We start from the raw sequence: 72,089 nt of genomic DNA, 5'->3' as shown, positions 1-72,089 counted from the left end.
ATGTAACCTCCTCTATCAAGACTCACATCCACGCCATCTATTGACAAGTTCACAGTACGTACCGTAAATCATCTCGGCAACATGGCGGACGGCGCGCATTAAATTCATTGATATTTATTGCTCAATCGTTGCGCTTGACGTGATTTATCGTTAATAGATTCCTTGTCTAACATTTGTTTTTATCTTTATGTAGGTTACCGGTGTTTAGTATTACTAGGAAGCTGGTGATTTGTATCTGTTTCATGACATGGAGGCTGTTAATTTATTTATAGAGTCAGACCTAAAAAGTCTGCAGCGGATTATATAGCCCACGCAGTGCAAGTGTTATTTTAAACGTCAAACTTCTATGAACTTTTTTAAATCATTTATTTACATACAATATATATACAGTGGTACAACTAAACGAAATTAATAACTAGCTTAAATCTAAAATAGGCCACTGAGGCATTGTACCAAGGATGCTGGCGGCATTTCCCCGCTGTATCGCAATACTGATACGTTGTGCGAGGTAGCCGCCAGCTCTTCGGTCACCAGTTACGTCAACCAGACGCTTCGCGATTTCTGCGAAATTATAACGTTTAAATAACACTTTCACTTCGTGGGATATCACATCCGCTGCAGACTTTTCTTGGTCCGACTCTAGTATGTTCTAATGATAGTTTGCATGGTGGCATCTTTATGGAAACGCCCTGAGCGTTGTCGTTGAGAGTATCATCATCAGAGCAATCTACATCTTTCAATGTAGATATAACATACTACTACTATTATAACTACTTACATATTTTACTCAGCAGTTATTATAACCTCATAAGTTTCAATCCATTACAGACATATTCATATATCTGGTGTAATTGACAACTTTACTCTACTAGAACAGAAAAATAATAATGAGACCGGCGATATGACGGGGATTAATGAAGATTGTCATACTGTACGAGTAACTCCGTATGACAGAAGTTATGTACTGTCTATTAGCTTTTATGTCGTTGATATAAAGTTTAAAATGACTTGGCCGGTGATGAGTACGTATTTGGATGAATATAATGAATTTAGCTGTTTAATGTGTGTGTTTGGATTGAGATTTGCCGAACCCCTAGCCTAGACTCCTTTATAAAATTCCAACTGCGGTTGGATGTTTTTCTCACAAGTTCGCCGAAACCCCTCGCCCAGTAAAACCTTTTCCACCACCCCAAAAAAATGAAAAGACACCTGACTTTTACAACACTATTAAAATACACGTCAGCGCGGGCTGAATAATAAATACGCCATTCCCTTTCATATTTCGAATGTTCCGAGTTATAAGAATTTACGCGTCACTTAGCAACGGGTAATGTCGCTATAAAATGTAACGGCCACTCGACTCTTACGTATTGACTTTTAGTGCACGTTGTATTTTAGGGGGGAAATATCAATTCGCTGTGATAAGGAAGGGGTTGCGAAAGTTGCGTTTAGGGCGCAAATTCGGGGACTTTCTTAAAATTTACCTTATAGTTTCCTAGTAGAATGGCTGTACGATAGGATAAGGACGTCTGACCGTACCTTACATCAGGAGTGCATAGGTATTGATTATAAATTCATGTAGATTAGTCTATCATAATTTATAATGTAATTTAATATTATGAGAATAAATATCTAAATCTAAATCTATTGTAATGACATCATAATTACGGAAGTATAGATAAAATTTCAGCTTAATCAGATACCGGGACGCGTTACAAGATTTGAATAAAATAAACAAATATACAGACAAATAACTAGAGAGGAGCTAAGTAAAATAATTTGGCCAAGCCCGAGATAGCTCGAGGCATTTAGTGTTCCGTATTACGGCTACCATCAGTTTGGCATTGACATAAACGATATCGTGAACGTAATTTACTTCCTATAGATCTCTTTCGCACTAATATGTCAGTACGAGCGAGATGCATAGAAAGTAAATTACGTTCACGGTAGCGTTTATCAGGGACACAGCCGCTATGGTTGACGTGAAACGTGGTGTGGACAGCTAATGCGAAGGCCGAAGGCCGAGCTCCGCGTAGCCCGAAAGCCCGAAGCGTCCAGGATGTGTGCTTTAACACAGAACAATAGTACAAGTGTCTAAATGCGAAAGCCGAAGGCCGAGCTCTGCGTACGGCCGAAGGCCCGAAGCGTCCAGGATGTTAGTACTTAAACACAGAACAATAGTATAAGATAAGTGACTACGAGTAAGTGCGAAGGCCGAAGGCCGAGCTCCGCGTAGCCCGAAGGCCCGAAGCGTCCAGGATGTCAGTGCTTTAGCACAGAACAATAGTACAAGTGTCTAAATGCGAAGGCTGAAGGCCGAGCACCGCGTAGGGCCGAAGGCCCGAAGCGTCCAGGATGTCAGTGCTTTAACACAACACAATATTAGGTACAAGTGTCTAAATGCGAAGGCCGAAGGCCGAGCTCCGCGTAGGGCCGAAGGCCCGAAGCGTCCAGGCTGTCAGTTCTGCGTTTAACCACTGACATCTTGCGATTGCTTGATGTATTATAATAATTTTGAGTAATATTTTAAATGTATAGTCCTTCAATTTGAATTTAGAACTCATTATTTTTTTTTATTTGATTTTGTTTCTAGTTCCATGCCATATATATATATAGACTTTAATATTATTTAGAAGTTTAGAACTGCTAAAAAATGAAGAGTCCGTCTAAGCCAGCGGTCGGCAACCTTTTAGCAGCCAAGGGCCACATAGTAGTTAACGGAGGTGATGCGGGCCGTACTTTGTTAATATTTATGACTTTATGAGACATTGTCGTTTGTCACTTACACAAAATAGCCAAGGGGGCCGCAAGTGACAGGTTCACGAGCCGCATGCGGCCCGCGGGCCGCAGGTTGCCGACTGCTGGTCTAAGCTGACAAAGTGTAAGAGTGAGATAAACGTCATATTTTGATAGAAATATGACATTAATGATGACACAGTCACACTTTGTCATTGCAAATTCCTTACAGAGTTAGCTTGGTCCGATTCTATCAACAATTGGACGTAGTTTAGGGAAAAACATATACTTAATCCACGATTAATCTGTTAAATAAAATACAAAAACAAAAGCCATTAATTTAAATGACGTAGTTTATGGATGAATCCTTTTCGCTAAACTACATTCAATTGATACTAAAAACAGTCCGAGTTTAAGCCAAGCGCGCACCACGATTTTTTGTCGCGCGATAATTTAGTCGCAGAAATGTAACGTATGGGTTTATATGGCGGTGCGCGCATATGCGATAAAAAAATCGCAGCGATTTTAAAATTGTGATTTCTTACATTTTTCCGCGACAGCGCGCGACGCGATTGTCGCAAAGTGAATTGCAGCATACGAAGCTGTATGGCCCCGCGCGCACTGCGATAATAAAATCGCAGCCGGGACCTCAGTCGGCATTTCGCTCTCCAAGCGTCAACATATCGGAACCTGCTTCTCCAATGGAGTTACAAGATGAGGAGGAGGAGGAAGAGAAGGAGATCACCTTTGTGGTATAAATACTCAGTCATACAGCGATTGCATATTGTTTCACGACAAGCGACTGGTACGACATCCATGTCGAGAATGAACAAATCGTCGACTTTTTCATCGCAGTGCGCGCACTGAATTTTCTGCGATAAATTACAGCGCGATTCTAAAATCGTGTCGCAAAAATTAAAATCGTGGTGCGCGCTTGGCGTCATATAATTAGAGTTAGACCAAGAAAAGCCTGCAGCGATTTTGATAGCACTCGCAGTGCAAGCGTTATTGTAAACATCATACTTCTATGAAATTATGACGTATAAATAACACTTGCACTACGTGGGCTATCAAAATCGAATCGCTGCAGACTTTTCTTGGTCTAACTTAAAGTTTTTATAATGGAAGTACTTCTACGTCCGTCCGTCCGTACGTACGTCCAAGAAATTACTGCAGACTTTTTACAGTCTAACTATAAATATTAAATGACATTATTATCTCTATACGCCTTACTAACTCTATGTGTCCTATTGTGAAAACAAAAACACAACGACAGTGAAGAACGGAATTCTTAATTTGAATTTTTCAGATTTTTGAGATACCTAGTCCATTGGTTGGAAAGCCCGTTCGAAATTTAAACTTATTCACAATATAATAAAGTTGCATTTTGTAGATCTCTCTCATACTTATAGTAGGCTATTCAGATAAAATTAAATATCCCACAAAAATAAGCAAGCAGAATTCAACTTTGTGTCAAAGACATAAGTCATAAATTTCAATCCCAAAGTTTTTACTAAGGACCTTCTCGCTAAAACTACTGCCAAAATGAAATGACCAGTGTAAGCATCAGTTAGCTAGCCCTAAGCAACCAAAGATCAGGCTGCAGTTGAAAAACTAATAAAGATAAAGTTAAGCTGATAATTTTCCCGCCGTCTCCGTGCTTCTTTAAGTTGGGTATTGACTGGTCAGCTGCCTGTTAGCTATAGTTTTCCCGAAAATCGCCAGGACAGAGGTGAAATTTTTTGTATGAAAACTTGCAACTTTAAATGCATTTTTTAACGAAACTATTGCATTCTAAAATGAAGTCAAAATCAGTCCATCGCCTCAATTTTTTGCAAGCTTTCTAATGGTACCACACACGATTCTTACAAATGAAAAAAAATTCAGCCTACCCCTCTCAACCCCCCAAATTTCCCCCTTAAATAAGAAATAATCAGTTTTGACTTATTTACAATATGAGTGGTGGTAATTGCTATAACTGTTCCAAATTTTAGGTATCTACGTCAAACGGTCTCTGAGAAAAACGCATTTAACTGATTTACAAGACCGAAGTGATCCCATAAGTGTTCCGTGAACAATGTTTTGTACGGAACACTAAAAACTAAAGCTTATAGCAATAGTGGCCGTATTATCTTAGACAGTTAATTCAATGGAGAGTTAGACAAAGAAGTCTGCAGCGATTTTGATAGCCTACGCAGTACAAGTGTTATTTATACGTCATAACATAAAATAAAATAAAAAAGCCTTTATTGTACCATAATTAGTTTTAACAGTATCATTTACATGCATGATCTCTTTACAATATAAATATTAGAATATGTATGTACATAATATGTTTCTTTGAATGTAACATTGTATTTTTTTTATTGCATATCAATTGGTTTTAATAATCACTATTTCAAATAAATAAGTTATGACAATATAATATTTTAAACTTTCGCGTTTTGAATACATACTGACTCACATTATAGACGGGTCTAACACGAATTATATTCAATTACCTTTATTTCGGTCGGTAAATAAAGGTAATTGAATATAATTCGCGTTAGACCCGTCTATAATGTGAGTTAAGTTATGACAAGTTATTTAAATAGTACATTTAATTATTTCTGTGACTAATTTAATTGGAAGTCGCCTCTTTGGCGTAGGCTAGGCGTTATAACATAATGTCATAGAAGTTTAACGTTTAAAATATCACTTTCACTGCGTGGGCTATTAAAATCGCTCCAGACTTTCCTTGGTCTAACTAGAAAAATATTTTTAGTCATGAATAATACTTCACCCTGTATATATATGTACACTATTTCGCTTACACAATCACGTACTAATTGCACACACAACTTCTGGTGTCTGTCCGTCAATTCATCGTTAATTAAATATAAATCCATCAACCATCGACACTTCATTAAAGTGAGACACAAACACAGTGGTCCGACGCGCGGACAAAAAAAAGCAAAATTATTTCACATCGCGCCGGCGGGCAGATATCACTTGTCACAGTGTCGAGCTGTCAGCGCGACGGCTGACAGCTGACACTTGACAGTTGACACCCGCCCGTCGCAGCTGATTTACATAAAGTGGCAAGTGACAATTAAAAGTGCATGTACGAGTAACGTGAGTAGAATTATGTAGGTACCACAGGTTTTGGATAATTAATGTTATTTGTTAGCCTGTGGCGGTTAGTTACAGGTTTTAGCGGGTGGCTGGAATTCAGTTGGTGGCATTTTATTACTAACTAAGGTGTGTACTAAATTAAAGTTTCATAATACAGGATAATTTCAAAAATAGACTCTAAAACGATGAAATTATGGGTAGATTTTCCGAATTTTGAAGTAGTTGGAACTATCCGAAGTCCGTTTTAAAGAGAAATACGATTATTTCTTGACAAAATCATCTAAATGTCATCAATGAAGGATATTATTCGTTATTGTGAGCCATGTAAGCTAAACCTTTGGCTTTATCGACATTAAGAACTAGAATGTAGCTGGGTAACTATCAGTGGCGGCGCGTCTAGATTGTTCGTAGGCAAGCCGTAGCTAAATTGCCCTTCCTTTTCTTCACGAGTTTAAAGAAAATGGCCCAAGAGCCTGAATATCAGACAAGCCGAGAGTTTTATGGACACTCCGCCACTGGTAACTATTTACTTACAAAATAGTAGGTATTAGTTTTAGTTTTGTAGGTACATAGTTTTAATTTTAGGTTACTTTTTATTCTAAGTTTGTTTTTAAGTATGTTTACAAAATAATAATGTTACAAATTCCTTTATTTTGCTCTAATGTTCTATAGATAAATCCATTAAAATCCCTATTCCTATTTATCTGACTTTAAATATTTATGACAATTTCTAAGACACTGCTATGCAATGACAATTTTAATAAATAATACCCATAAGAGTCATCGTAAAACTTCAATTGAAAATAACAGAAGCCCGATCACAACCTTCATTCCACGCAGATAAAATGAATATTGACTTTTAAGTGCAAATAAAATTGTAGACATAAAGTATTTAGTACTATCAATATCGAAGCATTAAGTCTATTATCGAAGCTACTGAGCGGGTATTCATAAATGTCTAATAATATGGGTTCAACATGCGCTTTTAGCATTAGTACCATCCAGGCTATGTTTTTATTGGTTTCACGAGCAAAGGTGACGACAAAAGTTTTTAAAATTCATCAATTTGGGTCTCCCTATACATACCTCTGTCGACGCGGAATCGGAAAAAGCCGATTAAAAAAAACCTTAATGTCTGCACAATAAGAGCGAAAAAGGTGTCGGCGTGTCGGCAAGCGTCGGCGTCGGCCAAAGCGAGCCGAGCCGAATGACGTCTTTTACGCTCTTATTGCGCAGATACAAAGTTTATTTCTATCAGGTTTTGCCGATTCCGCTTCGATATATTTACCCTAACACAATAAAAAAATCTGAATGTAATCTGAGGACTTATACTGGCTAGCCTGAGCTTTCTTGCAAATTTCAGTTAGCGAATAGAATGGCTCTTCATTCTTCAGTTTATCACTCCGCTTATCCTCTTTGTAAGTGAGATAAACGCTGACACTGGTGCTACAGCGGTGGTATAATCAATGTTTACGGCTGCAAGCTTACTCACTTAGATGGCGCATATTAGATGATTCATTCTTACATTGACGCTCCGAAAGATAATTGAAGTGTGTGAATGTGAAAGGAGAGCTATCAAGGACATGGGCATTTCATGAGTGCGATAGAGTTGGAGTACCTACAAATAAAAAACGTGACCATTTTTGAGCTTCACAGCGGCTGCTAGCGGCCGCTGGAATGTACTTTTAAAAAACGTAAGGTTAGCAGACTGGAATACAAGAAAAGTTGTTTGTAGGAGATTCATTATAAATCTGGCAACCTTATAGGTAAAAGCAAATTATTCACGCATTCACTGATTTCTGAATTCATTACTTCCAATAACACTTGTCATCATTTCGATTTTGATCGCACTTTTGATATGTCACAGACCATCATGTACATTTCAGATCTATCATAATGATAAATATATACAAGTTTATCAGGTTTTACTCTGACTTACAGACAAAATCATTTTTGAGATTTTACATTTTCGAATAAATGTTTTATTACATCAGGTTGATATTCGGTAGCGTTGTGTAGTTACGTATATCAAATCATGCTGATATTCGCTAGCTTTGTGTAGTGCAATCAATTCTCAGTAAACTGATACACAATGCGGAATCTACCGGAGATATCCCTATCGCCTCGCCACTTACCGACTCGTTTGCATGTCTTCATGCCATTACAAGAGCTGTATAAAAGCCTTATACCGCAATTTGTTGAGCATAAAATATCGTAATAAATTCTTAACGCCGGTTATTTATAAACGTTCATTATCGTTTTACTGTGTAATTGCGGCTTCAGTTGCCGTGTTTATAGATTTTTTTACGGTTATGGAGCTAATGTCATAGAATGTGAGGTCATCTGCCTGTCTAAAGGGTGACTTACGTTAGACCGGCCGGGGCCGGGCCGGAGCTTCCGGAGCTTCGTTTACTATGGAAAGTGCCACGCGATCACTGATAATGGCCCCCCCACCTCTGGCGTCTTTCGAGCGTCGACGTCAACAATTCTATGCCCGACGTCGACGCAACGTCGACGCAGCGTCGACGCAACTGCGCAGCGACGTCATTTTCCATAGCGCTGGACCGACGCCGACAGACGCCGACGCTCGAAAGACGCCAGATGTGGGGGGGCCCTAAGCCGTCATAGAAAATGACATGTCGGACGCTCCAGCCCGGGCACGGCGCGGTCTAGCGTGAGTCATCCCTAAGCCTGTTTCAACGTTGAAAAATATAATTCTAATCTGAAATGACAGGAAACAAATTCAATTATGTTTATGATATTTTTTTTTGTTATTTCAAGTAGAAACACTAGGTACTATATCAAATATAAACTAAAATAAAATACGAAGCTACTGGCATCCAAGATGACAATCGCTTGCGCTTCGCCATCGAATCCCTTTATGTCTCTCTATCACTCTTCTATATTAGTTCTTCATTCGCTACGGAGCGTTAGCCATTGGGATGTTGTCTACGGGGCCTGATGCTACCTCAGAGTTGGCCAGAGGGCGCCGTAAGATCTTAAGAGATTGCATACACATATCTCAGAAAATTCGACCCATGCCGCCGGTAGTTCAATAGGCTAAGCCTCTGGCTTTACATCCAAACTCGATCCCGCTATCTCGATGATGCCCATTAACACGGCAGATAGCCCATTGCTGCTTACCGCTTTATGGTATGGCCTAGACGGGGAGCTGGCCCCGAAAAACGGTTCACGATTTCTTTGATTTTGATCCAACTGTCTGGCAGATGTTCATTGGCAGAGGTTACATAGTTCAGGCCATTTGAAGAATGTAAATAGCAGAGTTTTTGATTTGTTGTAGTATAACAGGGAATTTAAATCGAATTTAATTTTGCGAAATATTTCTCTTGAAGTGGCAGGTCTATTGTTATTCATATTCATCGTTTGCGGCTTTTGTTGCGTAATTATTAATGTTGTTTATTCTAATGATTAAAATATGGTAGTGGCCTTATAATAATAAAAAATTTCTCATACTTTGGCATTCCTTCTTTCCAACAGAAAAGTTTGCTGGCCTACACTGGTCCTTCTGACGATTGGTTTAGTACATTCGAATTCATTTTGGACAATACTGGGAGCTTTTGGACTAAGTTGAGTCAGTAAAGTAAAACAAAGTAAAATTTTATTTTTGATATCGCCTGATTTCATAATACATAATATATATCAATTTTGTGGATCACACTAGGCTAAGCCTGTCCCGTGACTCCACGTTTACACATTTTGTTAAGAGCGATTAAATATGTAGGTAGTAAGTAGTACATTAAATTTATTTACCTAGTTACAGTTAGGTACATTTTTGAATCGTCGTCTTACGGCACCATTTTCCGGGTCAGACTCTTAGTGTATCCCGACCGTAATTGTTTAGGGCTCAGTTATGGGCGTTATGGCGTAAGTGAGGGGGATTTAATCATGTTGATGTATGCGGGCCGATGATGGGTTTTAACGGCGATTTGTCTTAAGTTTAGGGTTATGGTTGGGTTATTATGAACTCCTCAGATTTTGACTTAAAGAGTAATTCGCTTTTCGTACCGGCGTGGAAGAGATTTGAAATAACTCTATTAAAAAAAAATGCTGAAATCGTTTAGACAGCTTTTGGTCCTCTCGATTATTTAAAGAATTACGCAAAAAATTAAACTATTACAAAAAATATTATAACGGCTTAACCACAACGAGTTGTCAATTCTTGAATTAAAAAGCAATATAAAATTCCAGTATAAAAGTAAATATATTTATTTTATTATGGATTTCGGTACGTATTTAAGTAACTAAGGTTTTAGTAGTAGTCAAAATTTCAAGTCATTAATAAAATCTTGACAAACGAGCAAAAAAGTCCTAAACTACCAAGACATTTTTGGCATAAAACCACGTCATACAAATTAGATATCAAATATCAAAAAATATCTCAAAGAATGGATTCTTATAACCATTACTCCACGCAAAGTAAACAACACCGCCAATTTCTATCCATCACCCACCACAGTACCATATATCCTCATTACGGACAAAATAAAACGTGCAAAGCGCTTCCCCGAACGTAACCCAATAATTCAGCTGCACGGCCCACTGTGCGGTGCTAAATTTTTATTTTCGGGGAAACGGTTATGTCCGAGTGTTGGCTCGGGACAGACAAGTGCGGAGCGGAGCGGAGCTCGTAAATTTGTCATAAATTTCGTGTTTTTTGCCCTACGGAGCTAGTGTTGGTAGAAACTTGATTCTTTTGAGTCAAAATTTGAAGAACGCTACTCGGTTTTTATGCAATTATTAGCAAACCAGCCGCCTGATGGGAAGGGTCACCATCGCCTGTGGACATAAGCAACATCGGGGTAGCCACCCCGCGGGGTAGCGTTGTCGACCCTTGAGGACCCTGGGTATTCAGAATTTTTCTTCAAGAATTCCATGTCATAGCGCTCAATGGTCAAATCTGCACTACTCAGGTTCTCCACATTCTGCTCATAGGCTCTCCCTCAAAAACGTTCCGCAACTTTTACGGGGCGAGTTAAGTCCTTTATGAAGTCTTTGTGCAACTTAAAAGGAATCGAGCCAAAATTTTGTAGGTTCATATCTAAATGAACACTGGAAAATAGGTGTTATTGAATGATGTGTATACTTTACCTATAAATTTGATGTGGAGACTCAAGGAAGGACTCAAGTCTTAACAAAGGTCTCGATAAGGACTCAACACTATTCGGAGCTTCATTTCCATGATAGGTTTGTTTACTTTATATAAACGTCAATTTATTATTCAAGATCTCTTTTAACGTGATAAGAATGGCGATTAAGTCGTAAGCTCAGTGTCGTAACGAATTATTATAGTAATTTATTTTATATATAGTTTATAAAGCATACAAGCTGACGGCGCGATTAAGTACGTGTCTTGTTTTTAATATAAGTTGACGTTGAAAAACATAGCTTATTAAGACTTTAGCGCCTGAATAAATGTTATAAAGTATAAAAATACATCTTCGAAAGATAGTTATATAACATAAGCATATGTGCTTTTAAACTTGAAGTTATATATATCAACGTCACAAGCTACACCTGCTGTTACAAGCAGCTATATCCGGCCTTTCTGACCAATCTCGGGCACTTAGCAAATGGCAAAGCGGCCGGTAGACCGGCGACTTAAGTTTAATTTGCATATCTATGTGTAAGTTACTTAAGTTAAAAAAAAGGTATAAAAAAAGCGGCCAAGTGCGGGTCGGACTCGCCCATGAAGGGTTCCGTAACAGCAAATAGGTAACATAATAAAATTGCGGTTTACGGTTTATGACGTTTTAAAAAAAAACCTACTTACCAAATCTTGTTCAAACCAATTTTCGGTGGAAGTTTGCATGGTAATCTACATCATATATATTTTTTAGTTTTATCATTCTCTTATTTTAGAAGTTACAGGGGGAGGGGGACACACATTTTACCACTTTGGAAGTGTCTCTCGCGCAAACTATTCAGTTTAGAAGAAAATGATATTAGAAATCTCAATATAATTTTTGAAGACCTATCCATAAATACCCCACACGTATGGGTTTGATGAAAAAAAAATTTTGAGTTTCAGTTCTATGTATGGGGAACCCTAAAAATTTATTGTTTTTTTCTATGTTTGTATGAAAATCTTAATGCGGTTCACAGAATACATCTACTTACCAAGTTTCAACAGTATAGTGCTTATAGTTTCGGAAAAAAGTGGCTGTGACATACGGACGGACAGACAGACAGACAGACAGATAGACAGACAGACATGACGAATCTATAAGGGTTCCGTTTTTTGCCATTTGGCTACGGAACCCTAAAAAATAGTATCTGACATCACGAATTTATAATCTTTAATTTTAATTTAGATTTTAGTTACATCATTGTCTTAGATTTTCGTTACCCACTCAAAAAGACATGGTAATCATAGTATCATAAGTAGGTACAAAATATAGTTTGTTGGTCAGTAAATCACAAATTAATCCATTGAATCTAAATATAGTTAAACGAGCGGACTAGCCGCCATGATTTGATAAAAGAATAAAAATAAACAGGTCGTTTATCTACTTAAATAACCTTCTGGTACTCCTATAGTTTCCAATACCCCTAAAAACTAGCAACATTTCAAACAAACTACCAAAACCGCAAACATTTACTTACAACATCTATCTACCCGTAACCAATTTGCATGCCCGCAAATACCTAATTGACTCCATGTAACCACCGGCGGCCCACAGTGCATTAATCAGCCCAGCTGTCATGGCTGACGCCCGCTGCCCGTCAAAGTTTTTGTCCGCAGCGGCGTAATTCGAACCAGTGTGCAAAAAGCGACAATTGAATAGTGGTTTTGGAATGGTTTTCTATTGAGTGTAATGTTTTAATGTCAGATGACACTTTTGTGTGAACGCCCTAGTTTATAAAGGTTGGAGAGGTACTAATGTCAACGTGTGCTCGTTTTTTTCGGATTTTTACGGAAAAAAACCATGAGATTTACCGCTTCAACTTTTCCGAATAAAACGAAAAAAGCGATTTAAACAGGTTTCAATCGGATATTTTAACAATGAATTACCTACTTATAACAGATTTGTGTAAGTACCTTACTTATGCACTCAAGAGTTATAAAATCGGGGCACTTTTGTAAGAGAACTTAAAGGGAACATTTTGTAAGTACCTACCTTACTTATGCACTCAAGAGTTATAAAATCGGGGCACTTTGTGAACATTTTTTGTTAACTCTTGAATCTCTTATAAATGTTATAGTTTTTATTATCGGCTGTTTGCTTTACTTTAAGTGTACCTACTTGTATATTAAATAAGAATATTGTAGAGCTACAAGAAGGATTTTTTTAAATTGAAACCAAAAGGAAAACCCTGTTTTTACCAACTTCTACGCGAATGATGTGTCACAAAGAACGTTATTTTGATGAAAAACAAAATGGGTTCATTAAAAATTAACCAAGTCAAAATTATATAAAAACCAAAATAGACCTGTAATAGAGATAAGAAACATAATTAAATGACGTATATCATGAGTTATTTTAATTCTTAATGGTATAACTACAAGCCCAGTGGTCAAGCACCATGGCAGCTGGACAAAACTGCATCTGATTTACAAACCCACATTACCAGGACGACATAATAAATTATTTAGGGCGGCTGACAGCAACACAAAGCGTGAAAAACGACGCGCCTCAAAACTTCCATGAATAATATTGTCGCTCGACACGTAGGGATGGTATTCTGTACACTAAGCAAGCTCGGAAAACCAGCTTATTAAAGCCTGACCATTAATATATGATCATTGTCAAGAGGGCGCTGGTTATTCGCATGTATAGGGCGACATAATTACAACACTAGGGTGACATAATTAACTATACTGAAACCAGTATAGTATGAAAAAAATAATTCCAGTGATTTTCCGCAACATGGCGCGTGATCATAAATATGTATTAATGGCCTTAATAATATTTTTTAAACAAGGGGGTAAAGTAGTTGTTTAAGCCTTCGTGTTAACATTGGTATCCGAGCAAGCGAAAGACTCCAATATTGAACCTCTTGCGTAGCGATCAACCCTTATGGCTCCTTTAGACGATGGGCCAACGTCGGCCACTCCAAGGGACGCATTTATGCGTTAGAGGGAGCAAGTGATATTGCTATCTCATTCTACCGGATGGCTGCGTCCCTTGGAGTGGCCGGCGCTGGCCCATCGTGTAGAGGAGCCATTATGGATGCCAGTCAGACAGTGGGCTCGCTCGAGGCAAGAGCTCGGTGAGCAATGAGAATAGCTTGGTTGCAATTCGCAACAGCGACTGCTTTGCTACCAAGAATACCAGTAACTGAACATTAGACATTCCATTTTTTTGAACGGTATTTATTTTACCAATATACTTTACTTAATGATTACTAATCATTGTCTCATACCGTTCCAAAAGTGGACTCTAGGTCCGAAAGAATTACAATATACTTTCTAAATATACACTGAAAAAAACTAAAACAAAAATTCGTGGTGAAGATGTCAAGACGACATTGTCAGTAACTCGTGGTACGGGTACTGTTCACAGCTCTGGCATTTTCGGTAAAAAAAATATTAACAAATTTAATAACCTTTAGGTAGGTAGGTAATATTCACAAACGTTTCGTGAATAACTAGGCTGACGCTCACGTACTATGTCAGGAGAATAATGACACAAAGCGTGTTCAACTACTGGCGCATTGTGTCTTTGTTGCGTTTAGTTGTGTCACTCTGCGTTGTGTGACGTCATGTTACTTGTCGGGACATGTCGGGTGTTATGTTGTTCTAATATTTATAAAGCCTGAGTGGTGAGTGCGTAGCCAACGTGCCAATCGTTAACGCTCCGTAGCGAACTAAACGCAACTGTCACTGTCGCACTAATATGGAAGATACGATACGCTACGTAGCGTTAACGATTGGCACATTGGCTACGCACCCTGGGGGCATATTCAGAGTTTAATAACAGGTAATTTGATCTGGATTTTTTATGAATATGACTGACAAAGTGTCAAAAGTGACATTTCTTCAACAATATACTGTCTTTTTCTTATGCTATTATTATAACTCTTCTTCCTTGTCGTACCCTCATGGCTGAGGAACGAAACGAATGTGGACTCTTGACCAGTCAGTCCTCTCCAAGCCAGCATCTTGGGCCCAGTGCCCTACTAGCCTACAATGTGGCGTTTGTCTCTGACGTCCATCCCTACGCTTCCTTGCCATGCGGTCAGTAATACCACAGAATAAATAATAGTACTAGGTACAGAAGACTCACTCTCTAACAAAACGCGTCTGTCACGATCAGCACAGATATGGCCGCTAGGTGGCGACAGGGCCACGCGGGGCTTATGGCAAACCCCAAAATTGGGGTCGAACGGATGTACTTTTAGCTATTTGTAGCAAAGCGACGAAATCGCGGAGTGAGCCACGCCTGGTAAAACCTATTAATGAGTCCTGTCCTGCTAAGAGAACCTGTCCTGCTATTATATAGGTACATCATCATCATCATATTTATATTTGTTTAATTATAATTACGTATACATCGCTTATGCATTTCTATTTGTTTAATAAAACTAAAGTAAACCATTCGGCTTTACTCCGTAATCGCAACATTAATTCCACAGGATGTAACGAATTCGCACAACACTTGAAGGTCCATTATGTGAAGTGTCTGAAGAGCCTTTAATCTCGGTTTACGATGATTTTTTGCGCTTGCGCATCCGCCGCTTGACGATAGCCGGTTATTTATTATTTCCTTACACATTGATACCTAAATTAACAGTCTGTTTTAGAACAGTAAGGCAATACGACAATATTATATTAATTAAATCTCACATTGCTTCACGCATTTGAGATCTACAGCGGTAGTAGTATTAGTTATTCTGTATCTTCGGAACTGTCAAAATTTTGTTCTAACTGACAGGCCGATACCGTCCGGCGGACCTTTAATCAGTGGGCCCCTGACGGATTTAGACAGCGCGCGAGCTCGCATGCGATTTTAGTTCCATTGCGGACTGTGGTTACGTCCAATTCAACTCACCGATCAAAAACCGCAATGTAATGCCGCCGTCTAAATCAGCCCTTAGGAATGCATGCAGATATTGCTGAGATTATGTTGAATCACTAGTCGGGCACACGTCAAAAATTGCCAAGACAATGGAAATTATGAGGTGTCAAACTCCCTTCGGTCGCGCTTTAAAACTCCCCACTCGCCGCAAATTTTCTAGTTTTCGCACTTTTGTATCGTAAATAACTATAATATGTTTGTGTCTCACGGAAGTTATGTTACTAAAGTCGCAATTTCCAAGTTTAGGAGTATTTTCTAGTTCCGTAATAAACGCCCAGTCCTGTTAATATTTTTCATACTTAAATCAGTTTTCTTACTGTTTGTATTCCACTGTGTCTCAGGAAGCAACCACTTACGTTCGGCGCCACTGTGGAACGCGTATCAAACTTTCATAAAACGACTTATTTCCATACAAATACACTATCACTTACGGCTTTTTTAACTGTAAGTTGTTGAGAACGTGTTGTTTAACGACATATCGTTTAAATACTGTTTTATTGCTACGCATGTGGTTCGTTCCAGTTTTGTTTATTTTTGTGCACTTTGACATGATAATAGTCACTAGAATGGTGTTTAAGTTCTGTTACAAAAAATAATGAATGGTCCTTATGGGACAAGTTTATGCACATTAAACTGAGAATGGAACTTGTATGAAAAAGTTGTTGGCGTCAATATGCTAAATAAAGATATTGTACTTAATTCAAAACAAAATTAGTGTAGCGTAGAGTTTGTAGAGCAATAAGCGGATAATTGAATAGATAATTAGCTAAGGCCGGCAGCTTACTTATTACAAAATTAAAATTATTTCAAATTTCACTTTCATGAAAATTAATCAATCTTAATTCAACAAGTAGCGATATCCTCCAACCCTAACTGCGGCCTTCAACTCTTTCTGTCAGCCGATAAAATCTGTAAAGTGCTCAATAAATTGCGCCCTAAACCGCGTATTGACATTTCTCGGCTGTCAGCTGTCAATGTCGGCCGTCAGTCCGCGCTGTCAATTAGCCGGGATTCTGGAGCTTTTTGCGACTTTGTTTGTAATTATGCCTGTGTGCGGACGGTACGTGTAAGGTTACAGAGGGATGTAGGAGTTTGTTAAGTTTTTGACATGTCCATTGCAATAATTAGGAATGTTACACAACGAAGGCCGCAAAAATATCTGACACGATTTAAAAGAGCTATAAAAGCGTGTCATATTTTGGGCCGATGATACATGAGGTGCCAAGCTTTGCTGGCAGTACATTGTAGTAATTATTTATAATATATTTTTTTAATATTTGAATTTAAAACCTCCCCAACTGTCAACGTCTATTACGCTTCTTCATCAGCCACTTGAGATGACCTTTCAATGGAGCCAAAACAGCTGTCAACAAAATACAAACACAACCTTAAGTAATGTTACGCTGCAACAATGTTTTATTCGAATTTGACCTTAAAACTGAACGCTTTAAGGGCGCACCAAGAGTTGAACAGACGCAAATCTGAGGTGACAATTTTACGAAGAAAGAAATGCGCTCGCTCAAGGAAAAACTATTCGAATTTCGATCTTGTTTCAAGGCAGTTAAGAACGTACCTATTTGTTGTTAGGTGGGTGCATGAATCGTGGTGTTAACCTCATATGTCAGACGTGGCAATTTGGTTGGAACTGTAAAACGAGCGACAGCGCAGGATCAACAAAAAATAATTAATGGCTCGGCTAATGAATACGCCTCTGTTTAGCGGTACGGTCTGCAGATCTGATACATTATTAGAGTATTTTCTGTGCAGCTGTTTTTACAAGGAATATTGAAAGAAATGCTTGTGCATTAGTCAGACCATGCAGTAACATATATATAGTGAGAAACAAATGAAGCAATTCATGTATGCCTATATTTAAATAAATAACCGATGGTGTATAATTTGTAATCCATTGTCAATATAGTTCTCAGTACAGTAGTTGTTCATTGTTCGGTCGTAATTATTAGATACATAATAAATGCTAAAGTGTGTCTGTATGTTAACTCTTCACGCTTAAAACGCTGAAATTTGAGAGATAGTTTGAGTTCTGGGGATCGAAATATGATCATTTTTTTACCTCAAAAGTCATCCCTTAAGGGAATGAACAGGAGGATGAAAGTTTCTTTCAACACCTGCAATTAATAATGTGGTGTTATGAAATATATAAATCTAAAGCTATTTGTCAATGGCCGTTATATATCTTCACCGGATCTCTAAATCATTAGCCGGCACTAATCTGCCGTCAGTATTCCCGCGGGTACAGTTAGCTCTGATTTATCCGGCTCATTTCCGCGGCTACAGACAGACACTACCTATTCACACTAACACGCGACGTTCAGAAGGGCTTATGTTTTACTTGACTGTATCAAAAGGAAGGGTATTTTTATTTTTTAGAATGGTCAACTGAAGCATGATATACAAATGCAGCACGCTGCGTATTAGGTATCATTTTGATAAGTATGTTTGAGGCTCAAGAGCGTTCATTAAAAAATATAACCTGGTCGTAAAATGATGGGTCATAAATTATTTTATTTAAGTATTTATTAAACTGTATTGTTCAAAAGAAACACTTTATTGGCAAATTTCATGCCATGAGGCAACAGAGGCATTCTCTACCAGTCAAGCTTATTCTCTACCAGGCAAAGCAGAAATATTGTATTCGGTGCATTTGAAAACCAAAAGAAAACATTATTATTTTTTATAGAACAATAAGTAACAACTAACCAACCAGAACCTGCTACGACTCTCCCTTGAATATCCTTGATATTATAATAGTCAATTAACTAAGACAATGCTTACTAATGTGAACGTATTACTAACTACTACTAGGCCAACCGTTTTGTTCCAACACCCATATTAATGCCCTCATAAGAAAACAAAACACGGCCATTAGCTCCCAACGATGCGTAAATACCGCCATATTTCAGAGCAAAGCCACTCGTGATCTACACTTCCCTAGATTAAGCTTATAATAATAAACTAATACGGATATCCTTGCCAAACATCCTAAATACACTCATATACAACCTTACCTTTAATATAATAACGTTCTAAATGGTCTGAACTAGCTGTAAATGCGTAAGTTTGATTACGATATGTAAGCTACTTTCAATGCGTTCAAGAGGACGTTATGTCTTTTGAGATAGCGTTGTAAATGGCGCGTTTTTGTGGTAAGTGGTTAAGTCGTGTTATGATATGTTAGTTTTGCGTGGAAAATCGTAATTTGTGCTGCCAAATCCTATTGCTTGCGAAGGCTAAGCGAGTCAAGAGTTCATGCGAGCTAGGATTGGCTGGATGGTCGACACTGGCACCCACATGACTACTATGGGGCACACTAATGGTATGACAATTTGAACAACTACCATCGCCTGTGCCCACCTGATACACCAGAGATGTAGCAAGTTACAAGGGGAATAGAGTCCGCAGCAAGCTCGGTTCTCCATACAAAAACTTAGTTACGCTCTCATTTTAAAACGACTAGCTAAATTGCTCTGAAACTTTGTACTTACAATAGGATAAAGTATATTTATGCATGTAATTAGTTTATGTAGCTGCAGATACCATGGTTACAGAGAATTTAAGTTTTTCATACAAAATTTGTTTTTGCTCTAATTCGTTTGTTTTATAAACCGGAGCGATATAAACTAAAATTACAGGCTGCAAGATATACCCCATACCCCACAAAACAACGCGTAGTTTTAAAATGAGCACGAAACTCCGTTTCTATGGAAAGGTGAAACTCGGCCGAGCTTGCTACGGACTCTTAAGATGATATTTGTAAGACTATTCAAAAGTATGTTTTGCTAGGCCTACTTGAATAAAGATTTTTTTTTAATCCTAACTCAATCCTTACGGATCTCAAGACCACTCGTACACTGGCTGTCTCACATGTCAGGGCTACCGCGAAAACCGAAATTCGCTAATTGCGGGGATCTTTCACACGGAAAGACTTTTCACTTTCACATATAATATTTTAAACTTTCGCGTTTTGAACACATATTAACTCACATTATAGACGGGTCTAACGCGAATTTAGAGAGAGGTAATTGAATAAAATTCTCGTTAGACCCGTCTATAATGTGAGTTAAGACGAAGAAAGATGTTCGCAATTTGCGTACTTCGATTTTCGCGCCCTAGCCCAGACTAGTCAAGCAATTGGAACGTAGCTGTTGGTTCGGGCCGCTTGTTAGGCCCTGTTTGCGGATCAGCTGACTCCGGATTTATAGTTTTGAGGACGTATTGGTTTTCGTATTTATACTTGTTAGAAATGATTTGGCGGCGGGATTATTTTTTGCTGTTTGGGTCGTAAATAAATAGGATTAAAGGTAGACCTGTTTTTCATTTTCCTGTCGGCACTCACCTTAATAAAATTCGTTGGAATGGATATAAGTTTTGTTCATGATATAATAATAATATTATGATATAATTGATATTACTTTCTCGCTTTGTTACCAATCAAACCTATATATTTACATCTTAACATATGGTCGTGAAACCTAACCCAAGGTGAAATAAACCGCGTATGACCAAAAACTTTTTGGCAAAAAGACAAACTGCCCGATTCGAACTTTCAGTTACGTCAATTAATAGATCTAGAAACGATATGGATGTCAGTGTTAGATGTGACGTTTATTCAAACAAAAACGTCACTTTTTATACTAATCCATATCGTTTCTAGTTCTTTTAACTGACATAGGAGTAATATAACTTAAAGTTTCGAATCGGGCCGAAACAGACAGGCAATACATACAGGCCTAATATATAGATACTCTAATATATAGTACTCATAGAATAGAGGATATGCGACACCGCATCGCTTTAGCCCTTTTATCACAGCACCTAAATTTAATTAGGCAGGTAAGTACCTACTACTGAGCTAAGCCACACCAAAGCCTAAAGACTAATCCTACCATAATCACCAGAATATTTCACAGTCAACATCAAACACGTACATTTTTCACAACCGTAGGGCGACCACGCGCCCCCGGGACTCGGGACAGTCCCGCGGGACACTGCTAATGTATGCTTGATTTATGGCCACTAATTGTGAAAGTATGGCGACGATAGTAAATTGTTGTGTGAATCTTATGTTTCCGGTTGGTTAAGACATAAAGATGGTTTGTTTATGTGACCGTTTTGTGAGTTATGGGGATGGTGGCATATTTTTTTTATATGCTAATAAAATCTGCAATAGGTAGGTATATAAAATGGGATGTATGGTGAACAGCTGTACATTCTGTATAACAGCCACTTCTAAATACATGGGAACCGTTATTAAATATATTTTTATTTCCACAAAAAACCTGATTTTATCTATTATACATACTAATCTGATTAGTCAATTCAATAAAAGGGCCTATCGTACTTAATATAACTTTATTCTATAACTTCTTCCTAATATAACTTCTTCAACCGTACAATCTAATGCAGTAACAATAACTTAAGACGAAACAGGAGCTGAGATGTAAATATTTTAGGTAAATATACCCGTCTCGCTAACGGAAGCGGCTCCTAAAACTAGTGCGATAAGGACAAGGCGAAAAATCCTGCGTAAAAATCTCAAAAATCGAGGTTTCGTACTCGACTGTTTCCTCCTCCAAAACTTAACCAATCGTAACCAAATTTGGAAATCTAAATGATTATGAAATTATCTGTGTCGGACAGTTTCGCTTTTTTGGCTAATTGATATCAGTTTTGAATACCACGCCTCTCATTGCGGCATAGTCAATTAGGCTATTTTGGCCATTTTTGAAGGTCTCTAGCGCCTTAAGAAACAAAAATATCAAAAAAATCTAAACGGTCCGACACAGATATTGACAATATTAATCTGTGTTGAAAAAATCATTGCTCTAGCTTCAAAACCCACGGAGGAAACAGTCGACTTGTATGGGGAAATGACCACTCCTGTTGGCTCTTAACTAACATTGTTGAGCAAATTATTAAAATAAGTTTTATATTAAGTATATAATCTTGTATTTGTACGTAATGGACACTTTTATTTTTCTACTACATACTCACTTTATCTAAGAAAACTCAGAAATAATTATAACAAATCTAAGATACGTAACAGCAATTAAATCTATTTTCAAAAATCATTACATAATCCCGGGATACATGTAACGCTCGACAGGAACAAATGACAGCAATAAAACTCGTATATGTGACAAAATATAACTATTGTTATTAATTACGGCTTTACATAACGAAACTTAAATAAAAACCTAACCCGAGATGAAGACGCGAACAAATGGTGGTATTAAATGAGTCGTTAGCTGAAATATGTGACAACAACACATGTCGCCGAGGTTTATTTATCGCGCGCGACATAAAGCAGCCATTTTATCGCCACGAGTGACTATTTTTCAAGCTTTCCGACTATTATTTTAATCGGTGTCGTGTCAGAGACACGGCCGGCGGCCGTAGAATGTGCTTTATTATTAGTTTCGTGGGATTTATGTGTTTTGAACTTTGCTCTAGAAAATTTCCGGATTTTTCGTATGTGGAATTGTTGCTATTATTTTTTCCAATATGTCTTTCCAAATGAATCGTGAACCACTGAACGTATAATGATTTGTTTTTTGTAACACTGACTAACAAACTAAAAAAAATAGTAATATTTTTTCTAATGATGTTGACTTTTGAAATAGACAATCTGATATCACTGTCCCTGCATATCGCTCGCATAGAATTATTTGAAATTTGAATCAATACAGAAACTACGTATACTTTGACAGAACAACGTGTTGTAGTGCCATTATAAACATAATATTTTCAGAGATCTTGTATTGAATCTTCGTATTGACAAATTGAAATGGCGTTAAATTTGTCTTCGCAAGTTTTAATTTGAGAACGGTAAGAGGATAAACGTTTCCTTTTTTGTTGTGGCGGAATTCAATTTGTGTGAGCAACCGTTTCTCGTTCCTAAATAGTTCGGCTTCTGTCCCAAGATAAATGCGGTACAATTAACGGCCCAAAAAACTGCCGGGCGTGCTCGGGAGGCGTCGCGGGGGCTTCGGGCTAAAACGATCTCTTCACGCGACTTATGGGAGTTTTTACAGCTGTGTAATGTGGGATCAGAGGTTAGCTCTGATTTAGGTAGCAAAGTTGGGACAAGTGTTTCAGTTTTAAATTACAGTTTTGTATTTTTTTTATCTTGTTCGTATAAAATACAGTAAATATTTTATCTCGTGACATATAAGTTTTTTGGGTAAAACCAAATTAGGGGCCAATCTTACACGGAACGACTTAGTCCGACACTTCCGACAGTGAGCTTAATGAGGCAGATGTAATGTGCACACTAGGCGTCGATGTTTATAAAAGTTAGATAAAGAATTAAAAATACAGACTTATAGAAAGCAGATACCTATATTAAATAGTTAATTTAAAAACTATCCGAGCTCGTCACTGAAATAAATCATATTCCGGAATTTATCCTCGAAATTGACTTTCTTTTGCGATATTAGAATTTTAAAACTGGATATAAATAAATATTAGTATACTACTGTTTACATACACTCGAAACTTATTACACTCGAAACATACACATTTTTTTTTTACTTTTTACCTCACTTGAGTTAAGTATAAAAGATTTTGCTAAATATTTCATTGTGAAAGACCTCAAGTGAAATACAATATAATTATACTACCTACACTAATTTTATTATTCATCATAGATTACACTTTTACGAACCATTTCAATAAACTTAAGTCAACATCCTCTATCACAAGTAATATCTATCAACAACCACATTACAACACTAAATATTATCACACAACCATAACAACTTCAAACACAAAGTGGTAAATTATCATTACGTAGCAACTGACTTAAGCCCTTTGTCCATCGATATAGACATGACATATCGATAGACAGATGTTTGTCGCGCCCGTACAATATATGGCCATTATGGACGCCCTTTTCATTCCAACTCTGAATGGCTCCCGAGATCTTTCGATACCATAAATATGGATGTTTGTAAGTCACGCCTTGACTATTAGATAAATTAGTGTAAGAGGATTGTAAAAGAAAACGTTTAATCTATATTTGACAACCGGTCTGGCCTAGTGGGTAGTGACCCTGCCTATGAAGCCGATGGTCCCGGGTTCGAATCCTGGTAAGGGCATTTATTTGTATTATGAATATTATGATACAGATATTTTGTTTCTGAGTCATGGTTGTTTTCTATGTATTTAAGTATTTATATATTATATATATCGTTGTCTGAGTACCCACAACACAAGCCTTCTTGAGCTTACCGCGGGGCTTAGTCAATTTATGTAAAAATGTCCTATAATATTTATTTATTATTATTATTTATTATATTTCAAAAGGTATGAATCCGAATCGAAGGGCCAACAATATTTAAGTAGGCGTGACATGAGTTTTTCCATGAAGCCATGATGATGATGAGTTTTGTCGTTTAACTGCATTAAAAAAAAATGATAGAACTATCATAATCTTCCTACCATTAATTCGGCATTTTCTACGGCTCACTTAAAATCTATTCTTTTTCCACATTTCGTACTATGGAATAATATTTTATGTTCATATTATGAAATGTAATTTTAGTCTAACGAATAAAAAAAATAGACATTAGGGCCGCTTGTGGTCCGCTCGGCTACTTAACCCCCAAGAACTAGCACAAGCACTAGCTTTTACGTAACTACGTTTCTCCAGAAACTTCTTCTCGCACAGCTACGACCTTCAAACCTTTAAGAAAAGAGCGTACTCCCATTTTAAAGTCCGGCAACGCTCTGGTATTGCAGATGTCCATGGGCGACGGTAATTGCTTACCATCGGGCGATTCGTCTGCTTGTTAGCGTCCTATATCATTTTTTTTCTTCGCATTACTCACCTTGCACAAATTATTAAAGTTTCCAAAAAATAACTCAAAACCGCCATAACATTTTAACGTATCGTCATAACAATATGTTCTCGAGAGCATTAAAATATCAAAAGCCGCCGGCGGTGACATATCGACAAACAGATGGCCGTCGAGACTAATTTATGTGCTCCTTAGCGGCCCACCTATTAGTCGCACGCCGTGGTTGTAGGGTGGATATCATTTGGGATTATGTAGGATAGTCCTGATTAGATTTATTTTTATAACCGTTAAAGAACTATAGTCCAAAATCTCCCAATTATGGTCCAAAACTAACTCGAATATCTCGGTTTAAATATGACTAAATATTATTAGAATTAAGTACTTAGTTCTGAGGCAACATACCTAGTTTCATAAACGGCGAAACCACCCAGAAAATATTGTAGTAATTATTTTAGTTATTTTTACATAACATGGGTTTTTAAATAACCATGGTTGTAGTATTGGACTATAATCGGGTGGTTTTACGCAATTTAGAAATAATGAACGTTTACATATTAGTTTATATAGAGCACAAAACTTACACTAAAAATGCCATTATTTGATTTGACACAACTAACACAAACATATAAGATAAGTATAAAATCTCTAAAAATGTCAGCCTCATTTTTATGAAACAAATCTAAAATATTTTTCAATTCAGCAGATATACGTAATAAGAAAAAGAATCGTTAAAATCATGAGATCTATAAGATTATTTTTGTTGTAACATTGTTTTAAGCTTCAATATGACTAAGCACTTATTCAAATTTATTTGGTTTCGAAATATATTAAAATTATACAGACATAAGGTAGACTAATCTTTTGCCAACATAATTGTAGAGCCTCCCATTTATTTATCCGCGAAAGGAATCCTCATCCCATTCGATGACACTAACCGATCTGAAAATATACACGATATCTCCGTGAAGGCGGCCGTCAACTTCAATTCATGTGTTTCTTAGCATCTCGCCTATTAGTTGCACGCAGGGTATTTACTAGGGTTACCATCATTTAGGCTGACAAAGGAGAGTCCTGTAAATATTTTGTGAGCCTTTAAGGTGAATGTGTTGCGTTAGTTACCTACACCAAGTTAGTGTATAGCACTAAGTTAAATAATGTATATTCTTATGAGAATAAATATCTTAAACCAATGTTTTATTTAACCTTTAATCCAAAGTAAATACACTATTGGTGACATATTGTCCAACAAGCTCGATGTTATAAATTTAAACTAACTGGAATATAGTGACGAGTTCTGAGGCAATGTAATTTCATGAATGTTGGAAAACACCCAGAACTGGTACTGGTACTGAAGTTGGTTGGTAGTTGTTGGATAATTGGGTAGTTTAACGGTACGTCAAGCTCAAAGCCCACAAAGAACATGTGCAGTAATGTCCTAAAGAAACCATGAATCATGGCCACCCTCAGTCCGTAAGTAACCCCGCCTGAGTTATCGGATGAAGCTGCTTTTTATTTCTGGCACCGCGACTAACTCAACGGCTTTTATCTTGTAAACGATATTAATCGGAACGGCTCCCGGTAGCTTTGTCACCCTACTCTATCGATATGTTACGCAACCAACGACTGTTTTGTTTTAAAGCCACTTAAAATTATCTGAAGAAAAGCAGCAATGGAAACGGAAGTGGGAAAATGTTTTCATTTGTCGGGTGTAACTTTATGAAGTGTATTTCATCGCTATGTGTAACTAACGATAATTTTGTTCCTAAATGAGTGAAAATTATGAAATTAAGCAAAAGCGACGTATCTTGAAAATGTACTCCATCGTGTCGTGGTTAGTCATGTCAGACAAAAATAACGACTGTTTTGTTCAAATGTTAATGAAAATGACGAGATGAAAGTATCCAGGAGTGAAGAATGTTTTGGTGACATGCAAGGCGAGTTTTGTAAATATACGAGTACATACCTACCCACTCCATCGATCTCAACTAACGGGGGTTTTGTTCTAACTTCCTTACATAATTCCGAAGTGGATCTTGGCTGTGACCAAAGACCGCCATGCTTCTCTGCCCAATCAACGTCGCCGACTTCGCTAAGGTCATTTTGCACTTCGTCTCTCCAGCTGCAACCTGCAATAATATGTTACTCTTCGAAGGCCGCAAAAACATGTGACACGCTCTTATGGTTCCACAAATAAAGATCGTGGTGTAGGTATAACATATTATTGCAGGTGACAATAATGTAAAGAAAAGATCTTGGGAACAAATTAGATTTTACAAATGTTAAGTGGCTCTTGACTCTTGACAAGGCAAGTAGATGGCATAGCATAGCCTAGTGTGAGTAGTGTGGGGCTGCAGGATATTGACAAATGTTACTAGAGTCACGGCTCCTCTACACGATGGGCCAGCGCCGGCCACTCCAAGGGATGCAGCCATGCGGTTGAATGAGATAGCAATATCACTTGCTCCCTCTACCGCATAAATGCGTCCCTTGGAGTGGCCGGCGTTGGGCCATCGTGTAGAGGAGCCATCAGACCGAGAAGAGTCTGCAGCGATTTTGATAGTCCACGCAGTGCAAGTGTCATTTTAAACGTTAAACTTCTAACACTTGTACTGCGTGGGCTATCAAAACCGCTACAGACTTTTCTCGGTCTAACTCTATAGTACATTATTGTCGAGGCTCGGAAGTAGCTACTTGCAGGCTGAGGATTCGTTTTAAACGGACGACCTTGGGAGTCCGTTTAATTGAATCCGAAGCCAGCAAGTAGCCTTCCAGCCGAGTCATATATAGTGCTTTTCTCAAAAATGGTGCAAGAAATATAAATATCATAGTAATATTTTACAAAACCAACGTTCTTACGTATACATTTTCACAGAAAAAAGCCCTTGCCGCCTTTTTATTTTTTTAATAAAAAAAATAGAAGTGTATTTTTCTGCCGAAAATACGCCAACCTATTTGAGACAGCTAAATAGTCGCGTTACTAATTATCTGTTTGGCTGTTTAATGGGCCTGTTCCTTCATTTGATATGATCATTTATACTTTTAAAAAGTTTGGAACTCGACAATTAATGGAATTTGTATGCAACATTGCAGTCCCAAAATCAAGACTGCAATGTTTTTAACTTTTTAATTTTTGATTGACCATAAACTACGCGCTTCGCGACCTATTTTTTAGACGGCAAAGTCGACTTTGCCGTCCATTTTTGAGAATAGGTGTTTTTCTTTTTTAACACATTCATTGCCAGCGACTCCCTAGGGGAGTTCACTGTTCGTAGGCGCTTTTCGCTACATACGGTTTTTCCCGTGTTATCGGTTACGCTACGCTCGTAGCTCGGGCTGGCACTGAATATGTTAAATAAACATTTTTTATTTTTTTAAGTTGCGATCATAACGAATGAGTAGGTGAGATAGAAGAGACTCGCTGTCGTAGAGCGATCAGTTAGAATCTCGATTATAAAGTTTACATACCTATGTCAGAACTCAGAATTACTGCTTATAGCTTTCTGGGAGACAAATTCTTTAAAAAATATCCCATGCCTTTAAGACAAGAGAACTAATACACACACAAAATACATCCCTACATCGACCTCAAAGCCATTAATAGAACAAGAACAATATGAACACAAACATAACCTTAACATATTAAAATAACCTCCAACCTTAAGAACCACCAAAACACAATATATTTGGACAACAGCCACTAATAGGGTGCATCTGGTGCGGACGGGTGTCAGGGGTAATTGGAGCGATCAATTCCGGCCCGCTTTCAATATTCCTTCATCTAGGATTTTTCTCGTTTTTATCGGCGAGAATTTATCGCTCAATTAGTCTTGTTTAATAGCCGCCTGCCGCGCTGATGTCTGCGCCCGGGCAGGGTTGTCGCCAAGTGAATAAGATGAATTGCAGCCGTAATAAGTAAACATTATAGGGATAGGATATTTTTATACAGATATATTCAAGGATGACACATTTAGTATACCTATTCATTTGCCCGTAGGCGTTAAATACAAGTAAAATCACGTTCCTACTGAAATTACATACGAAACACGCTGACCAAAATGAAGCTGCTAAATATGTAACTAACCATTACTGTGGTTTTATTGAAAGATCTAGATCCAGTAACTTGAATAAGTCTTGCACCTACAGGTGCGATACCTACTTATTAACGTTTATAATAACACAATCAATATTTACATAGAAAACAGTCATGTTTATCAAACATATATTTGTGTTTATTAGTTTACACACGGTGCTGGGTTAAAGTTACTCTGAAGAAAAGTCAATTAAAAGATGTATTTTTTTAACTCTCATTCAAAAAATTGTGGATACCACGCGACTGTCAACCCTAGCGCGGAAGACGCAGAGAAATGGGATTAAATTAATTGTCGCATCAGTCAGGGCGTCGGGGTGTTTTTTATTAGTCGATCCCCCGCGCCCCGGTCTCCCTTTGCGTAAATCACGCGCGCGACCTGCGAAAAGATTTGGAACTGACGCATGTTGTTTTATAGTTCGTTTTTTTAGCATTAGAAAGAACTCCACAGAAGCAAGCGTGCAGTTTTTATCAGGCTCTTTAATTGTTAATAATTATTGAATTATCTAATGTAATAGCATGGCCAATACATATAATTTACTTCAAATTATTACCGCTAAAAGTGCCGGATTTGGAACCACAAGCTTAATTCTGCGAAGTTCTTTCTAATGCTAAAAAACGGACTATAGTTGCTTAAGATGCGCAGTATAACTAAAAACTGGTAGTTACTGCTAGCCGAACCCATTTCATTACAATAAACCAGGTGATTCTGCGAGCCATCGTGAGCATAAATAACTTAAAACTGATTACTTATGTAATGGATCATCATCATCACAGGCCTTTCCGTCTATTGCAGACGATTTATGCATTGCTGTTTAGACAATTGACTGTGGAGGCCGATGCGTGAGCGGCACGACCTCCCACATTGTTGGCAGAGAAAGCTCATGCCACCTGAGGTTCCAGTCCCGGTTTGCTTTCTGCGACACTTTCTGCTATAAAGCATTAAACCAGGCTTCGTCGCATAGCCTTCTCTCCTAAACAATACGCTTACGCCATCCATCATAATCCATAAACGCTTACATGGCATCAGTTTAGCATTGAATTTTTGTAAGTAGTTCCATTTTATTTAATTTCTACTATTTTATGTCGCACTATGTGTTTTCAAACCATTTCTTCGCCCGTGTCAAGTGCCGCATCCACGGCGCTCTTTGATCCCGCGATTTACCGACATTATTTTTAACGCCGACACCCGCGACTACTCACGGCTGACGAATATCCCCATGTGTTTGTTGCTGGATCTGTTTCCTGTATGAGTAAAATATTACTTGAATCGTATAGCATCATGAGTGTGTGAGCTTACATCGACAGACGTCTTGCTGGTGGGCTGTATTGATGCATAGACTAGGAATCCTCTAGAGTTTAGAGCAATTATTTCATGCAACCGATGATGCCAAAAATGTGGGGGTGCGCGGGACGAGGTGAGTGAAGTCCCGTGCCGTGATTGGTCCGTTCAAAGACACGAACGTCACACAAAGACCCTTTCGACTCGAGCATGGAGTAAAATTACCGTATGCGTGGCAGAGGGGGTAGCGCGACTATGCTAAGTCTGGAGGATGTTTTGTCTGCGTATTGATGACAATAACAACTAGGGTCAAGGAGGGAACAGTGGTTCCGTAAAAAAGACCGGCTACAGTGGTGGCTCACTCAACCTAATTTCAACACGAGAGAGGCGATATTTAGGCGACTGAGTAACTAAAACTAAAAAAGCAACACATCACGTGTTCATTTTTTCAGCTATGTATGTATATGTACAGTCGCTATTATATACATCGGAGCGGCCAAGTCGCTCACAAATATCTGAACGCGCCTCTATTTTCCAGGCGTTAGAGTGCGTGTTCAGACTTTTTTGAGAACCTTGGCCGCTCCGATATATCTGATGGCGACTGTACCTAACATGGACCTATGTATGTGTACCCAAACCGAATGAAACCACATTAATTAGCCAGTGATGTCAGGTATGAAATTCCATTTAAAAACAAAGCCGTTTGAAAGGTTTAACATTACGTGCTGGCATACAACTGGGCCCCTAATGAACTATTTGAATGTAGGCCTTATTGGCCGCCGATAAATAAAGAAATAAATGCCAATGGCGCGGTGCGCTGGCGCAAGCAAATCTGCTGCTTAGTGGCTAATAGTGAAGTGCTAATTCCTGGGAATATTGCTAGTGGAAATATTGCCAGGGATTGTGTTTTGATGGTGGAAAACCTGCATTTTTATAACACTGATCATAAACCTGTAAATGATAATTTTTACACGCTTAAAAAAATTACATTGCTAATGTTAGATTTATAAAAAACCGGGCAAGTGCGAGTCGGACTCGCGCACGTAGGGTTCCGTACCATAATGCAAAAAAAAAAACAAATAAAAACCAAAAAAAAACGGTCACCCATCCAGGTACTGACCACTGACCCGACGTTGCTTAACTTTGGTCATAAATCACGTTTGTTGTATGGGAGCCCCATTTAAATCTTTATTTTATTCTGTTTTTAGTATTTGTTGTTATAGCGGCAACAGAAATACATCATCTGTGAAAATTTCAACTGTCTAGCTATCACGGTTCGTGAGATACAGCCTGGTGACAGACGGACGGACGGACGGACGGACGGACGGACGGACAGCGAAGTCTTAGTAATAGGGTCCCATTTTACCCTTTGGGTACGGAACCCTAAAAAAGAGATTAGACGACGGAGCATGTGTAGTCAACACACGGGATTGTTATGCCATTTAGGGTTCTTGCTAAATTAAAATGTCTATAGCGTAAGTATTCTACAAACAATTTAGCTAGGAACAGAGGAAAATGTGTGTTCACCTGATTAAATGCTTTTTTTTCTATGTATTATATTCTTGAATAATAAAATAAAATTTAGCTAGGACCCTAAATGGCGCTACAATCGCGGAGCGTGATGGTGGTACTATTTAAAATAGAAATAGAAATGTTTATTTGCCTGAATATGTTACAATTAGTTCTTAAAACAGATTTAAAATCAGGAGATCAGTCGACAACCAACCAACGAATATTGTGTATGTGGAACTAGATACCTCATACCATGCTTATAGACAATCTTGTATTGAAACATCTGATAACTAACCGCTATCTTTTCAGGACTTGAGAGTAACAACAGGCTAACATGAGTCTAAGCAATATTTTGAGCAACATTGGCAATATTTTCGAATCAGTACATCACTATTTACCATGTTTATAGCACCGTGATTTGTGGGTGCATTTTCCGCTATTCCACAATGGGGTACGCGGTGCATGCAAAGGACCATCATTTTGTTTGACGAAAACACATTCGAAGGCAAAAAGACGTTAGATTTATCGACAGCAATTTTAGAAGCCGTAATAGCTTTCAAATGCCGAAGCAGGAATGATAATTGACATTATTTGGCATTTGATATCGCTTACGAATCAAACCATTGAAACTTTCTTGTGAATACCTAAAAAATATTTGAATTTGGAGATTTTTGTGTAGCCACATATTTCATACTTGGACTAAATTGAGCTTCAACGAATTACCTAGGGGCCTAGGGGTATAACTTATTGCAATAAACGGTTTCTCATGTGGTATGAAAAGTTTCATTGACTGCGAAAAATGTATTCTGGTACTTACCTACGGCTCTAAGAATGTTATAAATCATTTATTTACATACAATATACAGGGCGTCCCACGGCTATGCCACATGGAGGGAAAGTATCCTAAATATTGTAGATGGAACATTTTACTGAAAGAAGACATTATTTTAATTTAAAAAACAATTTAAAGTGCATTCATAGATTTTTAAATAATTACATGGTTGAACCGGGAATCGAACCCGCCGCACGAGAAAAAAAATCACCCTGTAGCTTTATCATACCGATCGAAAGGCTTGATCATAAGGATTATTTTTTGCTAAAGAACATAGTGTCAGAAACAAAAGGAAGCCCATGAATTTTAACATTTTTAATTCAAAATTAATCAATTTAATTTATCAAATGCTCAAAATGTAGTCTCATTCTGTTGAATACAAAGCCGCACTCTTTTGATTATTTCGCTAAATTTCACATCAAATGTTAAAATACATGGTCTTCCTTTTGTTTCTGACACTGTGTTCTTTAGCAAAAAATAATCCTTATGATCAAGCCTTTCGATCGGTATGATAAAGCTACAGGGTGATTTTTTTTCTCGTGCGGCGGGTTCGATTCCCGGTTCAACCATGTACCTAATTATTTAAAAATCTATGAATGCAGTTTAAATTGTTTTTTAAATTAAAATAATGTCTTCTTTCAGTAAAATGTTCCATCTACAATATTTAGGGTACTTTCCCTCCATGTGGCATAGCCGTGGGACGCCCTGTATATACAGTGGTACACTAAACGAAATTAATAACTAGCTTAAATCTAAAATAGGCCCCTGAGGCATTGTACCAAGGATGCTGGCGGCATTTCCCCGCTGTATCGCAATACTGATACGTTGTGCGAGGTAGCCGCCAGCTCTTCGGTCACCAGTTACGTCAACCAGACGCTTCGCGATTTTTGCGAACAACTTAAGCGCGCTGGGACCCCATGGACCTAGAGTTTCAACTCCAAATGGTACAAAATGGTACTCTCTACCGAGGCTCTTATATTTGTTACGTTTTAGAATTTAGAATGTTTAGAATAGGGACATTATAATATACGAGGCAAACGGGCAGACAAATCACCTGATGGTAAGTAAATACCGTCACCCGTGGACGCCTACAACACCTGAGGGTTATACTTAGAAGGGTTCCTCTTAGAGGAGTACTACAATCCGTATGCCTCAAGGAATGCCAAGTAAGTCTGAATGGACACTATGAATAACGTAGCAAGGGCTACGTCTCAATGAGAAAATTATACGACATAGCATCGCGTGATCGTGTGAAAGTACCTTTACAGGGATGATTCATTGCAGCGATCTAGAAGAAAATACTAATCAGGACCATTAGAGGAATACTTCAACGAAGCAAGGTCTTAAGGTGCCGTAGATTCAGCCAAGAGAGTTTTTGATAAATTGTAGGTAGCGTTTTTTAGATCATAATAATTTTAATTTAATATATTCTTCGGTTACCGCGATAGTTATAGTTACTCATGAAATAAAATTATTAAAATGGATTATATCGTGTATATTTCGAGGATCTCAGGAACGGCTCTAACGATTTCAATGAAATTGGCAATATGGGGGTTTTCGGGGGCGATAAATCAATCTAGCTAGGTCTTATCTCTGGGAAAACGCGCATTTTTGGGTTTTTATATGTTTTTCGCAGCAAAGCTCGGTCGCTCAGATATTTTAATTTAAACTACATCCCTACGTTTCGAACCACGAACGCTGTAAAGTGTTCGAAACGTCGAGATGTAGTATAAATTAAATATACGCTATATAATCCGTTAATTTTCAATTTAAATGTATCTTTAGTGTGGTTGACTGTCACTCATCATCTATATAAATGAAACATGTCTAACAGTCATAATGTTCATAATGCCTGTGATATAAATCGACTGAGCCTGAATATCCTCCCCATTAGGTCACTCGTAAACTGACTCGCAAATTGTCACATTAATGCTCATGAAACTTATTGGCTTTCATCACATAAACTGGGAAATTAATGTTTGTACTGTACGTGTGATATATATCTATACTGTAACGTGCCTAGGTATATCTATACTCTAATATGATTTGTGTGTAGCAACATCGACATATATCTAAGGACAGGCCTTACGGGCACTAAGAATGGTGCTAGTTTAGCGGTGTCACTCACAAATTCAAGCCAATCGTACAGTCTAACGCAACTAGTTGCGGCCAATCGCGCGCGTAATGCGAACTCATCGACCAATCGCGTTGTGGCGCTAGACTGCACGATTGTCTCGGATTCGTGTGCGTGACACCGCTGTACTGGCCCCATTCTTATTACCCGTAAGACCCATCCTTAGATATTAAGTATGTCAATGCTTAGAAACGGGGAAGCGATGGTGGCCGACATCGACCGACTTAGGTACACGACATTTGATGGTAGGTTTCACTTACCGCTTAGGTATTTTTGCTCTTCAGTTACCTCATATACTCGTAGTTAACTGATGTTTTAGCTAATACTTCTTATCATTACTCATTACTCATTCGATAAGAATCATTACTCATTCGTGCAAAAATATTTACGTGAAGCACATCGCTATAAATATCTTTAAATTTAAGAATATGAAGGTTTTAAATTTTTCGTCCGTCCAGTCTAAGTAGTCTGACAAGGATATTTGGGCATTCGATCATATTAACAAGTGTATTAGGTAGGTACTTAATAAACTATCCATTTTGTCAAACAAGTACCTAGTAGTCTCATGTTATGGTTAAAAGTTCCATATACCGTCACTTCATCATGACGAATCGTCCCCCAGAAAGGACAAAGTTGATCTGAGTATTTCGTCTTCTTCTTCTTTCTCGGTCCCTCAATGCTGAGGATTGCGACCATATTCTATGCTACATGCTACGTCTCCACAGTGTGCGATCATAGGCCATATGGGTCGCCCACTGCATGTTGCCGCCAAGCACCTGTGTATTACTTGTTGGACCAAAAAAAGTCTGCAGCGGATATGATAGCCCACGCAGTGCAAGTGTAATTTTTACGTTTAAATTTCATAGAAGTTTGACGTTTTAAAAAACACTTTCACTGCGTGGGCTATCAAATCCGCTGCAGACTATTCATGGTCTGACTCTACTAAACTTTTACCTCCCTAGACGCATAGGAAACAGCAAAGCCTAAAATCAAAACTAAACAAGCCCACTAACGAGGCATGCGTCGCACGCGCATACAGATGAGACCACCGGGCGGCGCGCGCTGTGCGCATACTAAAGAGGTAAGTAGGTGTTATGTCCGCTCTCCCGAGGTTATCCGTATGTTTTGATGCCTGAAGATGTCATTGATGGCTCCTCTACACGATGGGCCAGCCCCGGCCACTCCAAGGCACGCAGCCATGCGGTAGAATGAGAATATCACTTGCTCCCTCTAACGCATTATAAATGCGTCCCTTGGAGTGGCCGGCGTTGGCACATCGTGTAGAGGAGCCATGAAAGAGGTGTCATGTCCTTCTGCGCGGGATTATTGATTTGATTAGGCTGTAGCTATAGTTGAAGCTACTTATTGGTTTATTTTAATTAAATCGAAGTCATAAAATATTTATGTCACAACGGTAACACTCACTTGTATTTTTAGTCGCTATTGGCGACATATTTCGGTTGCCTCGAGGCTGAGGAAGGACCCCGACGGGCCCGAAACATGTCGGCAATAGCGACTAAAGTGAGTAGATATAATTTAAAATATGTCTAACGAAAGTTTAATTTCGATTACCTATTGCAAGCTCTAAAGTAATTTTCATTTAAATTTTCAGATCAAAACAAAGCTTGTTACCTGGCTCCGACTGAGGTTAGGTAAGGTTTTGTAACCGATAGTACAGTTTTGATACCATTCCTAAACGCAGATACATTGAGACCACCGGGGATTACGTGCGGGTTCGCATACTAAGATGGTGTTGCGTCCGTAGTCAGTGTTTGGTTCCGATTCGGATTTTGAAATAGACATCTATTAGATATCTCTTAGACATCACCAAGATATGTTTAAGATCTAACTTGTCAAATTTGATATTTGCGCGATTCTGGAGATACTCTTGAACGATTTCTACAGGACATAGAGATTCAATTCACATCTAATAGATATCTTACTCTATTCAACGTGAAAGTGACATTGATTGCCTGAATTGCGCTGCAAAAGAGAACTAGTTGATATCTAAACTATAATGTATCTAGAATGGATCTAGTACGTGTCGTCTCTTGTGAATATCTCGAAGATCGAATACAGCAGTTTCACTGAGGTTGGTTTGTTTTGATGGCCGAGCGCGCCATCACGAGAGGTATCATGACCGACCTCGTTGATAAGAGTTATTTGTTGGGCGTAATTATTAGGTGGCTACAGTTTTCTTGCCACCCCTAAAGAGAAGGATTCCTGTTATTACCTGTAATTCAAGTTTAAGTCAAGTCAAGCTAATTATTATTGTAGTTCAAGGCAAGTTATCCTAGGGCGGGTTACAGCATTTTGAATTTTAAGTGATAATCTCTAACATTGTGTGTGGGCTAATATTTAACTGCCATGCCGATAATTTTTAAATATCATCTTAGAAATACCTACTTATAACTTTTAAATGCTTTAATATTATTCCTTACTTCACCAGTTTAACCCTTGACCGTAAAGGTACCATTCGGGTTCAGATTACACCATGCAGCACTATTGCAGCGCGACATTACTGCCGACTGCATTGTGCCACAAATGTCATAAATCCAGATATAAATGCTGACCGGTGTAGTCTTAATCGGAAAGGTACCTTAACACCTTACCTATCAAATTACCTCACCCATCCATCATAAATCATAATTCACCCCAAGTACTTTCTGTAATTCATACCTATCTTAATCACCAGCCAATCGCGAAGCTAAAACACTGGGTACCCGTAACCATGCCAATTACATACCAGATACCGATACCATGGAAGATAAGGTAAATTGTCGACCATGGGACGAGGTATCAATCATAGCGATTCGCTATCGCCAGAGAATACTGATGTTTAGCAATAGACGTGCCATGCCATGTAGGTATGATGGCAACACAATAGGGTCCATCCTATAGGTAAAGTTCGATATCTTGTTCAAACTTGTTCGAGAGATCGAGAAGATATTACTAGCCTTTCGTCGTTCTAAGGTCAACGGAAAGTACCCTATGAATTTTTATTCCCTTGAGAGTGTCTAAATATACGTTTTTTAAACAAAGGTACGGCATAAACAGCCGTACCTTTGTTTTAAGTTAGAAGTTTGATTTTTTCACAGCTTCAAGGGACTGTAGACTTGTAGAGTAGACCTGAGTATACAGTTTTAATTTCAACTGGATACCTCCACGTATTCCCTAGATAAAGGGTTTTGACAGACAGACGGACGGTCGACAAAGTGTTCATATAAGGGTTTCTGTTTGTTCCTTTTGAGGTATGAAACCCTAAAAACGACAACAAAATAAAAATCGGCCCAGCAATGCTGTCCAGTCTGCATCTGATTCTCAAATCTAGTCTCAAGACTGGCCCTTGGGCTGCGATCACACGTGGCTAATCCCCGTCATTTCTCGTCGTCGCAGATTCCTTGGCGATCCTAGCATGATTTTGTAAAATAGTTTTGTAGCGACAGCAAAGTAGCATAGAGTCCGTGCGGAACTAGAAGAGTCGTGGAATGTAAGGGAGTCCATACATTCTACAACTCTTCTCATTCCGCACAGACTTTTTCTGAAACTTCAATTTAATTTTAATATTTTAATATTTTTTTAAATGTACCTATTTATTGTTATTTTAACTATGTTTGTGATTTTAATGTAATATATAGATAATTTGTTACTGCAATAAAGATAAATTGAACTGAATTGTAGAGTAGATTTTTCAATACCTATCTACAGCGAGAGACTCAAGTCAAAACGTCTTACATTGGAACTTCCGATCAGCTCCGATCCGATCCGATCTCTTTAGCGTGACGTGATGTGCCATGCTAGTGCCTGCAGTTATCGGCCGATCTATTCGGATTTGTGGCTTCATCGGGCGATGGTCCGCCGTCGGACAAATTGCAGCGCTTACGCGACGCTCGGACCCACCGTGTTCCCTTCGGACAAGTTTTATAGCAACCTGATCTTAGAGACCAGCGTAATGTGACCATCTAGCCATGTTTGTCAGCCCATTTTTACACTTTTTAGCATTTTTGTTTATGATGCTGTGTCTATTCGTTGTATTGTTTTCTGTATCGAGTTGTTGCAATAAAGACTATTTGTATTGTATTGTTTGTTGGTACTGAATAAAGTCTGCCACTTAAAAAATCTTGGTGATTGCGTAATAAATTTATAATGGTCCCCTGAGTATTTAACTCGCTTATTCTTGAGAAGCAATTGCAATAGCAAACGTAAGTGGTTCGTGTTTTTTAGCCAGGCTCTAGCGAATTACTTCTACCTAATAGGTACCTACCTAGGGCCTGTGGTCACCACAGTATGCTGCAATGAGCCTTTACTTAATATTTTATACCATTCTGCTTTCGCTGGCAAGGTATCTACTTAGTTGTTGGTATGACTATCCATACACATAAATAAAATTTGAAATACCACTTGTGTATACCCGAAGGTGAGGGATGCTGATGAATTAAATATAAGATGGTGGTCACGTGGTGGTAGGTACTGGTGCTCGCGGTCCCAGTACATGTCTACTTAAGTCATTGTCAACAGAGGTGACAGCAGGGTGTCATCTATTGGGCATTAGCATGTCGAGCACTAGTACCACCACCTTGCTGGGCTATAACCGCGAAAATCTAAGTTCGCAAAATGCGGGGATTTTTCTCTGTCATTCTAATTACGCCTTCGTTGGAGTAAAAGAGAAAGATCCCCGCAATTTGCGAATTTCGGTTTTCGCGGTAGCCGCTCTGGTTATAACTTATTATGCCCAAAATCAGCTCCGGTGTAGTTTTCAGAAGAGTATCAAATTGTGGGCGTTACAATACACCAAATTCCTCTGCGGCATTATATCTTAGTTACTGACTGTAGGTACTCGCTTTGTTACAATACTCCCAGCATTGCATTGCATCTTGCAATACAAAATCGATATTTAAAATGACGCGATACGTTACCCTACGTTATTAAGCGTAACTAACCATGTTACGCCGACATACCGCGGACTGTATTCAAACAACCACTACGACATAAATAAAGTACAAATTACGGCATTGTACCCGTGGCTACGTGCGAGGCTCTCATATCGCCGGTTTAAACGGGGAGTTAAAGTACAAGGTACTACTGGAAAGCGCTCTTGAGTTGGATCAACCGGACAGACTTTGATGAAGAAGAAGAAAAATAATTTATTGCCACAACACAAATTGCAAATACACAGTAGTTTGTGTTACAAGGGATCAAAATAATATATTTCCGTCAAGGGCCTACATTGAATCCTGAATGAAGCGATGGATTCTACAATAGAATCCCGAAAGTAGTGAGGGATTCTATTGTAGAATCCTGAGCCTAATAAGGGACTCAAGTGTTAATGCCCAAGACGAAATAATTTTGATACCGTGTGACCTAGTGATGGGCGACCGGAAAGTTTCCGTTATGGGAAACTTTCGGTAACGTAATTTACCAAGAATATTTCCGTAATATTCTCGTGATGGGAAAGATATGGAAATTTATGTTTTTTGATGGTCAAAGTACATTTTATTATACAAATGGCTTCTAAAGTTATAAGACAACAGGAAAATATCATTACTGAACTAAATAATAGATTCCGAATGAATTACTATAAATTCTCGTAAATTACCGACCAATTCACCATGCAAACTAAAATAAAACTGGGTATTTACTACATATAGATTTGTAAGAGAGTTAAAAAAGTGTTTGGTCTAGTCTAGTTTCATAAAAGTAATAATAGTATATGTACCTAAATATTTTGAGTCATGCACGGCACGGGTCAAGCGCTCGGGAGTCAGGTACGCGCAGGTACCTAGTCAAAAATCCCACGCTAGGGATAGATAAGGATAAAACAAAAGGGTTAAACTGAATGTTACTTCAGTTCTGTTTTAACTACCGTGGCAAAAACATCTTAGCAAATAGTAAATTTGTTATCGCGATATTGTGACTTGAGTAAGTTTGTAACCGAATGGTTCACCATGAAACCAAAGTCAGTTATTCATCAATATTTTCGAAAAAAAGAAGAACAAGGAAAAGATGTCCACGAGTGCAAATTTTGTGACTTAAAATACCGTGCAGTGAATGCTACAAGGATGAAAAATCACATATTAACATGCAAAAAAGCCCCAGACAACGTAAAAGCATTGTTTAAAGCAGCAAACCGAATTGAAACACAGCCTGAGTCAGTGGCCTTACATATTGAAAATGAACACGCAGAAAAAGAAGAAATAGACACTGCTATTGCACGTGCGATATATGTGTCTGGTTCGCCGCTCTCAATGCTCGAACATCCTCTTTGGGTAATAGCATTGAATAAACTCAATCGGGAATACACGCCGCCTGGCCGAAAACGTCTATCAACAGTCCTTCTTGACTCTGAGTACAACGTGACAAAGGACCATATAGAAACCACAATAAATAATTCAGAGGTTCTTCATTTGGCTGTAGATGGCTGGTCAAACGTCAGAAACGAAGGTATTCTGAATATTATTATTTTCACTCCAAAGCCGTACTTCCATTCTTTTGTAGAAACGAAAGCCAATCGTCAAACAGGCGACTATTTAATGTCTGTATTAACGACAGTTATTGAAGATTTGGGACCTGCGAAATTTACAGCCATTGTCACCGATAATGCGGCAAATATGAAGAGATGTGGCTTGCTACTTGAAGAAAAGTATCCAAATGTATTGTGGAACGGATGTTTAGCCCACACGTTGCACTTGCTTGTGTCAGACATTTTGAAAATCAAAAGTATTGCAAAATTTCTGTCGAAAATAAAAAGGATAATTAAAACCATCAAAAAGTCACATCTTCTGACCGCCAGCTTCCATGAAATATCAAAAGAGAAAAATTTGATAGTCAGTCTTCAACTGCCTGTGAAGACCAGATGGGCAAGCTACAGCCATTGTTTGGACAAGTTCATCACGTCCAAAGTTGTCCTGCAAAACATGGTCGTCAATGAAAGCGAAGTCAATGTATTATTCACGCAAAATTACAGACAACTGATACTCGATGAGGCTTTCTGGCTAGAAACCAAACAGATACGAGATTTCTTTGAACCTATTACCAAATGGATAATAACACTCGAAGGAAATTACTATTCTGTTCACAAGATACATCAATGTTTCTTAGAAATCAGTGCAAATCTGCAGAGTGATTTAGTCCAGGAAATCCTGAACAACAATTCCCTGGAAACTCTTAAAACGAAGTTTGAACAAAGGAAAGAAACCGCTCTTAAACCAGTCCATTTTGCAGCGTGCATTTTAGACCCTACTAATAAGGGTCGTGATTTAACGAGCTCTGAACACATGGATGGTTGCGAAGTCATCATGAAAATATTTGAACTCAATGATGGAAGCCCTGTGACTGAAATGTTCAGTGAACTTTCAGAATACAAAAACGAGGAAGGCTTATGGAGTCGCCAATTCACTATAAACGTGGCAGATAAAATGTCTCCGATATCCTGGTGGAACAGTTTTTATGCTCAGACCAAGCTCGGGAAAATTGCTCAGAAAATTTTAACAGTTCCTGCTACTTCTGCTGCAGTAGAAAGGTCTTTTTCTACATTTGCAAATATTCACACGAAAAAACGCAACAAATTGACGACAGCGAGGGCGGGTAAAATAACATTAATATCGTACAATTGGCGCTTAATGAATAAACCAGAAAGAGATTCACCGTCCACTTCTTCATTCTCATCAACGGACCAAGAGCAAGTACTATCAGAATCGAGCGACGATTTTGATATGTCTAGTGATGATTCATCTGATTTTTCTGATTCAGATGCAGAAGTCGGCAACGATAATGAAACTAATGATATCAACTAATTATAAGCCAAGCTATTGATACATAGTGGGAAATCCCCTTTAAAAAATATTATAACATGTTTTTGTAGATAATCCATTATTGATTTTTGCAAATTAATCTCTTTCTATATCTTTGTACATTAAATATGGAAATAATTGTCATTTTTATGATTATCTCTTAAGTTTATTATGTTTGGCCTGGTAAATATCTGCAATATTGTTTCAAGTTGAGTTACGTTGTAGGAAATATATTTTTATCATATTGATTCATATATTATTATAATTGTAGGTTTATTTATGATTGACGATAATTCATTAATCATTTCAAAATGAACAATAAAGACTTACTACAATTTTATTGATTGATAAGTTCTTAAGTTTCGGCATGATAAATATAAGAAAAAATGTATATTTTGGGTAAAATTGTTGATTTTTTTACAATGTTGATTAATATTATATTATTACTTATTTCTTTTTATTTATTGTACATTACTGATGTAAAAACTTTAAATTGTAGTCTATTTTAGATCTTTGTTGATTTTTATACTTTTCAGAATTTGTAACAATTTTGTACTAATTGTTGATTTATTTTATATCATATAATTACAAAAATGTTAAATTATAACATTTTTTGTTTTATTTCACTTAAACCTTGCGTGCGTTATTTGGAAAATAACAAAATGTTGGCGTCGGAAAGACGCTAAAAACAAATTTACCAACTTTCTAAGAAATAATTGCGTAATGTGGAACAGTGTAATAACATGTAATGTAATAATAATGCGTAAATCTTTTATTTTCTTCACTAAATTTAAAGGTTCCAGACACTTAACAAAAATTCCCTAGGAAATTTCTATGCAATTTAAGAGAACTTACGGTAATTTACGGTAACTTATGGAAATTTACGTTTGAATCATGTTTAAAGTAATGGCTCTTGGCGCGAGGATAAAGTACTTTGGAATATGTAAATCTTTCGTTATTACGAAAAATTCGATTCCCATATATAAAAACAAAGTTATTAAGTAAATTGCCATTTTTGGTAATATTACCGTAATCTTTCCGAGAATATTCTTTCGATCGGAAATATTCTCTGCAATTTCCCATGGCGGTGTGACACATACTGCTTTTCACTTCAACTATGAGGAAAATATAAAAATCTCAGTGTTGACACAATTTGATGCTTAAACAGATTATTTAAGCTAAAAAAATAATGTGCAAAAAAATGTAAAAAATAGTGTGCTTGAAGAGAAAAGTGTTACTTTGATCCGTCCTAGCAGGGAGGGAAAGTGCCACTTTGATCCCTCCTAGCAGGGAAGAAAAAGCTCTTTTCCGAATAGGTGGCGTGAAAAAAAATTTTTTTTATACCACATCGGAGGCAAACGAGCACACGGCACGTCTAATGGTAAGCAGTCACCGACCACCGTAGCCTATGGACGCCTGCAACTCCAGAGGTGTTACATAATTATTATTAGTGTTTAGTCTTTGCAGTGACAGAGGTTAGTAGTGTCATTATAAACGTCAATATCCAATAAAAATATAGGATCGTATCGTAGTGGCATTTCCACAATGATATAAATTATACATATAGTGTGCGCGTGTGTGCGCGTGTGTGCGTGCGTGCGTGCGTGTGTGCGTGCGTGCGTGCGTGCGTGCGTGCGTGCGTGCGTGCGTGCGTGCGTGCGTACGTGCGTGCGTGCGTGCGTGCGTGCGCCTTCCATTAGTGCGTAGAACCCAATAACTCCACGATCAACAACAATCGAATCAAGAATTAGCTATAAACGTCCACAACTTTTCCTAGCCAGTTATTTATGGCCCCCGCGGCCAATTTAATTCTATCGAGGACTATAAAACTGCGTGGCGCATATAAAGCGATTATTATGGCCGCTTGTTGACAGTTTAAGGCGTAGGTTACGAAAAAGGGGGTAATGTGTTTCGGCCGCACGCGACGTTGCGATGCCGAAATCAACCTAAGGTACCGTTCGGATTCAGACTGCTTTGCTGCCGACTGTATTGCTGCCCCAAATGTCAAAACTAGCATCAACATTGATGATCTGAATCCCAACGGCACCGTTAACTGGAACCTTAGTAGCCAATCGTTTAAACGATAAACACCAATCGAAAAGTAAGTTTCGTTTGGCATTTTCTAAAAATGGCCCCTCTAGGCCCCCTGAACAATCAACGAAATACAGAGAATGATAAATAAATAATGATGTTTTTGTCACAAAATAGAATTTTTAATGACAGGTTCTGAATAAGTGACGTTTCTGGTTGAAGAAATATGACTTTTGATACTAATCACTATCATCACTGTCACTATCACTACACCTTATAAAAAAAAGTCCCCAGCCGCGTCTGTCTTGCGGACGGATTGTCATCCGGTTTTCACCTATCAATAGAGTGATTCTTGAGGAAGGCTTAGGTGTATAATTTGATAACCCGTGCGAAGCCGGGGCGGGTCACTAGTAATTAATAAATCATAACCCATAAATTGATAAATCCTGTTATTGATCAATCAGAATACGCCTCGATGCTCCCAAAGTTTTTTTTATTACTTTTCTGCAACATAGTAAATGACCAGCCACAATTTGTCGCCACAAATATAACAAACGGACCGCCGTTTGACGCAATTGACACGTCGAGGGGCGCGGCCTCCTTGATCGCGACATTACAGCCAATCAGGATGTGCTACACGGATTTATTGAATGCCACATGTCCAGTCCATGTCTCTTCAAAAGTATAATGTAATGGGATATAATAGACATGGGAAGAGATGAAGTGGCGGTAGCTTGTAAATTGCACAAAATGATATGTGGCGTCGAAATCAAACTTCGTGCAGCCGCCGCGAGCACTCGAGCCTGAGGAAGGACTCCCGACGGGCCCGAAACATTGTCGCCAATAGCGACTAAAAATTTAAGTGAGTGGAACCGTTGTCGTCTATTAAACAGTTTAAGAAAATAATATGTAACGTTTTTAATTACGTATGGGATGCATACAGAGTTAATTACTGCGTTTTAACTTTGAGTAGTAGGTATACGAGATTTTTTTAAGTAGGTAGTGACGATATTTTGGTAAAGCCGTCTGTCTGTTACATCTTCATACTTAAATCGCTAAATCGGTTTAGATGAACAGAGATAGTTTGAGGCCCGAGGAAGGACAAAATGATAGTTTTTATCAACCGTCATAATTATCATCGTCATCATCATCATCATACCACGCAGAGGAAGTCGCGGGCAGTAGTTGTCAATAATCGATAACTTTTCTGGAGAAAGGTCAAAAGTCAACCAGATGTTGTATGATTTATATGGTGTTATCTTTATGGGTTTAACTTTTATTTCACGATTTATGTTTATGTTATCTAAATGTTTACGATAAAAACCCCACGTTTGTATGTAGAAACAGTCATCCACCATATTTAGGGGCGTTATAGACGGACTGCAACCCGACTGCAACTTGTAAGGGAACTGCACGCCGACGTTGCAGTTGGCGTGCAGTTCCCATACAAATTGCAGTCTGTATGTATCGGCCCTTAGTTTCCGTGACACTTATCGAGATCGGCAGCGGTTATGTCTTATCTATCAATATTTCTCGCCATAAATTCTCTGTCCCTTGACCTTCGCCTATCTAAATAGGCTGATAATGGCGTGACTATAAATAACGCTGTAGATCTAATCTCGTTTCAGTTCAAGTGTGATTTATGACAGATGTTAGGCGTTGAGTAAGTATATCGTTATCTAAAGAACAAATTTAAAAAACCGGGCAAGTGCGAGTCGGACTCGCGCACGAAGGGTTCCGTACCATAATGCAAAAAAAGGCAAAAAGAAAACGGTCACCCATCCAAGTACTGACCCCGCCCGACGTTGCTTAACTTCGGTCAAAAATCATGTTTGTTGTATGTGAGCCCCACTTAAATCTTTATTTTATTCTGTTTTTAGTATTTGTTGTTAAAATAGCGGCAACAGAAATACATCATCTGTGAAAATTTCAACTGTCTAGCTATCATACGGTTCGTGAGATACAGCCTGGTGACAGACGGACGGACGGACGGACAGCAGAGTCATAGTCATAGGGTCCCGTTTTACCCTTTGGGTACGGAACCCTAAAAAAATATCTGGAAAAGCTTTGTACGATTTAAGTATTTAGTTCGATTGATTAGATTTATTACATCTCTTAGATGGCCGAAAAATACGGTTAAAACAGTTATAGGATTTTTTTAAATTATTACGAGTACCTTAACAAAATATCATTAAACAATTAAACTACCTAAACTAAATGATTGATGAATGATTGTTACCTATGCTGTTATTAGTACGTTTCTTTTTTGGATTAATTATTAAATTAATATTAAAAACTAAATTAAATAATGACTGATTTAACTAGAGTTAGACCAAGAAAAGTCTTCAACGATTGTGATAGCATACGCAGTGCAAGTGTTTATTTATACGTCATAATTTCATAGAAGTTTTATGTTTAAAATAACACTTGCACTGCGTGTGCTATCAAAATAGATGCAGGCATGTCTTAGTGTAACTCTAAAACAAAACGCATTATCTTCAAAATATTTTCCTTTAGCTTCGATATACAAACTCTTCTCTTCTTCCTCGCGTTATCCCGCCATTTTGCCACGGCTCATGGGAGCCTGGGGTCCGCTTGACAACTAAACCCAAGAATTGACGTAGGCACCAGTTTTTAAGAAAGCGACTGCTGACCTTCCAACCCAGAGGGTAAACTAGGCCTTATTGGGACTAGTTCGTCCGGTTTCCTCACGATGTTTTCCTTCACCGAAAAGTTCCGAAAAACTCATTGGTACGAGCCGGAGTTTGAACCTGCGACCTCCGGATTGAAAGTCGCACGCTCTTACCGCTAGGCCACCAGCGCTTCGATATACAAACGCCGCCAATAATTTTATCAATGTTTTTGGGCCTGCAAAATATTTATTTTGAGCTCATCATCATCACTCTAGACGCAACTCTGCTATCTCTGCCAGTAATTGCACTGAGTCGGGTCATATTGATAACGAAAGATTAGTGCCCTTGACTTGCATCATAACTTATTAATCACAATAACAATACGGTTGAAAATAATTAATAATAAATAAGTCCAAATCAAAGATAACCGATAACCGCGTGTTTATTACATTATTACATAAATTTGTAATTCACGACAAGAGTAACCGAGTTACAATTTTATCGTATTTTACTTTCAATTGCGATGCAAACTTAAATTTGCATTATTATAAAAAAACACAATGTATAATAGTGACCCGCGTTACTTTATTGTGAATGGATTTATTTGTAAATTACAATACAATTATACTACAAATTTTTGTTCAGATTTCCTTTTTTTACATAGTGTGCCTATTTGAGGAATACCTACTTTATTTAAGTTACTTACGACGTATTTTTGTTTTTTAAATATAATTTGTTGCGCTCCAATGTCAGACGTCAATAACCTAAATACGTTTATACTTATATGTTTACTTCTTTTTAAGCGTAACTAATAAACACCAAGTGACATTTCAGTTACAAGAAATCAAACATACAACTTGGATAAAAATTAAATTATTTTATTAAAAATTTCGCTCGCCTTTAAGAATTTGGTCAGAGGCACCTAGCCTTTTGATTATACATATATGTAGATACTCGATAAATTAGGAAGGATGCCGTGTCGCCTTAACTAGGTGGTTAAAAGCAGGCGCGGATCCACCGTTGTGGGCACGGTGGGCATGCCCACAACCCTAATAGGGTGCCCTATTGATTCCCCGAGTAGAATTACGCCGATTTTTGTATCGCAGACGCTTTGCCAGAATTTCATTAGGTATAAGTAGGTACGCAGAGTAGCCAGTTGATCGATACGCAGATTTACTTTTCGTAGAATTATCGTTTGATGAACTGATTCGGTCAAAATGTAGTATGATACCTTAGGGTATGGTGCTTTACGCACACTAGCGTCCCTTCCCCTCCCCCTGACGCAACCCCCCCTTTTTGCATGAAATATATCCCGGTTCACAGTTTTTTTAATTTTTTGAGGAAAGTATACATTTTAGGAAAAAAGTGTCTATGAAAGAAATAATCCTTAAAAAACCCTTAATAAAAAGGTCATGTTCATTTTTTTTTATATGATGCACCATATTCATGTATTAGCTTGTCAAAATTCGAAAAACCTAAGTTTTTACCTAGGGTTCGAAACTCATTTATTATACACGGTGTAAAGCCTGACAACAGTTTATTTGACCCTCGCCATTTTGCGGATTTTCAATGGTACTAATTTCTTTTACTGGCAACAAGTACTCTTTGACAACGAACGTTGGATGTCATCGAATGTCACCGATGTAAACAAATTGAAAATATCTACGAATATATTCAAATATAAACGGTTTTATTACAAAAAAATGCCAAATAAAAATATAAGATGCGAAAAAAATTGTAGTGAATGCAATCAAATACTTACAGCTTAAAAAAGACGAAGGATTATATAGCATTCCAATAAACAATGTTTTAAAGTTGGTTGTTGACATGACCAGGATTGACATTTTATAGTGCGGTTGTATTGAACTGGTTAGTTGTTTGGTTTAATATTAAATATTTAGAATCAGGTTTCGACGAATAGGTAAATAGGGAATATTAGGCAAAGCTCTGCGTAGGTGGCACCTTTGTGGCATATACAGTAACCAAACCACATTGACACATCACACGTCACGTCAATCACATGACCTACCGCGAAACAAGAAAATCGAAATTTCGTTATCTCTAATCTCTCTATCACTCTTGCATATTCGAGCGATAAAGAGGCAGATAACTAAATTTTGATTTTCGCGTTTACCGGTAGGCCCTTGTTAACAAACCGCCTTGATGCATCAATGTCATATTTTATTGTCTGTGAAAATTTGTCAATAAACAGTCTATGAATTTATTGAGTCGGTAGTGCTGCACTCTGGCGGCAGAACATTGCAGTAATCCCCTATTGAACGAACCGAATTCTCTGTAAGAAATGTTTTGACATTATACGAGTATCAACATGAAGCCAATGCCCAATACCCCGACTATACATGACGTACGCACATTATTGCCATACGTAAGCTGTTTGCAGCGACACTATTTCAGGGTTAAATAAACTGTTGTCAGGCTATAACATGAGGAAACCGAATAATTTTAACAGCGTATTCCTGATCATATTTAGAGACAAAAATGTCCTATAAACTTTTTTGAAATTCGCCTAGTTTCAGAGTTAATACCAATTAACAAAAAATATTGTTACATAGTGCGAAACGCCTTTTTGATGGCGATGTTGATACTATGGGATTTAGTCTAAATATCCTTATTGATAGATGTCAAAAAGTAACAAGTAACTGAAGTAAAACTTTACAAAAACTAAGTTTTACAAAAAAAAAGTAAAATTCCATTTTAAGTGACAAGTTTACCAATAGCATTTACTTTTTATGTACAAATACATTCAAAAAAATAAAAAAAAAACAAACAAAATTTTTTTTTGGCGAAATTGACCTAAACTCATATGTTACATCTTTTCCTTCTTTTGACCTCATGATTTTTTGATTTTAGGAAAAAAGTGTCAATGAAAGAAATAATCCCTTATTCAATTCTTAATAAAAAAGGTTCTTCTTCTTCTTCTTCCTCGCGTTATCCCGGCATTTCGCCACGGCTCAGAGAGCCTGGGGTCCGCTTGACAACTAATCCCATGATTTGACGTAGGCACTAGTTTTTACGAAAGCGACTGCCGTCTGACCTTCCAACCCAGAGGGTAAACTAGGCCTTATTGGGATTAGTCCGGTTTCCTCACGATGTTTTTCCTTCACCGAAAAGCGACTGGTAAATATCAAATGATATTTCGTACATAAGTTCCGAAAAACTCATTGGTACGAGCCGGGGTTTGAACCCGCGACCTCCAGATTGCAATTGATCTTTTTGGCGAACCGCGAGTTCACAGTTCGGGGCGAACTACTATTATACAATTACAAGTTATTAACATTTTTTTTTCAGAGCCAAAAAATCTCAGTACATTTATAAATATGGTTAATAAGTAATAACTGTAAGTAATATAAGAAAATGCATTTTTTTTAAGTTCACGATCGTTGGTAGTTCTTTAAATACCTACAGGCAGTGTCCACAAGTAAAACCGTCCACATGTACTTATACTTATATGTAGTGTGATCGAGTGCCACTTGACAAAAACTTTAAAAAAGTTATAAAACGTTACTCGACTGAAGGTTGCTTGATGAAAAGATTACTCTACCAAATGAAATTCTTCTAATAATATGTTTGGTCTGCTAATTTATACAGAAGCGAACTGAATGATACTCGTATGTGAATCACGAGTCTACCAAAAGTTACATCTACGAATAATTGACTCTACGAAACCATTTTTGGCGAAACGTTACAACACGAATAGACAATCTGCTAAAAATTGGTCGGAGAATCATTAGGGTAGGTACCGCAGCTGAATACAGAGTCCTAATTACACATTTGCAAGAATATAGATTATTTACTAACAGGGGCAATTATTTCCAGCTTATTGCCAGCTTTTAATTTACAGCCGAAGGAGTTTTTTAGCGTAGTTATCTATCTAAGAGCCATCACTTGCATCATCACACTAACTCGGGGTTAACCGGTTAAACCTAGAGTTACCATGGTTACCAGTACAATTTGATACTGGGTTAACGGTTTAACGGGTCAACCCCGGGTTAGTGGGATGGTGCAAGTGGCGCTAAGTGTGTATAGACTGAAATAAATCGCTTGCGATCCCTCTGCGAATTTATTGGTCGGGGAATCATCAGGTACCCTCGACTCGCACTTGGCCGATTTTGGAGGGGCTGTGACCACAACCTTTTTTGAGGGCTGGATCCGCGCCTGGTTAAAAGTTATGGCGTTAGCCGCGAAAGCTGAAGAGATTGGTTTGAATGAATCTGGCCTTGACCACTGGAGGGCTTAGTTACTTTTTCTTTAGTACCAATTTCGGTTTATAAGTACAAAATATTGAGCTAGTAAAATTTAATCTTAATTAATTGTCAATCCACATGTCCCAATTCATCTTCCAACGCCCTTCCTTTAGTTTCCGGTAAAGCGCAACAGACGCTAGCCCCCAAAAAGGCCAATACAGAAAATATTAACGACGGTATCCAATGGGGGCTGAGATTTGCTATAAAAGGAGCTACCATAGCTCCAATCTTAGCCCCTGATGAGCTCACACCGTAGCCCATATTCCTTAAAGGTGTGGGGAATAATTCAGACACGTATACATAAAGAACGTTAAAGGTTATGGTCACAGTCCAGAGGCCGATAATTCCTAATGTCAGAGCGGCCCAGTGGTCGGGGGAAGCGAAGATGAGAAGAAACATGGTAAGGCCTGTGATGGATAGATTGCTTATAATAGTTGCTTTTCTGCCGTAAACTTTGTTCAGCCAGGTTGCTATGAAAGCAGCAGGTATCTGAAATAAACAGGAAAATAAATAAAATGGACAAATTATCCAAAAATGTTGTGGGCACTTAAAGACTGTCTATTAAAATACTTAGAAAATATTATTGTAATATCTAAGTCGGGTACAAAATATCCTCACTCGTCACACAAAACAATCCCTTTACCGAACTCCTAGCCCTGGATCATCAGATTCGTAGGCCCTGTCACTACCAAGTACCAAGTTATTCAACTAAATATCCCTTGGGTGATCGGTGATATTCATGCTAAGCAAATGCATAATTTTTTATTCTTTTCCTTTTTAAAATCCATCAGAGAATTGTTGTTTAAACATTAAATCCCCTTTGTACACCGCATCTCAGCTATCGTCCACAACGGAGTGATTATATGCTCTTTGGTCCACACTAGCGTAGAACACAGTGTTCTAGTGAACAGCTTTTTCGTTTTGAACAGGTCGCAATACGTTGTAATCTTCTTTTCTTTGGATTTTCTTAGGAGGATGCTGTTTACATCATATGTAAGCTTACCTGCATCAATCCCATAATGACGACCGAGACAAACACATTCGTTCCCAAGAACGTGCAGTATTGCGTGATACCGAAGTATCCCATCCCAGCTATCGTCCACACCAGCGCAGAACACAGTGTTCTAGTAAACAGCTTCTTCGTTTTGAACAGATCGCAATATGTTGTGGTTTTAATTTCTTTGGATTCTCTCGAAAGGATGCTGTTTATGTTTTCTTCTGTGGCCGTAAGATCCAGGTTATTACTATAATGAAACAGTTTAATTAAAAAAAAATACGTGCAGTTACTTATTTTTAATGTTTTTTACCTACTATTTTACCACTCTAACTCAAATATTAGATTTTTTTAATTTTTTTAATTCGGAGCCCGTTTTATCAACATTAATTAGTCATATGCATTATCTCAATTTAGTTATAAATTCTATTGTAAATTGGAAATTGATTGTATATGCAAATAGTTGCTAAGGTGCTGTCGTCTTCATTTTGATATATAGCCTGACTTATTACTCTTATTATTGGAGCCCTATCTTATGTTAACACTTAATTTAGAGCAATGTTTGTACAAAATTTAAGGAAAAATTGTCACCATCTTCCTTACAAAACTCACCATTTAGCTGCCTTCATCATCAATGCCTTCGCCTCATCCAACCGTCCTCTAGCCATGAGCCACCGCGGTGATTCAGGCAGCAAGACAATAAAAATCATGATGAGGGCAGACGCACCGCTCATGGAGAGGAGGTATATTCTCCACGTCGGCGAGAACTGGACGAAGGAGACCAGGGAAGCTTCGGCGAGACCATCAGGCAAGTTGATTCCGCAACCTGAAGATAAGAAAAGATTGCAATACGTTCAAGTTATTACGATTAACTACGGATTCTCCTGTAGGTAATTATGACCAGTTTGTATCATACAGTAAAATATTTTGTCAACTAAGTATCACAAGTTCAAAGTAAAGGAGCACCCTTTCATGTGAATAAGGGTTCAATATAAGGCTTTGTAGACCTAAACTTTGGACGTTCACAAGGTATTGAACCTTATTGCTCTGCAGATAAGCCAATCATGATAACATGGCTCCGTTTCAATTTATACCTAATCTAACTCTAATTGTCCAGTAGAATAATGGCGTCAATGAAATAACTTCGGAAGACTCGGAAATAGAAAAAGATAATATTTTTAACAAAACAAACATGCGTAACGATAACAAATTACTCACAAATATTAAAAATTTACGCCTTGCCAAAAAATTCTGTTCAAATATTTGTATGAACCTTGATTGGTTCCATGGCGATGAACCTGAAAAATTAAATATGATATACCCGTTTTTATTTGCTTTGTTAAAAACACAAACCTGCGGCTTCCCTATGTTGTGGGCCCACCACCTCAAGTACCATGACAATGCTCACGATAAGCACTCCGCCCGTAGCAACACCGGTAAAGAACCGAAGGGTACAGAACGTCCAGTAATCGGGGGCGAAGCTGGAAGCTACCATCAGAACCACCACAAGGAACGCGGAGGAAAAGATCGCTTTGCGACGTCCAAATCTGAAATGACGTTTGAAAGTTCATTTCGTAAAGATAAAAATTATAAAAAACGTAAAAAAGCGAATAAGGCATAAGAATAATATAAGAAAGAAAAATAATGTTGCACAGGAAGATCACTTATCACAAGATCTAGAGACGATTTAGAGATCAATTAGATCTACATTAGATATCGACTAGATGTGACATGGATATCTAAGTCATAACTTGTCAAAATCGTTCAAGAGGACCTCCAGAATCGCGGAAACGTCAAATTTGACATATCTATCTTACAAATATCTTTAAATTATCCATATCGTAACTTGTTGAAGTCTAGTAGAAATCTAATTCATTTTCCGAATCGAGCCGTTATTTTCATACTCCGCCAATAGTTAGGCAGAGCAATACTTGGCGTTCGTGGATAGGGCACATATTTTATCAAAATTTTTATCATTTACCTGTCAGAGAGCCATCCAAACAAATAAACCCCGAACAGCAAACCGAACATCAATATCGTTTGCGTAAAACTAGCCATCCAGGCCTTTTCACAAATCAGCTCAAACTCCGACACAAAACTTTTGACGAAAATGCCTTCGTCAAATTCGTACTCAACACAGTTATCGTAACATGTTGATGTTGACACGTTGAGACGTGTCCCGTTGAATTTCACACAAATGAACTTGTTGTCATAGGTCAGGAACATTATGTTCAACATGTTCCACATTGCCAGAAATCTCGTCAACGTGGCGAGGATGCAGACTTTGGCTTGCCATGCGCCAAAAGCACCAATAGCTTTCACTAGATAGTCTTCATCGTTTTCATTATCTACGGTTTCATCACGTTCTTCATTGTACAGTTTATCAACCTCCATGATTTCAAGTAGCCGTACTCGAAGATATTTATTATAATTATAAATAATACCAATCACGAAGGTGCGATTAACAACATTAAAACACAAAGTAACACTTGTTTTACTGCAGATGCCGTTATTTGAATAGTCATTTGTTTTAATTTATCTTTCACTTGGTACAATAAACATAGGATTTCAAATCGACTTAAGTATTTTACAGACGCATTTATATGTATTTTATACTAGATACGGCTGAACCCGCATAAGAAGAAACTGAACTGTGTCAGAAAATTAATGATTTAATTGACCGTTTATGCTTAATCGATTTCTTTTCACAAACAATACGGGTTGATGGACCGGAGTATACCTATCTATAAAAACTAGCAGATTAATGCCATTATTTACATCGAGGTCATTGTTAGGGTTCTGTGTGATGCAATGGAAAGTTTAGTAGCATTTTGTCGATATGATTAAAACCAAGCCAAGTGCGAGTCGGACTCGCGCACGAAGGGTTTTTATTTGTTGTTATAGCGGCAACAGAAATACATCATCTGTGAAAATTTCAACTATCTACATATCACGGTTCATGAGATAAGCCAGAGGGACAGACGGACAGACGGACAGTGGACTCTTAGTGATAGGGTCCCGTTTTTACTCTTTGGGTACAGGACCATAAATAATGCGCTATAGCAAAGCATATTCATATTTTTTATTTGGTCACACAGGGAACTTACTGCTTTGATTGAAGATTTTTTAAACATGTCACATTAATTACGTAATTAATGATTCGCAGTGAATAGGTAGGTCATACAAAGTAATTAGATTCATTTCTCTACTGTAGACATGCTGAACGCTAAAGGTAATGTTAGGGATCGACTACACCAGCATTTACTACTATAATAAATAATTAAATTACCATCTATAAATCAATCCTAATCTTTTGGTTAAGGTAAGTATGTAACAAATGTTGACATTCTATACTTCTATTGACCGCAAATACAGATAGAACTTCACTTACAGGTAAGTTCGTTTAATCTTTTAATCATACGATATGCATATGCCTAGCCCGAGACATATCATATATTATTTCACTTGAAGATGTTCATTCGTTTTTTTAGCATTAGAAAAAAGGTAAATAATCTTGACATGTCTTTTTATTGAAAAACACTTTAAGTCACAGTAACTACTGCTTTCATAAGTAATAGTTACAGATTTTTTTTAAAGTTTTTCAATTAAAAGACACTTCAAGAACACGTAGGTAGTCGTTTCTAATGCTAAAAAAACGCATCTGCCTTAAATATCGGAAGGTAGCATCAGATAATACGTATCATTTATTTTTTTCATAAAGAACTCGCACTTCTTCGCACACCGCGGTCAACATGAATTCACTGATAAATTAGTTTTTAGGGCACACTTAAAAATATTTAAAGCCTCAAATTACTACTCCCATGCCCTGTCCGGAATCTCTTTTTAGTGTAATTAAAATTCCTACTAAAAACTGTACATTAGTATCATTGTTGAATATTAAATACTTAAACTAGATGATATTTACTATCACTAAGCATATATTATAAAACATTAATCTTTAAATACTTAAACTCGATGATATTTACTATCACTAAGCATATAAAACATTAACTTCTTTGTGGTAAATAACTCGTGATCGATGATTAAATTTTGTCCGAGCTCGAGAGTATTTTTTTGTTGAAAATTTTCCAGCCAATCAACATCGCGCGTGAAGCCTTGACTTGTACTGCACTTCCCTTTTCTTGTTCTGTCATGTGTCTTCTAAAAGATAATATAGGTACGATTATGACATGCCACAGTAGTTTCTAGAAATTTACGACAGAACAATGAAAACGGGTAGGGCGACAATTTTTATCTTATTTTCATGGCCACAATTATAATTTCTGTGGCCACAATATCTTCTTCTTGATCGGGACACTCTTGACAGAGCGGTCGTGGTCATCATTGGAAGTCTCCCTTTGTGACACGTTTGACGGTTCGCCTCCACTCCTCCCTGACGGCTGCGCGTTTAGCGCATTCGTGCAAGGGGCCGTCCATTGCTGCCTTTATTTGGTCCGTCCACCTCATGGGCGACCTTCCTCGCGCTCGGGTACCTTCTACTCTGCCCTGCACTACCAGTCGCTCTATGGACACATCTCCACGTCGAGAAACGTGTCCAAAGAAAGTGAGGATGCGAGCTTGAACGATGGAGGATAGACGCTGCTTGATGCCGAGCTCTTGGAGTATGGAGACGTTGGTGCGGTGTTCGGTCCACGATACTCCAAGCATTCTTCGCCAGCACCACATTTCCAGGGCATCCACCCTCTTCCTCTCACTCTCCCGCAGGGTCCACGTCTCAGCGGCGTAGAGAAATATGGGGAATACGAGTGCTCTAACGAGCCGGATTTTTGTGGATTTTGTGATGCTACGATTCCGCCATATTTTTCGTAACTTGTCCATAGCGCTTCTAGTAATTGCCATACGACGTTTGATCTCGTCTACACATCCTCCGTTGTTGGAAATCAGAGCTCCCAGATATACATATGATTTTACAACGTCACAATTCGCTATGTGTGTGACTTCGGGCGAATTGTCGTTGACACGATCGATAATCATTATCTTGGTCTTACTGCGGTTGATCTTTAAACCAAATTCCAGGCTAACCCTCTCCATTCTGCGTAGCAGATCCTCCATATAGCCAGCACCAGTAGCGAATAAGGTGGTATCATCCGCGTAACGGAGGTTTGAGATCTTTAGTCCTCCGATTGCAACTCCGTCGGTCCAGTCTTCAAGGGCAGTTCTCATGATGAGCTCCGTGTAGATGTTAAACAGGAGTGGAGATATGATACACCCCTGTCTGACACCCGCACTAGGGTGGAAGTGACTCGACAGGACACCGTCCGTTCTCACCGATGCTGTTCCATCTTCATAAAGCCTACGAAGAAGGTGTACAAGATGTTTTGGCCACAATAATGTATATAATTTTAACTTCTTTTCGTTAACGAGCACTAGTGTGACATAGCCCATTTCTATCTTAATATTGAGGATAGCATAGAATTTCTGTAATATGCAAATTAGATTTTTAGACGGGTTTATTTCTTACGAAATCTAATTCCCATGCCTCGTTTTCTAGGCACGGTAATTAAAAATGATCATTTATTTTAATTTTTAAACGCTATTACTATGGACGTTATATGTCTTTTAGCGTTATTTAGGTCATATATCGTGGAACAATTACAACTGGGCCATATATTAGACTTCTGGCCGAAAGGTGTCGTGTTTCGGAGGTTCCGGGGCAAACTGCCGAATCCGACACAAGAGCAGCCGATGCAACGGAGCCACGCCGTTTTGTCGACTAAATAGTGTTTAGTTTTAAGTTTATAAAATACATTATGTATGTTAGTCTGTAAGGTATTTGTAATATGGGCCTTGTTGCCTGAATTAAATTTCTAAAAAAAAAAAAATAAATAAAAAAAAAAAATATATATTATGCGAATTTTAATGAATACATAATAAATATCACTTTTTTATTAGTTCGCTGCGAATCCCCGAATTCTAACAAATTCTATCGTTAAAGCTTACGATTCTAATACTCAGACTCATTAAAAAACCAAAACAATCTATTCATAAATATTAGTAATATACTACATTTAAACAAACCTACATAAAGGCTGTCTAAGTATTCATACGATATTCCATTTTATAAAATTGAAATCAACTACGACGATGTTTCTTAAAGTCTGATGATGGCTATTAATAATTAATAATAATCATACAAAAAAATAACATTTATTCTTATTTACATAATTCAGAAAGATCCTTTAGTTAAGTTTTTGAATCATCAGTTTTATTTGTATGATGCTTTAAAACCATGCAATAGATCTCAAACGTGAAATAGGTCATAATCCTAAATGTGTATTATTTAACTTTCGATTAATAACAAAACATAGTTTAAATGCAAATAATTCTTAAAAAACTAATTCCCGTGCCAGCAAAATCCAATTCCCATGGACAGTAAAATTTCCGTGCCCGGATCAAATTTTCAAACTGAAATATCTTTCAAAATTTCATAAATATGTGTACCCTGAAAGCAATATTGGCGCATTTTATTTTTCTACGAATTATCACATCACATTTTGTTATATCAAATCAATATTTAAAAATTCCATGGAAATTAGATAAAAATGCTCGTTTTGTGAAATTGACCCACCTACAATAAATATAACACATTTATTATGTTACAAATCGTGTTCTTGTTAATTTCAAGGCCAAAACCTAATCTGATACTATTTGTCTATGTAGACAAATAGTACAATTAACCACTTACTCATGTGGTACTAGACGTAAAATTTCGATAGGTGATAATAGTTTTATATTTACTTAGATTCCTAACAAAGTAATAAGTAAAGAGTTAAAAGTATTCTTTTCACTACACGGCTGGTTTTTGATCCAAATAAGGAAGAACTTGACGTACCGTAAAACCTGGCAACTATAGTCCAAAGCTCCTAAGTATGGTCAAAATTAACTGTAATTTTTTCGTTCAGGTATGTCTTTTACTGTAACTTGTAAGTATAGTTCTAATATGAAGTATGTTGTAAAAGGAAGAAAACTCAGAGTAGTCGGAGTAAACCAAAAGGAACATTCGTATTGACATTTAATTTCCTTTTGAACTTGTGGACCACATTTGCAGTATTGGACTATAGTTGGGAGGTTTTACGATACATAATTGTTCATATTTAAAATACAGATACATATAGTTAAGCCTTTATTGATATAATTTATACATTATACATTTTACAAAACTAGACACAATAATAGTTAGTGCATGGGTGTTTGTTGAAAAGTACTTCTAATACCTATAAAAAATCCATTATATCCGTAGCATGATATTTTCTTTCCACTGAATCAATACGTTAATGTATTGAAGTTTTTGAACTAACGCACCCATAAGTTCTTTTTTGTACAACAAATGCTTAGAAGAGCAAGTACCCATATTACGAGTATTTCAAATAAAGTTTTACCAAGGCAAATCATTATAAAGTAACTAACCATAAATAGTTTTTTATCGTGAAGTATTAATCATTAAACAAGTCACGGAATTACTTACCCAAAAAAGGCAAACGATCAATAAGGATAAAAAAATCATATTTAAGCAAGTAGGTATATTGTGCCATTATGTTTGCAATACAAGGGCTAAATATCAAATTCTGGAAATACCTACTCTACTAATACTAATTAAGGTTTTTCGTATCACAGTGAAAATATTTGGGAGCGTAGCAGGCTAGATGACATGTCATTTCCTTTTAAATTACTTGAGGGATATGGTTTCATCACAGGCTGATCGATAACTTCTCCCAGACCACAGACTGTAACCAGACTACCACCAGTCACAAGAACCAAATATAAGACCCTGGTTTTCCATCTTTAGAGTAACGTCAATTAATTCGTTCAAATTGTGTTTTTTGAAAAAAATATAGCCAGCTTGAAATGAATGTAGTATGATACTTTTGGGTAAGGTGTTTTACGCACATTAGTATCCCATCCCCTCCCCCTGACGCAACCCCCCCTTTTAGCATGAAATATGTCCCGGTTGACAGTTTTTGTTTTATTTTTTGGGGAAAGTATACAATATAGGAAAAAAGTGTCAGGGAAAGAAATAATCCCTATTAAATTCTTCACAAAAAAAGGTTATATTAATTTTTTTGATATGATGCACCTTATTCATGTTATAACTACATAAATTCAACACAATTTAACCGTTGAACATGCTGGTTCTCTCGATTCTCTCCCCATACGATTTCTGTCAGTACTATCAAGTACTGTATTTGTGTTATATTGAACTTCAACAAGTTAATATGTACATGAATATGGTGAGTCAAAGCAAAAAGTTGCATTTAACCTTTTTTGTTTAAAATTTATTAAGTTTTCTTACCTTGACACTTTTTTGTAACTCTAATACTTTTCTCAAAAATTAAAAACGTCAACCGGGACATAATTTATGCTAAAAGGGGATGTTGCGTCAGGGGGTGGGGAGGGGATGCTAGGATTTGTAAAGCACTATACCCAAAGGTATCACACTACGTTCATTTCATGATGGCTATAATTTGTTTGTCTAGTCCGGCTTGTTTGGTTTAACTAATTACTTACTTCCGATTAAGCCTTTAGTAAATTCTAAAAAGCCTTTAATATTCCAATTTCGTTATTTTGTATGATCTAAGTCATCTTCTAACTTCTTCCCTTTTGTCTCTGGCAAAATAAAACAAGCGATTACACCTAAGAATGATGTTGTTGAGAATATTAACGACGGCATCCAATGAGGACTGAGGTTCGCAGTGAAAGGCGCAACCATAGCTCCGACCTTAGCTCCCGACGACCCCATACCGTAAGCCATGTTCCTTAATGGAGTAGGGAACAATTCTGCGACCCAAACGTAGAGAACGTTGCAAGTAATATTAACTGCCCATAGCCCGATTATTCCCAACGTTAAAGCAGTCCAATGATCTTTTGGAGTAAAAATCAGCAGTAACATAGTCAGGCCAATAATGCCGAAATTGCTTATCATAGTCGCTTTTCTACCAAAAACTTTGTTCAGCCATGTTGCAACGAAGCAAGCTGGTATCTGAAATGGAAAAAAAAGGATAACATTTTGAAATTAAGTGAGTTCCAAACTTTTCCGGTCGCTATTAATATACAAACCTGCATGAGTCCCATAACAACAACAGAAAGATAAACGTTTGTGCCCAAAAACGTGCAGTATTGGTTGATGCCAAAGAAGCAGACTCCGTTGACGATCCAAACAGAAACACTGGCCAAACTTCTGACAGCTAACTTCCTTGACTTGAAAAGATCGAAGTACGTGGCTTTGTTTTTCTCCTTGGATTCTGTTGGAATTGGGCTTTTGAAATTTTCTTCCACAGCAGCTATACTTAAATTGTTACTGTAAAATGATATTTTATTTTATTTTACTGTATATGCGATAAGAGTTTAAGAAGTTTCATTTATACTATTTTCCGTAAATTTTTTGAATTTATTAGATCTATCAACAAGATAGAACTTAACAGATAGATAGGCGCAAATAAATGGAGTGGATGCCTATTTCCAAAACTAGGTGCTCTAAAGGCTGTTATATAATATAGATAGACGGACCTTCAAGAGTATTAAATAACCCACCAACAACTTCTGATGCTGTAATCATAAAGTCCTTACCAAATAATTAAAAAAAAATCCGTAATTTTTTAAAATTTATTAGATCTATCAACAAGATAAAACTTAACAGATAGATAGGCACAAATAAATGGAGTGGAGGCCTATTACTAAAATTGGGTGCTCTAAAGGCTGTTATATAATATAGATAGACGGATCTTCAAGAGTATTAAATAACCCACCAACAACTTCTGATGCTGTACCTAATCATAATTATCATTATTTAATATGAAACAGTCCTTACCAAATAATAGCCTTTTTCATAATCTTCCTTGCTTTTTCCTCTTGTCCCCTAGACATCAACCACCGCGGGGATTCTGGTAGCAATAATTGGAGGACCATAAACAAAGCTGACACAGTGCACATAGACAGCAGGTAAACCCTCCAGGTAGGGGCAAAATGAGCGAAGGCAACTAAGGTTGCCTCGGCGATACCATCGGGCAAGGATATACAGGCACCTGTTAAAGAAAGAACAATATTTTTTCTAATTATGTCTTCATTTATGTTCTGACATTCTCAATTGTCTCATTTACTACGAGTGTTCTAAGTTTTAGTTATATAATAAGTAGTGAAGCTACTATCCAAAAACATAAGATAAAAATGGAAAAGGAAAATGATATAAATATAACACATTTTGTCAACAGACAAGTATAACTACTGACAAAAGGTATTTTTTTCATACAAATTATATTTCGGGAAAAAACGTTTTCCACTAACTAAATCTTAACATATCACTTTGATTTTGATGTCGATCGCTTCGGCATAATATATTCTAGGTTTATAGGTTTCACAATTTTTTAAATATACATATTTTTTTTGTATTGCAAGTTTAAAAAAAAGGAAAACCTATAAACCTACTTGTTCATTGTCTCAGTAACATAATAGGTACAAAAAAAATAAGAAGTGAAAAAACGTTTTCTCCTTTTGTAGGGACGATCGCGTGCTATAGTTCCCTTTTAAACAAACAAATTTTAAGTAAACCTAGGCCAATGGAGTAAAGAAAAACTTCCATAATATGTATATCCCATAAAGAAAATAGACAGAGAACATGAAGAGATAAAAAGTATACCATTTTGAAAGCGAAACACTCCTCTGGTTAATTTACTAAACTCTCCATATTAACAAATCCGGGCGTCAACTGTTCATCAATGGAGGTGAGAATTATAGGCCAGCTTTTAATTTTAAAATGCCATTCTTAGTCATTCCACGAAAGGTTTAAGTGAAGCTCTTACCAGTAATCTCCCGATGGTGGGATCCCACCACCTCCAGTACGAGGACAACAGCTACGATCATCTGCCCGCCAGTGGCGACTCCAATAAGGAACCGTAGGCCGCAGAACGTCCAATAGTCGGCCGCGAAGCAGGAGCCTAACATGAAAACCACCACCAGGAAAGCAGAATAAAACATCGCTTTGCTGCGGCCAAATCTGAATTTAAAAAAAAGTGTTGTTTTACTTAAACAAGAGTAGGTATGTAAACATCACACATTTACAAGACGCGTACGCTTCCATACATTCTAGACCTGTGGTAAACATAGAGAGCTTGACAATTTTTATTTGTGACTAAATAAACTAAATTTCCGAATGGTAATATAAAAAGAAAAAAAAGGTTTCTTTTTGATCAGGAACTTAGAGCATTTAGTAACTGGAGACGCCTTGGCTGGCATTTTCTGTACAAAACAGTGTCGATTTTTGCGGGGGAGGGGCACGTCAAATGTATGGCTATTTGTACATGATTTGTACCTACGTAAGGTACAAATAGCCATGTCAGATAAACGTCAGTCCATTCCATACAAAAGTTTGCACAATTGTGCAAGGTTTTTGGCAGAGGGGTAAGCTCATAAAGGCGACTCCGGTTATCAAATGATCAGGAAGTATTAGTTTTTGTTTTTATCAAATATTTTTGCATCAGACCACTTCTTTAATACACAAAATAAAACAAATGAAACCAAAACATAAAGCAGGTCGTATGGTATTATAAATCAAATTATGTTAATTCACAATTACCTGTCGGAGATCCAACCAAACAAAAAAACTCCGAAGAGCAAACCAAACATCAGTATGGTCTGTGCGAAACTAGCCATCCAAGCTCTATCGCAAATCAGTTCGAACTCTTCCACAAAACCTTTGAGGAACAGGCCTTTCCCAAACTCGTACTTAATACAGTTTTCGTAGCACGTTGAAGGGGTTACATTCACTGGTTGAACCCTGTTAAATCTAACACAAGTAAAGCTGCTGTCGTAGGTCAGGAACATTATGTTCAACATGTTCCACATAGCCAAAAATCTGGTCAAGGATGCAAGAACGCACACTTTCGCCTGCCACACACCGAACGCACCAATTGTTTTCTCAATATAATCCTCTTTATTATCACATTCCCCACTCTTTTTCGGCGTATTTTCTAACTCCATGTTTACAATTTGATACCGCTTCGATGCGATTAAATTAGATGTTTCACCTTCGTTGGTTAGAGGTAGAATAAAGATAACAGGTGCTCACATTCGTTTCGTACACAACTTTTGTGAAGCCAAGGCCAGAGCCTAATCCGGTCTTTTAAGCCATTTGTCTCTATGATTCCTAAACAAATACACGGTGTAACATGAGGAAACCGAATAATTTTAACAGCGTATTCCTGATCATATTTAGAGACAAAAATGTCCTATAAACTTTTTTGAAATTCGCCTAGTTTCAGAGATAATATTAATTTAAAAATAAACAAGTTTTTGTTGTAACACAGTGTAAGAGGCCCTTTTGATGGTAATGTTGCTGCTGTGGGACGTAGACTAAATAATTATCCTTATTGATAGATGTCAAAAAGTGACAAGTAACACTTTGCAAAAAGAAGGTTTTACGAAAAAAAAAGTAAAAATCAATTTTAAGTAACAAGTTTACCAATAACATTTATTTTTTATATACAAATACATTCACAAAAATTGAAAAAAAAACAAATAAAAAAAGTTATTTTTTTTGACGAAATTGACCTAAACTCATATTAAATGTTTTCCTTCTTTTGACCTCAGAAATGCGTGGTTAAAATTATTCGGTTTCCTCATGTTATACCGTGTATAACGTATGACTGCGACATGTTATTACTATGCTGATCTATCGAAGTACCGGTGGCAAAGTCAAGAATATTTATAATGAAATAAAAAGAAATAAACATACCTAGTTAAGTCGTTTATTTTTGATCTGGTATATATTATTTTCAAAACTCAGCAGAAGGATGGCAAAAACAGGATTGCAAAAAGAATTTCCAGTATTAATAAAATTACTCGTAAATAGAGAGAGAATATAGATTTTGACGGCCGGTCTGGCCTAGTAGTATTGACCCTGTCTATGAAGTCGATGGTCCCGGGTTCAAATCCCATTTATTTGAGTGATGACACAGATATTTGTTCCTGAGTCGTGGTTGTTTTTCTATGTATTTAAGTATTTACCTATTAAATATATCGTTGTCTGAGTACCCACAACACGAGCCTTCTTGAGCTTACCGTGGGGCTTAGTCTATTTGTGTAAAAATGTCCTGTAATATAATTATTTATTTATATTTAAATAGATACACCATTTAAACCAGTTAACACAAGTAAATATATTAATACATTAGCATGCTTATTATAAGCATGCTAATAGATATAGTGTTTAATTTATTACGAGTGTTATTCCTGATTAGATACGAAACGATCTACAGATCGAACAAATATATAACAATTCAATTTCAATTCAATTATTTATTTAGTTCGAATCCATAGATCCATAATTGTTAGTACAGTACATCAAATCTTAAGATTAATTAAGGTTAGTGACATTAAAATTCACAATAATAATACTAAATCCAATAATAAATCTACAAGTACAAAAAAAATAATATAACTAGGCAACCTAAATAACAGTTTATTTTTGTAAATTAACTACTTTGGTAGAAGAGTTTTTACCTACATAATTATGTCACGTTAGTTAATTAATAATCCGCAGTGGGTACATCTTAATTCGAAATCTAAGTAAGTCTGTAAAATTAATTTAATTTTAGTTTTCCTTATTGATCATTTCTGCATTCTGTATATTAATCTTAACTGCTGAAGTTTGTTAATATTCATATTAATATATTATGTGATTATATTAATTTTGTATTTTACATACCTAAAGATTTAAATCTAATGATTTGACATGTAATATATATTTAAGGAATATGATTAGATTTTAATTAATCTGTATGACTCATATCGTCTTCTAAATTTATTCCCTTAGTCTCTGGCAAAACATAACTAGCGCCAATACCTAAGAATGATATTGTGGAGAATATTAAAGATGGCATCCAATGAGGACCGAGATTTGCTATAAAAGGCGCAATCATAGCTCCGACCTTAGCTCCCGAAGACCCCATACCATAAGCCATGTTCCTTAATGGAGTAGGAAACAATTCTGAGACCCAAACATAGGCTACGTTGCAAGTAATATTAACTGCCCATAGTCCGATGATTCCCAAAGTTAAAGCAGCCCAGTGATCTTTTTTAGTGAAGATCAGCAGTAACATAGTCACACCAGTAATCCCTAAATTGCTTATCATGGTTGCCTTTCTACCATAAACTTTGTTCAGCCATGTTGCGACGAAGCAGGCGGGTAACTGAAATAAAAGAAAATGGTTTAATCCTTTCATATTTAGAAAATCCCTGCTATGTAGTCATTGCCACTATTGCATTGCTGATATACCTGAATCAAGCCCATAACTATCACAGAGAGAAATACGCTCGATCCCAAAAACGTACAGTACTGGTTGATGCCAAAGAAGCACATTCCGTGGGTGACCCATATGAAAATTACTGCTAGTGTTCTAATCGATATTTTCTTTGACTTGAACAAATCTAAATACGTAGCCGTAGTGTTATTTTTTTCTTTTGATTCCATTGTCATTTTTCTGTTAGTATTTTCTTCTACAGCAGCAGCATTCAAATTGTTACTGAAAGACAATCATAATTTCATTAATTAATACAATAAGTTTATGACCCAAAGGCCATACAGCTATAGTATGCTTAATTAGTATAGTTAGTATGCTTAATTTGTTTGCGTCTTTCCCGCAGTCCGACTGACATCCCAAAGTTAAGGAAATACAGTAAATTTTTACGCTGCACCCTTTCTTACCAGACGGGATTAGGTTTTCAGTACTTTAGACTCAAATAAGAAAAAAATATATAGGTATATGTACCGGGTTTTATCTCTTTATTTTCGGATACTAGAGAAACTAATATGGCATCATAAGGACCTTTTTTAAATAAGAAATATTTACCACGTGACAGCTTTCGCCATAATCATCCTTGCTTTATCAACTTGTCCCGTCGACATCAGCCATCTTGGGGATTCCGGCAACAACATCTGGATGAGCATCAAAAGAGCTGATACAGCGCTGATGGACAGCAGGTAAATCCTCCAGGTCGGTGAGAAGTTAGCGAATGCGACCAGAGAAGCTTCGGCGATGCCGTCGGGCAAGGAAATACAGGCACCTGTAGGTAGACAATTTTAGCGTTTACTGTAAGGGCCGAAAGAATAAACAAAATGATATGGCCGCGTTTCGACCAGAGATGTGCGAGGATGAGTTGTAGGGTATTCCCTACAACTGGGATGTGTTTGTTAAGAAACAATATAATACATGTATAGATACAACATTTTAACAAATTCTAATCAGTTCAATCTAAACTTAGAAAAGACAGGATATTTTAGTTTTACTGAATTCACTGATGCCAAAATTTTGACACAAGAAGATAAATTCAAATTTAAAGTTCAAAATCATGATCCCCAGCTCTTGAATGTAGGTGCAGTCACTAATTAATAAAGACAGAAAAATGGACAACTGCCGTTAAAAAAGCGTGAATATCTTTCTAGTTTATACATTATAAAAAAAATATGAACCTGCTAGCTCTCGACGTCGAGCGCCAACCACCTCCAGAACCATCACAATGGCGACAATCATCTGTCCGCCCGTGGCCACCCCCATGAGGAACCGCAGGGCACAGAACGTCCAGTAGTCGGGCGCGAAGCTGGAGCCGAACATGAGGACCACCACGAGGCAAGCTGAGGATATTATAGCTCGGCTGCGGCCGAATCTGAAAATAAATTAATCGATCAGTCAATCAAAGAAAAACAAAGAAAAGGGTTTTTTGTTAATGTGAGGAGCTATCCCGTTGTCTGTCTGTTACCTCTTCACTCGTAAACAGCTGACTTTTATTTCACGGCAATGATCCTCACACAGATGAAGTCACAAATTAGTAAAAAATAATTACCGCGTTCATATGTCCTCTCTTAGTTACATTTTACATTACCTGTCAGAGATCCATCCGAATAACCAAACACCGAACAGCAAGCCAAACATGAGTATAGTCTGTGTAAAACTGGCCATCCAGGCTCTTTCACAAATAAGTCCAAACTCCTCCACAAAACCTTTCACAAAAAGCCCTTCTTCAAACTCGTACTGGACACAGTTATCATAGCACATGGAAGGAGTAACATTCACTAATTGAGACCCGTTGAATTCAACACAAGTGAAGCGTTTGTCATATGTCAAGAACATTATATTTAACATGTTCCACATGGCGAGAAATCTCGTCAAAGAAGCGAGGATGCAAACTTTGGCCTGCCACGCACCAAAAGCACCAATCGTCTTCTCGAGATAGTCTTCACTATCCCCACTTATTTCGACATCTTTCTTAGGCTTTTCCGCGTCCATATTGTACACTTTAACACTTGTTGTTTCTAATGCAACTAAATAAGATGCTTTGCTCTCGTCGGCTGCAGTTAGAATAATAATTCCAGGACTCATTAGTTTTGAGCGCAAATTTTGCGAAGTCAATGTTGAAGAGGTACTTAAGTACTTATGCTCACAATAAACACTTAATGATCCGCGACAGACAATAATGATGTGGAAAACAGGCGATGCCGAGTCTTGGTCAAGGTGAACCTTACAAACGAAAATAACAGATGGGTTTAATTAATGGTTGGTTGGACTAGATCAAGTTTAATATTAGAAGCATCTAAGTCTGCGTGTGACCTAGATGGTTCTAGATATAGATTCCCGAAAAAAAAATAGGTTATCCGGGTCATACAAAGCAATTAGGTTCGTTTAGGTAGACATGCTGAACGTTAAAGGTACTGTTAGGAATCGACTACACCAGCATTTACTACTATACATAGTATTGCAGAGCAATATTAATGCCGACTACGTTGCTGTCGCAAAAGCTTAAAGAATTATTTTATACGTAACCAAATTTTCTGATTGAACCCTAATACGTAAAAGACGTTCTCTTTTTCTAACTTTTTGCACATAGATTTTAAACTATGTCCACATCAGACAATTTTTGTTTTAAAATCTGTGTACCTACTGTGAAACACAGACACTCACAGATTAATATCACATCCTTATGAAAAAATTCTCGACTAATATTTTTTTCTTCTTCAGCTCTTGCGAATATACCGTACCTTAAAAAGGGACTTTATTTTTATCGGATCTGAATTTTCTTCAAAGTTCATTCATTCATTACCAGCTGTCGCCATCAAAACCCTGACGTGCCGTCGAAGCGCAAATTAACGGTGTTTGTTATTCACTTTTCTTTCACGTATTGGGGATCCACAGGATCCTGACAGTAATAATTTTAATCGGCGTAGCAATTTTCTTCAAATCCATGACTTCAAAATATTCCTAAATCTAGATTTACGAAAATAGTAACTGTTACAATTACAATGTTATTAGTTCTTCAGTGCAAAATTATTTTATGGAAGGAAGCGATTCAAATTTACATATATACCTACTCGTATTTGGGTTATTTCAGTAGGTACGGTCGAACGAAAGTATTAAAATTTATAACCCATTTCGTACGGTACGAATCGTACCTTGTCACAGTGCCAATCAATATGAAAGTCGCTAGAGACCTAATACTGTTGTCACTGAGACAAGATACAAAATGGGTCATAAATAACTTTCAATTGTACATATCCCTGATCTTAGGTTTATTACTTAATCATTAATTTTAATGCTATGCTCAGAGAAAGGAAAAATAGAAGAGATGAGTTTGTCGTTGTTTCTGCGTATTCTGTATCATGTTTGTGTTTCTTTAATAGGTAGGTAGGTAAGGTACCTACCTATTAAATTCGTCAACTCTTTCTTGTAGGTACAAGAAAGAGTTGACAATTACCTTACGTTCGCAAACAAGATGTAAATGCTCTTACTTCAGTATAAAATGAAACAAAGTTTTGAGAAACCTGACAGTACAAAATAAACTGAATATTTGTACGGAACCCCGCTTTAAATGTAATATCCAGCTTAAAATATTTAATATTCCGATGAAGAAAAATGGATAGATGCGACCCTCGCGTCGCGGATTTTTAGAAGAGTTTTAATCAGTTGTCAAGCGATTTACAAATTAAACAGGGCCGTGTTATGAAGAAATATGGCGGCAGGCGCAGCACGTTTCCACTGGCTAGTTAAATACGGGTATTGTTTTTCGTATAATAACATTCCTGAGACAACTTGATAAGATTTTCTAAGTTCAAATTGTTATATTCAAGTCATCTACAATGTGTTCAAAAGAAGGGATCGTTCCCAATACTTAGACTTGTGAGAGTGAGAGAAGTGTAAGGTGCATGGGGTCTCCTCAAGCAGGGTAATTTTTATAATGACAAATATGTATCTACTAAACTGGAAGCACTTGCTACTGTAGCAACAGTAAGCAAACCTCGTATACTCTTTATTCTTTAAATAAATACAAGTATAAGTTTACAGCTCTAGATATGCCAAAACACTATGTGTATGTATATGTCCAAAAGCCATCGCCAACTTTACTCTAGGTACCTAGAGGGGGGAGATACGTGATTTTACGATTTATTTAAGAGCTTTGCCATTATATACGTTCAAAATAGTGCTAAGGTCAGACCAAGAATAGTCTGCAGCGGATTTGATAGCCCACGCAGTGAAAGTGTTATTTTAAACGTCAAACTTCTATGAAATTATGACGTATAAATGACACTTGCACTGCGTGGGCTATCAAATCCGCTGCAGACTTTTTTTGGTCCGACTCTATCTACAAGTGTCAAAGCTTGATTCTCAAAAAAAATTGAGTTCCGAGGTTTGCGACTTTAGCCGGCCTAATATTATTAATTTACATTATTACAAGATCTAACTTTGACGTCAGTCAACTTATCGTGCGTCAACGGAAACGCGTCTCAAAGAAATACAGGCGGTCTTCACAAAAAGCTCGCAAATTTCGTCATCAATTATCATTATTACAGGCGGTGGCGGTGACGGCCGTAATTGGGATTACAAATGGCGTCTCTCTACTCGTCGCTGGATGATTCAATAAGGACGTAATTGATTTTATTTTTTGATCTTTGAGAGTTGGTTTGTATTTTTGATCACGCCAATGCATCAGAGCGAGCGAGATGAACTGTGATCGAGTTCACGCAGTGCTAACGTCAAATGTCAAGTGATGGTAGCCGTAAAGGTAACTTCTTTGTGATCGGATGTTACAGAGGAGTCATACCATACTTCTAATACTTATATATTTTAAAGGTTAACTGGAAGAGATCCCTTAAAGGGATAAGTTTGCCTTTGTACTAATGACGAATGTTATTTTTCCTGTTTTGTTTTGTTTTTTGTACAATAAAGTGTTTTACTACTACTACTACTATATATGTTAAAAAAATTCGGTATTTGATGGCAGATGAAGCTCCCGATGGTGATACTCGTAACAGTACGAATGGACAGATGGACAAATGTTTCTTTTTCATTCATAAATTCAGAATAACTCGATGGATAAAGCTTGGCTTTGAACCGACGCCCTTGGTATACCTACAGTTTCCCACTTAGTTACCGCTCATGTAGCTACAGTATGTAATTTTTTTAAATTACTTTTTACATTGATAATTAAATCAGAATATATACTATACGTAGGTAAAAAAACAACACAACACAAAAAACAAAAACATAACACAAGTCTGGCTATTACACATATATCAAAACTTGCAATTAATCAAGACAGTTATCAGAAGTGCAAATAACAGTTAATTTTAACCGAGACAATAACCGTTAAATTAACGCGAGGTGTCGGCGTTAATAACGCAGATAACGTCAAGTATAATTGTGACAGATTGTTATTAACGTTTATTGCTTGTGTGGAACAGACATACATACATACATATAGGTCAAAGGAGATAAAAGAAATTGAAGAACTAATTAGGAGGAAATAAATTAAATGGG

The 72,089-nt window shown here is 37.4% G+C and overlaps 3 protein-coding genes across 3 annotated transcripts; all 3 read right to left on the bottom strand.

Annotated features, from left to right (window-relative positions):
* Positions 1-51,302: 51,302 nt before the first annotated feature.
* Positions 51,303-54,666, bottom strand: LOC134664696 (organic cation transporter protein-like). The gene is made up of 5 exons (XM_063521440.1): positions 54,254-54,666; positions 53,626-53,819; positions 52,885-53,098; positions 52,282-52,522; positions 51,303-51,767 (listed from the first exon to the last, which is right to left on the bottom strand). The coding sequence occupies exons 1-5, from the start codon at positions 54,664-54,666 to the stop codon at positions 51,348-51,350; spliced, it is 1,482 nt and encodes a 493-aa protein (XP_063377510.1). The 3' UTR covers positions 51,303-51,347.
* A 6,138-nt stretch (positions 54,667-60,804) lies between these two features.
* LOC134664856 (solute carrier family 22 member 16-like) lies at positions 60,805-64,426 on the bottom strand. Its single transcript, XM_063521586.1, has 5 exons — positions 63,860-64,426; positions 63,087-63,280; positions 62,099-62,312; positions 61,348-61,588; positions 60,805-61,270 (listed from the first exon to the last, which is right to left on the bottom strand). Exons 1-5 carry the CDS (start codon positions 64,261-64,263, stop codon positions 60,851-60,853), a joined length of 1,473 nt encoding a protein of 490 aa, XP_063377656.1. The 5' UTR covers positions 64,264-64,426; the 3' UTR covers positions 60,805-60,850.
* Positions 64,427-65,904: 1,478 nt separating this feature from the next.
* LOC134664855 (solute carrier family 22 member 21-like) lies at positions 65,905-67,355 on the bottom strand. Its single transcript, XM_063521585.1, has 3 exons — positions 67,134-67,355; positions 66,560-66,806; positions 65,905-66,473 (listed from the first exon to the last, which is right to left on the bottom strand). Exons 1-3 carry the CDS (start codon positions 67,229-67,231, stop codon positions 66,054-66,056), a joined length of 765 nt encoding a protein of 254 aa, XP_063377655.1. The 5' UTR covers positions 67,232-67,355; the 3' UTR covers positions 65,905-66,053.
* Between the last annotated feature and the right edge of the window lie 4,734 nt (positions 67,356-72,089).

The sequence above is a fragment of the Cydia fagiglandana genome, chromosome 5, assembly GCF_963556715.1.
Source record: "Cydia fagiglandana chromosome 5, ilCydFagi1.1, whole genome shotgun sequence".
Classification (NCBI taxonomy): domain Eukaryota; kingdom Metazoa; phylum Arthropoda; class Insecta; order Lepidoptera; family Tortricidae; genus Cydia; species Cydia fagiglandana.
Note: the sequence above shows the minus strand (reverse complement) of the source record. Positions and strands in the feature narration are given on the sequence as shown.

Bases quoted from the DNA above. Each gene is read 5' to 3' on its own strand.
- LOC134664855 (XM_063521585.1), bottom strand. From the start codon at position 67,231: ATGCTCATCCAGATGTTGTTGCCGGAATCCCCAAGATGGCTGATGTCG. The intron at 66,807-67,133 runs GTAAATATTTCT...ATTGTCTTTCAG, and splicing joins ATGGCGAAAGCTGTCACGTG to TAACAATTTGAATGCTGCTG. The intron at 66,474-66,559 runs GTATATCAGCAA...CTTTTATTTCAG, and splicing joins TAGTTATGGGCTTGATTCAG to TTACCCGCCTGCTTCGTCGC.
- LOC134664696 (XM_063521440.1), bottom strand. From the start codon at position 54,666: ATGGAGGTTGATAAACTGTACAATGAAGAACGTGATGAAACCGTAGAT. The intron at 53,099-53,625 runs GTTTGTGTTTTT...TCTTATCTTCAG, and splicing joins ACAACATAGGGAAGCCGCAG to GTTGCGGAATCAACTTGCCT. The intron at 51,768-52,281 runs GTAAGCTTACAT...TGTTTATTTCAG, and splicing joins TCATTATGGGATTGATGCAG to ATACCTGCTGCTTTCATAGC.
- LOC134664856 (XM_063521586.1), bottom strand. From the start codon at position 64,263: ATGGAGTTAGAAAATACGCCGAAAAAGAGTGGGGAATGTGATAATAAA. The intron at 63,281-63,859 runs GTAATTGTGAAT...TTTTAAATTCAG, and splicing joins TTTGGTTGGATCTCCGACAG to ATTTGGCCGCAGCAAAGCGA. The intron at 61,589-62,098 runs GTAAGGACTGTT...ATCATTTTACAG, and splicing joins ATGAAAAAGGCTATTATTTG to TAACAATTTAAGTATAGCTG.